This window comes from Chrysemys picta, unplaced genomic scaffold (assembly GCF_011386835.1).
Source record: "Chrysemys picta bellii isolate R12L10 unplaced genomic scaffold, ASM1138683v2 scaf417, whole genome shotgun sequence".
Classification (NCBI taxonomy): Eukaryota; Metazoa; Chordata; order Testudines; family Emydidae; genus Chrysemys; species Chrysemys picta.
Window position 1 is genome coordinate 1 of NW_027053124.1, and position 57,000 is coordinate 57,000.

The 57,000-nt window shown below is 52.5% G+C and overlaps 2 protein-coding genes and 1 long non-coding RNA gene across 7 annotated transcripts; 2 read left to right on the forward strand and 1 right to left on the reverse strand.

Moving 5' to 3' along the window:
- The first annotated feature begins 11,951 nt into the window (after positions 1-11,951).
- On the forward strand, positions 11,952-15,671 carry LOC135978698 (uncharacterized). Its single transcript, XR_010596066.1, has 3 exons — positions 11,952-12,672; positions 12,805-12,896; positions 13,284-15,671. It is a non-coding gene; the product is annotated as an uncharacterized LOC135978698 (long non-coding RNA).
- A 1,133-nt stretch (positions 15,672-16,804) lies between these two features.
- LOC135978697 (interferon-induced protein with tetratricopeptide repeats 1-like) lies at positions 16,805-21,333 on the forward strand. Of its 3 annotated transcripts, XM_065579557.1 has the most exons (3): positions 16,805-17,005; positions 17,477-17,579; positions 19,265-21,333. In XM_065579557.1, exon 3 carries the CDS (start codon positions 19,419-19,421, stop codon positions 20,619-20,621), a length of 1,203 nt encoding a protein of 400 aa, XP_065435629.1. In that variant the 5' UTR covers positions 16,805-17,005; positions 17,477-17,579; positions 19,265-19,418; the 3' UTR covers positions 20,622-21,333. The 3 variants fall into 3 exon arrangements, with proteins under 3 accessions (XP_065435629.1, XP_065435628.1, XP_065435630.1); XM_065579556.1 differs by lacking the exons at positions 16,805-17,005; positions 17,477-17,579 and adding an exon at positions 18,003-18,242; XM_065579558.1 differs by lacking the exons at positions 16,805-17,005; positions 17,477-17,579 and adding an exon at positions 18,264-18,541.
- Positions 21,334-25,020: 3,687 nt separating this feature from the next.
- On the reverse strand, positions 25,021-46,561 carry LOC101948185 (sialidase-3-like). Of its 3 annotated transcripts, none has more exons than XM_065579560.1 (4): positions 46,338-46,561; positions 30,017-30,150; positions 29,366-29,596; positions 25,021-29,219 (listed from the first exon to the last, which is right to left on the reverse strand). In XM_065579560.1, the coding sequence occupies exons 3-4, from the start codon at positions 29,567-29,569 to the stop codon at positions 28,194-28,196; spliced, it is 1,230 nt and encodes a 409-aa protein (XP_065435632.1). In that variant the 5' UTR covers positions 29,570-29,596; positions 30,017-30,150; positions 46,338-46,561; the 3' UTR covers positions 25,021-28,193. The 3 variants fall into 3 exon arrangements, with proteins under 3 accessions (XP_065435632.1, XP_065435633.1, XP_065435631.1); XM_065579561.1 differs by lacking the exon at positions 46,338-46,561 and adding an exon at positions 40,204-40,484; XM_065579559.1 differs by lacking the exon at positions 46,338-46,561 and adding an exon at positions 37,091-40,168.
- Between the last annotated feature and the right edge of the window lie 10,439 nt (positions 46,562-57,000).

The window sequence follows — 57,000 nt, forward strand, 5'->3', positions numbered from 1 at the left end:
TGAATTAACATGTAATGATAGATAGACAGATAGATAGATAGTATAAGCTATTCTTTCTACCATCTGCCGTACGGATTTGCTCTGTAGAGCTTGCTGTCCGTTACTCATGGGTATTTATGTTCCAGAGGCCCACATGAGAGAGGGAAGGATTTCAGGCCCAAGGCCCAAGTGGGGCAGGAAGAAGCACACGCTCACCTCAGTTGCCTTCTTTGCTGAGGTAAGTTTTGTTGACTTGTTGAACTGAGATTGCAAAGCGTTGCTCAGTCCCATATTCTCACAACTGGCAGTGCCCCATATATATGTCTGGGGCACCTTGCAACCTCATTTCTCTCATGTCTCTGTCTTCCTTCCATAACAGGATGAGTTGCAAGACATCTGGTTCATTACATCAGCCACGTCATTATTGACCTTTTCCCTTTCTACTGATTAGCCTCCCATCTCTGATACATTCTTTGTGACCTTGTAGGAAGAGATGGAGTCTGTGCATTAGCCCTCTCATGCTATGGAGCCACGAGAAGGTTTGACAGCAGGAGTAGATGCAGTGTGGACTAATCTACAAGGGACTAAAAGGTTCATGCCATATAGCAGGCCTGCACAACATACGGCCCGCGGTGGCGTGCCTGCCCGCCGACAGGAGCCAGCAATGCGGGCGGCTGAGTCCAGCCCAATCAGAGCTGTGGTGGCGGGGCTTTCAGGCGCCCTCCCCCCCCGACCCAATGCCGGAGCCGGCGCAAGGATATTTTTGCACCCTCGCGCGCCACCGCCCCCCCTGCCCCAAGCAGGACACAGGCACGGAGCCCTCGCGCGCTGCCGGCCCGCCGCCCCCCCGCCCCAAGCGGAACACGGGGATGGAACCCTCGCGCGCCGCCGCGCCTCCACCCGCCCCCGCCCTAAGCGGGACACGGGGATGTAGCCCTCGCGCGCCGCTGCGCCTCCACCCCCCGCCGCCCCAAGAGGGACACGGGGATGGAGCACTCGCGCGCTGCCGCACCTCCACCTGCCCCAGCCCCAAGCGGGACACGGGGATGGAGCCCTCGCGCGCCGCCGCGCCTCCACCCCCCCGCCCCAAGAGCGACACGGGGATGGAGCACTCGCGCGCTGCCGCACCTCCACCCGCCCCAGCCCCAAGCGGGACATGGGGATGTAGCCCTCGCGTGCCGCCGCGCCTCCACCCCCCCCGCCTCAAGAGGGACACGGGGATGGAGCCCTCGCGTGCCGCCGCGCCTCCAACCCCCCGCCCCAAGAGGGACACGGGGATGGAGCACTCGCGCGCTGCCGCACCTCCACCCGCCCCAGCCCCAAGCGGGACACGGGGCTGTAGCCCTCGCGCGCCACCGCGCCTCCACCCCCCCCGCCCCAAGAGGGACACGGGGATGGAGCCCTCGCGTGCCGCCGCGCCTCCAACCCCCCGCCCCAAGAGGGACACGGGGATGGAGCACTCGCACGCTGCCGCACCTCCACCCGCCCCAGCCCCAAGCGGGACACGGGGATGTAGCCCTCGCGCGCCGCCGCGCCTCCACCCCCCCCACCCCAAGAGGGACACAGGGATGGAGCCCTCGCGTGCCGCCGCGCCTCCAACCCCCCCCCCGCCCCAAGAGGGACACGGGGATGGAGCACTCGCGCGCTGCCACACCTCCACCCGCCCCAGCCCCAAGCGGGACACGGGGATGTAGCCCTCGCGCGCCGCCGCGCCTCCACTCCCCCCCGCCCCAAGAGGGACACGGGGATGGAGCCCTCGAGTGCTGCCGCGCCTCCAACCCCCCGCCCCAAGAGGGACACGGGGATGGAGCACTCGCGCGCTGCCGCACCTCCACCCGCCCCAGCCCCAAGCGGGACACGGGGATGGAACCTCGCGCGCCGCCGCGCCTCCACCCCCCCCGCCCCAAGAGGGACACGGGGATGGAGCCCTCACGTGCCGCCGCGCCTCCACCCCCCACGCCCCAAGAGGGACACGGGGATGGAGCCCTCGCGCGCCGCCGCGCCTCCACCCCCCCCGCCCCAAGCGGGACACGGGGATGTAGCCCTCGCGCGCTGCCGCACCTCCACCCGTCCCCGCCCCAAGCGGGACACAGGGATGGAGCCCTCGCGCACCGCCACGCCTTCAAACTCCCCCCCCACCGCCCCAAGCGGGACACGGGGATGGAGCCCTCACGCGCCACCGCGTCTCCATCTCCCCCCCCCGGCCCCAAGCGGGACACGGAGCCCGCGCGCGCCACCTTCCCTCCCCACTGCCCCAAGCGGGACACGGGCACGGAGCCCTCGCCCCCCCCCAGCAGGACACAGGGCTCTGCCACCGCCCCCGTCCTGAGCGCTTTTTGACCCACCCCCCCCCGGGACTCCTGCCCCATCCAACCCCCCGCGTTCCTTGATGCCCCCCCCGGGACCCTTCCCTATCCACCCCCTTCCCTGTCCCCTGACTGCCCTCCGCCGCCCCATCCAACTCCTCTCCTGATTCCCCATCCAACCACCCCTTCTCCCTGTCCCCTGACCACCCTTGGAACCCCTGCCCCTGACTGCCTCCCACCGCCCCATCCAACCCCTGCTCCTTCCTGACTGCCCCCCGGGACCCTTGCCCCCCATTCAATCCCCCTGTTCCCTGCCATCTGACCTCTATCCAGCCCCCCACCACCCTCCTGAACTCCCCTGCCCTCTATCCAACATCCCCTCCCTGCTCCCTTACCGCGCTGCCTGGAGGTGGCTGGCGGCGCTACAGCCGCGCTGCTCGGCTGGAGCCGGGCCACGCTGCCACCGCGCAGTGCCTGGAGCACCAGGTCAGTCTGAGCTTGCAGCCCCCCCGCTTCCCGCCAATCAGCTGTTCGCGCAGGAAGCCTGTGAGGGCTGAGAAGCAAGCGGCACCTTCGCGCTCAGGCCCAGGGAGGCAGAGCGGAGGTGAGCTGGGTGGGGAGCGGTTCCCCTGCGCACCCCTCCCCCCGGGTTACCTGCTGTGGCGCGGACGGCTCCCCCCACCCCAGCTCACCTCCGCTCCGTCTCCGCCTCCCTGGGCTTGAGCGCGAAGCCGCTGCTTGCCTCTCTGCCCTCCCAGGCTTCCCGCGCGAACAGCTGATTCGCGGGAAGCCAGGGGGAAGAGGGGGAGAAGCGGGGCAGAGTGTTCAGAGGCGGAGGCAGAACGGAGGTGAGCTGGGGCCGGGGAGCGGGGAGCGGGGCGGAGAGCTGGAGCACCCATGGGGTCGGCTCCTAAGGCGCCACTTTTGGATAATGTGCTCAGGGGGAGCAGCCGCTCCCTCTGCTCCCCCCCAGCTACGGTCCTGGTCACTTCAACTTACCGGTTGTTAAATTTAGAAGCCCTTTTAGAACTGGTCCCGCGCAGGACAACTGGTTCTAAAAGGGCTTCTAAATTTAACAACCGGTTCCCGCGAACCGGCTCCCGCTCACCACTGGAGCCTCCCCTTGCCGCTCTCACCCTAGTAGCCAGAGACCTCCCAGCAGGGCTGGTGAGTGCGGCCAGGGAAGGGGGAAGGGTGTGGTGGAGTGAGTGTCTGGGAGGTGTGCGGGGGGTGCTGGGCTGTGAGGGTGTGGAGGGCGCTGGGCAGTGGGAGAGGTTTGTGTGTTTTGGGGTGCTAGGCAGTGGGGGCTTGTTGCGGGGTGCTGGGCAGTGAGGGAGATCTGTGTGTGTCAGGGCACTGGGGGTCTGTGTGGGACATTGTTTAGTTGTGGTGGTGGGGCTGTGGGGAAGGGCACTGGGAGGGAGGGAGGGAGGAGAAATCTGTGTGTATTGGGAAACTAGCGAGTGGGGTGCTGATGTGTATTAAGATGTGCTGATGTGATGTGGGGTGCTGATGTGTATTAAGAGTTACCAGCTGGATTGAGGACTGATAGATTTGGACAGAGTTTATATTGAATGGGCAAATGAAAAAGATCGCAGGGAAAAACAGTAAGGTTAGTTTAGCAGTCTTTGACATTTCGACCAATAAAGAAATTAAAATGCATTTGTAATTACATATCTTATTCTTGGCTGATAATCATTTATTGATATTTTTAGGAAAATTTTCCATTTAAAACACAAAGTTTTGTTTTTCTTTTTTTACTTATGATGTCTCTATCTGAAAACCCATATAAATTGACACAAATTGCAAATTAAAACTTTTTAAATGTATAAGTGTTTTACTCACTTGGACGCATTTGCCTCATGGAACACAAATTTGAACTCTGCTTCAAAAATTTACACAGAAGAAATTTTTCTTTTACCTTAATTATACTATCTTAGGAGCCCGCTATAACATAGTACCAAGGTTCAATACAAAGTCATATAAAAGTTATACAAAAATGCATAATGCAGAGATTTATCTACAACTGCATTGATTGACTGCTGTGTGCAGTAATATAGTGACCCCTGGACCTACAGGCTTCCACACACCGTCAGTGCCTTGCTAGTGTGCCATGCACCGTGAGATATCTCTTCTCTTTGTGTGTGACTGTGAGTGTTTCCCTTGTGTGTGAATTTATTCAACAAAATCTTGAGCTTCATAATGGATACCATGAGTGAAAAGAAAAAGAGAAAAATAGAATCAGAGCACAGAGTTTTCAACACTGAATGGACGAATAAATACTTATGTACTATTTCCAAAGACAAAATACTGTGCCTCGTGCGTCGCGAAACGTTAGCCGTTCCGAAAGAATACAACCTTCGGTGGCACTTAGAAACTAAGCATCCCAATCTCGCCAAATTGAGCCCAAATGAAAAAATAATTAAAGCAGCCAGTTTAGCGAAAAACCTTAGTAGAGAACAGCAAATTTTCAAGGCACTGACGGTGTGTGGAAGCCTGTAGGTCCAGGGGTCACTATATTACTGCACACAGCAGTCAATCAATGCAGTTGTAGATAAATCTCTGCATTATGCATTTTGGTATAACTTTTATATGACTTTGTATTGAACCTTGGTACTATGTATAGCGGGCTCCTAAGATAGTATAATTAAGGTAAAAGAAAAATTTCTTCTGTGTAAATTTTTGAAGCAGAGTTCAAATTTGTGTGCCATGAGGCAAATGCGCCCAAGTGAGTAAAACGCTTATACATTTAAAAAGTTTTAATTTGCAATTTGTGTCAATTTATATGGGTTTTCAGATAGAGACATCATAAGTAAAAAAAGAAAAACAAAACTTTGTGTTTTAAATGGAAAATTTTCCTAAAAAATATCAATAAATGATTATCAGCCAAGAATAAGATATGTAATTACAAATGCATTTTAATTTCTTTATTGGTCGAAATGTCAAAGACTGCTAAACTAACCTTACTGTTTTTCCCTGCGATCTTTTTCATTTGCCCATTCAATATAAACTCTGTCCAAATCTATCAGTCCTCAGTCCAGCTGGTAACTCTTAATACACATCAGCACCCCACATAGAACCCCCCACTCGCTAGTTTCCCAATACACACAGATTTCTCCTCCCTCCCTCCCAGTGCCCTTCCCCACAGCCCCACCACCACAACTAAACAATGCCCCACACAGACCCCCAGTGCCCTGACACACACAGATCCTTGAGTGGGAGTTCCATTGGAGGAGAAGGTACCTGTATTTGCGTCTGTCTTTGTATTGCTTGTATGTGTAGAGGCCTGTAGGGGCAGCGTGCTGGGCGGGCAGCTGAGACCTGATTAGGGGGCGGAGCTTGGCTGAGGAGAGGGCCTATAAAAGCGGCCACCCAGCCAGGCAGCGGCAACAGCTGCGAGCAGCGGCACAGGAGGCAGTGAACAGGGCTGCTAACAGGGGAGTTTGAGTGGGAGTTCCATTGGAGGAGGTGGAAGGGGAGGCAGGAGGGCGTGGTGCCCTTTGTGCTGTATTTCCTCAGGTGCAGAGGGCACAGCTGAGCAGGCGGGCCCAGGCAAGAGCAGCCATGAGCCAAGCCGCAAGTGACACAATGCAGACGATTGCATGTGGCAGCTGCGGTATGTACATGGTCCTAGCAGCGGTACCTGAACAGAGGTAAGTGTGCATGAAATGCCGCCTAATAGAACTGCTGGAAGAAAAGATCCGAGGCTTGGAGATGCAGGTAGATACCCTGATAGAGTTTAGAAAGGGGTTCGAGCACCTGATGGAGCAAAGGCAAGTGGGGGCTGAAGGGGAATGCTCAGGGATGCAGGTGGTAGCAGGGGCTAAGACCTGTGAGGGGGGAATGCCGGGGGGAGAACAAGGGCAGTGGAAGCATGTGACTGTGAGAAGCAGGCAAAGGAAAAGGAGGGCGAAAGGAGTGAAGGAGAAATAAAGCTCAGGAACAGGTTTGGGTGTTTGGAGAACGAGGAGGGGTGCAGCAGGTGGTAACTGAAGGGGGCAGGGTGAGGAAAAAGAGACGAGCAGCTAGTCCCATAGAAAGAGGGGAGGAGTTGATGGAGACAGCACCAATTCTGGGCCCTGGGAGGATACAGGATGACGTAAGGGGGACTATAAGGGAAAATAGGAATGGACAGGGGTTGCAACTAGAGGGAACAGGGGATAGATTAGTAGATCGCACTGCCACCAGGCAAAGGCAGGTGTACGTGATTGGGGACTCCTTACTGAGGAGGTTGGACAGGCCTGTAACCAGGGCGAACCCAGAGAACAGAAGGGTGTGCTGTCTCCCGGGCGCTAAGATACGGGATGTGGACTTGCGGCTGAAAAGGATCCTAAAAGGAGCAGGTAAGAACCCCTTGATCATCCTTCATGTAGGAACAAATGACAGGGCTAGGTTCTCGCTAGAGAGAATCAAGGGAGATTATGCCAGGCTGGGGAAGACGCTTAAGGAATTCGAGGCTCAGATCATCTTCATTGGGATTCTGCCTGTTCCTAGAGAAGGGCAGTAAAGGGGTGAAAGGATTGTGATGATAAATAGTTGGCTAAGGGAGTGGTGCTATAAAGAGGGCTTTGGGATGTATGGTCACTGGGAGGCTTTCGGGGACAGAAAACTGTTCTCACGGGACGGACTTCACCTGAATAGGGAAGGAAATAGACTTCTGGGAGGGAGGCTGGCTCATCTCATCAAAAGAGCTTTAAACTAGGAATTTGGGGGAGACGGTTGGGAGATGTCCAGTTAATCTCCACACCAGATTATAACATTGAGAGGGAGGACAATGAGATAAGAACAGATACAGCCAGGGGGAAGAGATTGGACATAAGGAGGGGGGGGGTAGATACCAGACTAATGGATCATACTAGCAGTACGGTGTCCATATCAAATGGGAGAATGAATGTGAGAGAGGCCAAAAGGCATAAATTAAGATGTTTATAAACCAATGCGAGAAGCCTAGGTAACAAAATGGAGGAATTGGAGCTCCTGGTCCGAGAAATGAAACCGGATATCATAGGAATAACTGAAACATGGTGGAACAGTAGTCATGACTGGAGTACAGGTATGGGAGGGTATGTGCTGTTTAGGAAAGATCGGATCAAAGGTAAAGGTGGGGGAGTAGCATTGTATGTCAATAATGAGGTAAACTGTAAAGAAATAATAAGCGATGGTATGGATAAGACGGAGTCTGTCTGGGCATTACTCACATTGGGTAAAAGAACTACTAGAGCCTCCCCTGGGATAGTGCTTGGGGTGTGCTATAGACCGCCGGGATCTAGCCTGGATATGGACAGAGAACTCATTAACGTTTTTAGGGAAGTAAATACTAATAGGAACTGTGTAATCATGGGAGACTTTAACTTCCCAGATATAGATTGGGGAACAAATGATAGTAACAATAATAGGGCTCAGATTTTCCTAGACGTAATAGCTGATGAATTCCTTCATCAAGTAGTTGCTGAACCGACGAGGGGGGATGCCATTTTAGATTTGGTGCTGGTGAGTAGTGAGGACCTCGTTGAGGAAATGGTTGTAGGGGACAACCTTGGCTCAAGTGATCTTGAGCTAATTCCATTTAAACTAAATGGAAAGATTAACAGAATGAAATCAGAGACTAAGGTTTACGATTTCCAAAGGGCTAATTTTAATAAATTAAGGAGACTGGTTAGGGAAGTGGATTGGACTAACATATTTAGGGATCTAAAGGCGGAAGGCGCCTGGGATTATTTCAAGTTGAAGTTGCAGGAGCTGTCAGAGGCGTGTATCCCAAGAAAGGGAAAACGGTTCATAGGCAGGAGATTTAGACTGAGCTGGATGAGCAAGCATCTCAGAGGGGTCATTAAGAAAAAACAGGAAGCGTACAGGGAGTGGAAGAGGGGGGGATCAGCAAAGAAACCTACCTTATTGAGGTCAGAGCATGTAGAGATGGAGTGAGAAAAGCCAAAAGCTGAGTAGAGTTGGACCTTGTGAGGGGAATTAAAACCAATAGTAAGAGCTTTTATAGCCATATAAATAGGAAGAAAACAAAGAAAGAAGAAGTGGGACCACTTAAGACTGTAGATGGAGTGGAGATTAAGGATAAACTAGGCATGGCACAATATCTAAATGAATATTTTGCATCGGTATTTAATGAGGCTAATGAAAGGCTGAGGAATAGTAGAAGCGAGATGGATGGGAATAAAGGAGTGGGGATTGACATTACCGTATCCGAGGTAGAAGCCAAACTTGAACAGCTTAACGGGACTAAATCGGGCGGACCGGATGATCTTCATCCGAGAATATTAAAAGAACTGGCGCGGGAAATTGCAAGCCCGTTAGCGATAATTTTTAATGAATCCATAAACTCGGGGGTGGTACCGTTTGACTGGAGAACAGCTAATCTGGTTACTATTTTCAAGAAGGGGGAAAAAAGTGACCCGGGTAACTACAGGCCTGTTAGTCTAACATCTGTAATATGCAAGGTCTTGGAAAAAATTTTGAAGGAGAAAGTAGTTAAGGACCTTGAGGTCAATGCCAATTGGGACAAATTACAACACGGTTTTACGAAAGGTAGATCGTGCCAAACCAACCTGATCTCCTTCTTTGAGAAAGTAACAGATTTTTTAGATAAAGGAAATGCGGTGGATCTAATATACCTCAATTTCAGTAAAGCGTTTGATAGGGTACCGCATGAGGAATTATTGGTTAAATTGGAAAAGATGGGGATCGATATGAAAATCCATAGGTGGATAAGGAACTGGTTAAAGGGGAGACTGCAGCAGGTCGTACTAAAAGGTGAACTGTCAGGTTGGAGGGAGGTTACCAGTGGAGTTCCTCAAGGTTCGGTTTTGGGTCCGATTTTATTTAATCTATTCATTACTGACCTCGGAACCAAATGTAGGAGTGGGCTGATAAAGTTTGCGGATGACACAAAGTTGGGAGGTATTGCCAATTCGGAGAAGGATCGGGATATCCTGCAGGGAGATTTGGATGACCTTGTAAACTGGAGTAATAGTAATAAGATGAAATTTAATAGTCAGAAGTGTAAGGTTATGCATTTAGGGATAACTAACAAGAATTATAGTTATAAGCTGGGGACGCATCAGTTGGATGTAACGGAAGAGGAGAAGGACCTTGGAGTCCTGGTTGATCGCAGGATGACTATGAGTCAGCAATGTGACGTGGCCATGAAAAAAGCTAACGCGGTCTTGGGATGCATTAGGCGAGGTATTTCTAGTAGGGATAAGGAGGTGCTGGTTCCGTTATACAAGGCACTGGTGAGACCTCATTTGGAGAACTGTGTGCAGTTCTGGTCTCCCATGTTTAAAAAGGATGAAATCAAACTGGAACGGATACAGAGAAGGGCCACTAGGATGATCCGAGGAATGGAAAATCTGCCGTATGAAAGGAGACTCGAGGAGCTCGGTTTGTTTACCTTAACCAAAAGAAGGCTGAGGGGGGATATGATTGCTCTCTTTAAATATATCAGAGGGATAAATACCAGGGAGGGAGAGGAATTATTTCAGCTCAGTACTAATGTGGACACTAGAACGAATGGATATAAACTGGCCGTCGGGAAGTTTAGGCTTGAAATTAGATGAAGGTTTCTAACCATCAGAGGGGTGAAGTTTTGGAACAGCCTTCCAAGGGAAACAGAGGGGGCGAAAGACCTCTCTGGCTTTAAGATTAAGCTTGATAAGTTTATGGAGGGGAGGGTTTGATGGGATACAGTGATTTTAGTCAATAGGTCAATAACAATGGTCAATGATGGGATATTAAAAGTTACTACAGAGAACTTTTCCAGGTGGTCTGGCTAGAGAATCTTGCCTGCATGCTCGGGGTTCAGCTGATCGCCATATTTGGGATCGGGAAGGAATTTTCCTCCAGGGTAGATTGGCAGAGGCCCTGGAGGTTTTTCGCCTTCCTCCGCAGCATGGGGCAGGGGTCGCTTGCTGGAGGATTCTCAGCGACTTGAAGTCTTTAAATAATGATTTGGGGAGTTCAACAGCTAAGTCAAGGGAGAGAATTCTTCCAGGAGTGGGTGGGTCAGGTTTTGTGGCCCGCATCATGCGGGAGATCAGACTAGATGATCATAATGGTCCCTTCTGACCTTAGAGTCTATGAGTCTATGAGATCTCCCTCACTGCCCAGCACCCCCCCAACAGGCCCCCACTGCCTAGCATCCCAAAACACACAAACCTCCCCCACTACCCAGCGCCCTCCACACCCTCACAGCCCAGCACCCCCCGCACACCTCCCAGACACTCACTCCACCACACCCTTCCCCCTTCCCTGGCCGCACTCACCAGCCCTGCTGGGAGGTCTCTGGCTCCTAGGGTGAGAGCGGCAAGGGGAGTCTCCAGTGGTGAGCGGGAGCCGGTTCGTGGGAACCGGTTGTTAAATTTAGAAGCCCTTTTAGAACCAGTTGTCCTGCGCAGGACCGGTTCTAGAAGGGCTTCTAAATTTAACAACCGGTTAGTTGAAGTGACCAGGACCGTAGCTGGGGGCGAGCAGAGGGAGCGGCTGCTTCCCCTGAGCACATTATCCAAAAGTGGCGCCTTAGGAGCCGACCCCATGGGTGCTCCAGCTCTACGCCCCGCTCCCCGGCCCCAGCTCACCTCCGCTCCGCCTCCGCCTCTGAACACTCTGCCCTGCTTCTCCCCCCCCCCCCGCTTCCCGCGAATCAGCTGTTCGCGCGGGAAGCCTGGGAGGGCAGAGAGGCAAGCAGCGGCTTCGTGCTCAAGCCCAGGGAGGCGGAGACGGAGCGGAGGTGAGCTGGGGTGGGGGGAGCCGTCCGCGCCACAGCAGGTAACCCGGGGGAGGGGCGCGCAGGGATACCGCTCCCCGCCCCAGCTCACCTCCACTCCGCCTCCCTGGGCCTGAGCACGGAGCCGCTGCTTGCTTCTCAGCCCTCCCAGGCTTCCTGCGCGAACAGCTGATTGGCGGGAAGTGGGGGGGGGCTGCAAGCTCAGACTGACCTGGTGCTCCAGGCACTGCGCGGTGGCAGCGTGGCCCGGCTCCAGCTGAGCGGCGCGGCTGTAGCGCCGCCAGCCACCTCCAGGCAGCGCGTTAAGGGAGCAGGGACGGGGTGCTGGATAGAGGGCAGGGGAGTTCAGGGAGGTGGTGGGGGGCTGGATAGGGGTCGGGGCAGTCAGATGGCAGGGAACAGGGGGATTGAATGGGGGCAAGGGTCCAGGGGGGCAGTCAGGAAAGAGCAGGGGTTGGATGGGGCGGTGGGAGGCAGTCAGGGGCAGGGGTTCCAAGGGTGGTCAGGGGACAGGGAGAAGGGGTGGTTGGATGGGGAATCAGGAGAGGAGTTGGAAGGGGTGGCGGAGGGCAGTCAGGGGACAGGTAAGGGGGTGGATGGGGCAGGGTCCCGGGGCGGGCATCAAGGAACACGGGGGGTTGGACGGGGCACGAGTCCCAGGGACGGGGGGGTGGGCCAAAAATCGCTCAGGACGGGGGCAGTGGCTGAGCCCTGTATCCCGCTGGGGTGGAGGGGGCGAGGGCTCCGTGCCCGTGTCCCGCTTGGGGCAGTGGGGAGGGGCAGCGGCGCGCGCGGGCTCCGTGTCCCACTTGGGGCCGGGGGGGGGGGCGTGGAGGCGCGGCGGCGCGCGAGGGCTCCATCCCCGTGTCCCACATTGCTGGCTCCTGTCGGCGGGCAGGCACAACACCAGGAGCTGCCCCAGGAGCGCCGCCACGCCAGCCTCGGGACTTTGTGTGTGTGGGGTTTAGAATCCCCCCGTGGGCCGCACAGTGAGCCCCCACGGGCCGCATGCGGCCCACGGGCCGTATGTTGTGCAGGCCTGGTCGTGTGGCATACTCTCCACATGTCTGAAAAGCATAAGACGCCATCTGCGGACAATGGCCCCAGTAGTCTGTAGACCGGAGCGACCATAAACATCTGCTTTACAAATGAAGTCGTTCCACTCTATGCCCAATATACAACGTTGGCATTTTATGTGGAAAGCCTCCAGCTTTGCCCACTCTGAGTGGCGCAGTCCCAATGTTTCGCAGCCGTACAGCAGTACAGAGAGGATACAGCTCGATTAGATCCTGAACTTGGTTGTCGAGCCGAGATGATGTTGATTCCGTCTTCATTATAAACGACCCATGAGAGAGGCTGCAATGCCACACTCAGGCACCTAAATAAATGGCCTGACCTTTCTCAAATGCTGAATACCAAGAACTCCTCACTCGAATCTGCCGAAGCCGTGGCTGTTCAGCTCCTCTGAAAATCAATCCACTCGTTTAGATGCCTGAATATGAATGTTAGTGCCAGACTTTGGACAGTGACATAGGAAGATATTGGCCTGAGCCTATGCATGGACTCTCATCCTACAATCCAGCCCCTCAACAGATACATCCCAGCTTCTGACTGTGAGCCATTCAGCTACAATGGGGAGGCCTAGATGCTGTAAGTGAATTAACATGTAATGATAGATAGACAGATAGATAGATAGTATAAGCTATTCTTTCTACCATCTGCCGTACGGATTTGCTCTGTAGAGCTTGCTGTCCCTGTTACTCATGGGTATTTATGTTCCAGAGGCCCACATGAGAGAGGGAAGGATTTCAGGCCCAAGGCCCAAGTGGGGCAGGAAGAAGCACACGCTCACCTCAGTTGCCTTCTTTGCTGAGGTAAGTTTTGTTGACTTGTTGAACTGAGATTGCAGAGCGTTGCTCAGTCCCATATTCTCACAACTGGCAGTGCCCCATATGTATGTCTGGGGCACCTTGCATCCTCATTTCTTGACCTGTACGTGGGGTGGCCTGGGGTTTATGTAAAAGGCAGGGATTGTGTTCAAACCATAATCATCCAGATACTTCTGAGGAAATCCCTCTGGAACAGTGGAAATAGCGTAGCATTCGGCCATCAGTCCCTCGGTAATTTCCCAGATTGTGACTGCGTTTGATTTCCCGTGAGACGTCTTGAAAACTGCTCTCTTTGTTGAGAGGCTGAACCTCTGAAAGTTCGCCCTGGAGAATGTAAGCATTGACAGGAGAGCCGTTGTGTTGATTCCCTAGGGCGCACTGTCCAGCACGCCGGCAGACAGACCCAGATCAGAAGGCCTGGACTTGGTACGTGAACGTAAGTAATATCCTTAGGTTAGTGCAGTGAGGAAGCAGAGGTCCCAGGGTGTGGGTCAAGGAGATGGCAATGGGGACGCAGAGGCCCTGTCATGGCACCAATGGGGTCTAATTTGTACTGTATGCTTTGGTCATCCACTGTTTGATGATCCTCTTCTGTAATGGGCGCCATCGGCCTGTTGTAATGGCTCCAACACCACCCTCCTCCCAGCCTCAGGAGAGGGAGGTGTTCCCAAGGGAGAGGGGGCATGGCTGCGGCATCCCCGAGGCTTCTCTGCTTTATGCTGGGGGCTGGCCCAGTGGCCAGATGGCCTCCAAGTTGGTGGGGGTGGCGCACAAAAGCGGCTTTCAGGCACATTCCCACGCAGCTGCCAGGATCTGCACTGAGCCTAGGATCTGCAGAACCATATCACAGGCTGGGCCTCAAGGCTGGCAGGTTGGCAAATGCTGCACTGAGCAGCAGAGTTACTCTGTGTCCTGAGTCAAGAAGATTTTCTGCTGCTTCGCTGATCAGAGGAGCCTGGTAGTTAAATGAGGCAGGAAGATACACCTGGTTAATGCAAAGACACAGATGGAGCCCTGGAAGCCCGTATTTCCTGGTGTTTAGTCAAAGAAGATCAGGCCTGGGCAATATGACTTGACAGTCCTCAGCAAGGACTCATCAGAGAGACCCTCAGATGTAAAGAGGGAGGAGGTGGGGGATATTGGGTACAAACTCCCCAGATCCAGTTCCTTAGTCCGGGATCTGAGTGAGGGTGAGACCAGCCCGTCAGTCAAAGGAAATAGTGGACAGTGAGATGGTTATAGGCTAAGCCTAGTGATGCAGGAATGAGTCCGACCCCTCTTTGTTCAAGGTGGCCTGATCCAAACAAAGCTCACGGAAGTCAGTCTCTCTGTTGTCTTTAATGGGCTTTGGCCCAGGCCCATGGAGAAGGGAATGTGTTCTTTGAGCCCTACAAAGGACAGAGCAGAGACCATTTCCATCATTAATGGTGTGATGATTGAGCTGGAATAAAGCTAATCCAGGGTTCCTCTTTCTCTGCTGTTGCTAAACTTTTTTTTTCCTTGTTGATCCCCCAACACACGAACTGCTGGGCACCGCCAAAGTCCACAAAGAGGAGAAAAGAGGGAGGAGCAGCATCCGCCTGCTAAAATTCATGGCTGAGGACGGACCAAGTAACCTTTGACCCTGACTAGCTCATTATGTGTTCCACAGGGGACCCTTATTACATAACAGTACAGTGATTGGCCAGCCCCAGGCTGGCAGGATAAACCCAGAGCACAGCAACCTCTGTCCTCATGACTGAAATGGGCTAGTGCCACTAGATGGGCCATGCCTCCTTCACCTCTATTACGCAGCAGTAAGGGTGTGAATCACAGCAAGGAGATCAAAGCTCTGTAGAGCTAGAGACAAGCTCTCTCCTCGCCACCTTTCATATGGCAATTCTCACCCTTTCCCCACCCCCACCCTCCCACACACACACACATTTACAGAGGAGACTCTAGACAAAATACAGCAAAGGGCAAAATAACTGGTCCCTGGACTGTGGGAGGAGAGTTATGGGCACGGAGTGAGGGAGCTGATGGCAAGGGGAAGGCTCCGGGCGAGTGTGGTCCCGGTGATCAGCGAGCCTACGGGAGTTATTCACATTCTCAGGAGGCTGGGACAATTGCTTAAAACTAAGACAGGAAAGCTGGAGGCAAGACCACTTTAACCATGAAAGCAGCCTGTCGGTTTGCCTGGGACGGGGACAGTCCAGCTCGCAGCGTAGTTCTCCTACAGTCGCTCTGGACTGACTCTGGCTCTTGTCCCCACTGAGTCTCCCACCCCAGCCACCATGCGCACATGAGCCCAGGCCGATTCTGAGGAGACCCCTATTTTCTGAACAACGGCTTCAGGAAGGACCTGGCTGGCTGGGAAAGCGCAGAGCACTACAGAGCCGGCTGGGCCCTTCATGTTTTTCAGCCTGTCGGCATATTGGATTCAGACTAATTCTCAGGCTGAACTCTATTTAGAACAGGTACCTTTGTTCCTTCCTGCGCTAACGTCACTCCGCTTTGGGGGAGAATAAGGACAAAGGCCTATTAGAGATCTGTAGAAAGCCGATCTGGAAGACAGATTCTTCCACAGCTGCTACTGTGAGATTCTGACAGCTTCCTCTGAACCACCGGGTGCTGGCTGCTGTCAGAGATGGGGTCCTGGACTGGATGGAACTCAAGTTTTGATTCAGTCTGCTAATGCCTATAGCTAGTCCTTCACTAGTCAGTACCAGACGCCAAGAACCAGCTCCTCGGATGGTGCAAATTGGCTTAGCGCTATGGACTGCAATGGAGCTCTGCAAATTCCCACCAGCTGAGGGTCTCTAGCCCTGCAGCATCAGTGACTCAGGACACTGGAGTGTGTTGGCCGAGGCTTTGAAATGATCATGGCAGTGAGAGATGAGCTCAGACTGGAAACCCCAAACCCAGCACTGGTGGACTTGGGGACGCTGAGATCTGGATCCGGAGCCAGAGCTGAATGATGTGGCTTGGGGCAATCGCTGATTACAATAACCCCTGGTGTGTAGCTGGGCTGTGTGCACTGCACGCTGGGCTCCCAACTGCAGGATTTGACTAGTAGCCTTTAAAAAAAAAATGGTTTTGAGGTGCAGAAGGACAAGGAAAAATGTGACACCCTGTCCCAGACCCTGAGCTATTTCTGTGGTACAGGAGTCCCTTTACGAACACAGCAGCCATCTCCATACAGCAGCTAACAAAAAAAATAAAAGCTTCCATGATCCTTAAATCCTGACCCTGTCCCGCTTCCATCCTGCACTGTCCTTTATTACACAAAGGCCTTGTCTACACTTACGTCAGCACGTAGGGTGCGTGTAGCTACACGTGAAAGGCTGTGGTAGGGAGGGCAGCCAGGCTCAGCTTGGGGAGCTGCCGGTGCCATTCCGCACTGCCTCCCCGCACCAGAGCCTTTCCCCACTGGAATCTTTCACTGCCGTGGGGAAAGGCTCTGGCAGCGGGGAAGGGGCAGGACTCTACCCTACTAAATATAGCAGCGTAGACACGGGAGGCCCTGCATGGGCATGTAGGGTGCATAGCCATAGGGTTCAAGCGTCCCTTTACTTGCCTTAGCCAGGCCTCACCATCTACACTGCTGTTACACCAGTGCTAGCAAGGTCGAAATAGCCCCAAGTGTAGACCTACCCAAAGCAACCACCTCTGTTCCTGGAGTCCTAATTGACTGTGCTTGAAGAGGCTTGGGGGTTGCAAAGGAAGGCAGGGTCCAAGTTAACACCCTAGCCCAGCAGCAGCCCCTCTGGTGGGAATTCGTCCTGGGCTCACTGCAAGGAAACAGTTCCCCCTTAGTTAGGACTTTGTATTGTTCTTCCAAAGAAGTAAGGCAGAAACTAGTCATGTAAGCCACGCACCACAGGGTGGCGCTGATGCTCTGCCTCCCCTACGTTTTTCTCCTCTTAGGTCCCTTTGCAGCAGATCAGATTATGTCCGGTCTCTGTGCCCATTGATGCAGTCTGAGTAGCAGGAGCCCTTCAGCGCCACGGTGACATGGGCTGTTATGTGTTTGAATGATTAATCCTTCCTCTTCCTATTCCAGGCCAGAAGGGCTGAGGTGCTGTTTCCCGATGAGCTGTTCCAGGACTAGCGAGGTAAGCACAGACACGGGCCGTGCACTACAGCTCTAGGTACACCCAGGAGCGCTGCCAGCGTTTTTGCCGCCCTAGGTGGCGGAAGGTCCCGCCCCCGAAATGCTGCCCCCGACAGGCAGCAGAAGGTCCCGCCCCCGAAATGCCGCCCCCGACAGGCGGCAGAAGGTCCCACCCCCGAAATACCGACGACAACGGGGGCAGCCGAAGATCCGGCCGCCGCGGTCGCCGCCCCCCAAATGTTAGCGCCCAAGGCAACCGCCTAGGTTGCCTAATGGGTTGTGCCGGCCCTGGGTACACCCCTGTAACCCTAGAGGGGCAGGAAACGTGGTCCTTTCAGGTGGAAACGATGGTGGTTTTAATATGAGTGTAGAGTGTTTAGATGCAAGCTGGCTGGATAGAAACAGAGAGTTTGGAAGATCAATATGTAGCTGAAGATCATTGTTTTTACTGTGGTTTTTTCCCCTCTCATAGGAGCCTTTCCAAGTGTCACGGAAGTACGGACCAGAGTTAACACGGCATCGAGTTGTTTGTTGCATAATAAAGCACGAGCCGGGCTGCCCACTGCCCTGTGCAGGTACCTTGAAGTGAATGAGGGAGAGCTCCTCTGTGCTATGGGCCCCATCCTCTGCACACAACCGCAGCCCCTGTGCTCAGGGCAGCGCAGGCTGTTCCCACCCGGGCGACACGAACACCCCAAGGTGGCGGGGAAGGGCTGGCCGGAGGCTGGGACACGGCCAACCTGGTCACTGCACTGGGCTGTGGAGCTGGTTGGGTGCGTAACAGGGAGTGCACTGCGGGGTGGTAACGGTGAGTGACCCGTCTGTGTGCGGGGAAACCCAGGGCAGGATTGTACGAGTGCAAACGTGTGTGCGTAGAGACACACTCGCACACACACACCCTGTAACTAGTCCCATGTCACCCATGGAGCTGCAGATGGCAAGTCAGGCAGAGTGGAAACTGAAGGTGACAAGTGGAGCTGAAAGTTAAGTTTCAGTTTCCTTTTCCCCAGCTCACTCTCCCTTTCAGTTCCCCAGCCGCCCACTGAGCTCCCCAGCTCGCAGCCCAGGCTGGCTATAAAAGGCAGGGGGGTCCTCGCAGACACAGTCCGATCTGGCCCCAGACAGAACTCGGGTCTCTCCCAGAACCGGGCACTTCTCCAGCTCGGGAAGAAACCCAGTGCAGTGACAGGAGCCGTCACCTCCCTGGCTGGGCTGGGGACTCAGCGGATCGCAATGAGGTAGGAGCATTGGGGTCGCTGGGCGGCGGAGGCATTTCCAGCAAGGGCTCAATCCAGACACCTTCCCACCCCTCTGCGCATTTCTGGGGCTGGCCATCTCCGGCTTTTCTACCTCTGGGGCGGGGTGAATCCGGGGTCATTTTGCAGCCTGTTGCTGCTCCAGGCTGGTGACTCCCAGGGCTAGAGCAGGTCACTGTTTACACCTCACCCTGCGAGCTCAGCTTGCTGTCACTTTCCAGAGAACTCCCCGCTCTGGCCAGCTGTCACTCCGGCTTCACTCCGCATCAACCGAGGAGCCGGTGAGAGAGCCCCGCCCGTCCCCTCTCCCTGTTGTGGTTTTAAACATCCACGTGGGTGTTACCAGACTAGTCACTGGCCTTAACTCCTGCTCCCCTCCGCACAAACCGGGGGAGGGGGGATTAACTCCGATCCCCGGGGGGCTGGAGCCAAGGGGCAGCCGGGGGGCGGGACGGGCCCAGCCCGGGAGATGCAGAAAGAAAAGCCAGCAGCAGGAGAACGGGGCTATGGAGGAGGAGGCTGCAGGGAGGGGAAACCAGCTGCTTGCAGAAGGGGACGGGGGGGGGGGCTCTTGTGAACGCTCAGCCTGGACTGAGACCACATCATCCCCCCCCCCCCCCCCGCGCCCCTCAGCTCAGGGCACCGGCCCCAGACCAGAGAGCGGGCACAGCTTGGGGGGGGGGGGTCGGTCTGTCTAGCAAGGCGGTGGGAGGTGTCGGGGTGTCTAGCAAGGGGCGGGGGGGTCGGGGGGTCTAGCAAGGCGGGGGGTGGGGGTTGTTCTATTGTTCAGTGCGGTGCTTGTTCCCAGAAAGAGGACACTGCCGGGTGGGGAGGGGGAGGGAACGGGGGTACAGTTGGGGAGTGCTGGAGGGGGTACCTGCAGTGGGGTACTCACTGGAGGTGGGGGGCAGTGTCGCTCCCTGTCATAGTGGTGGGGATGATTCTAGCCTGCAGTGGAAACTCATTCAGCCCAGATGGAGTCTCATTTCCCCCTCTCTTTGCAGCCCCCTGCGCCTGAAGGAGAAGCTGCAGGCCCTCCAGTGCCACTTCACCTGGAACTTTGAAATCAGAGACAAGGTAGATGCAACTCACATCCTCCAAACTCTGACTCTCAGGATTGCCCACACTCACAACCAGAACCAACCCGTGCTCCTTGCCATGCAAGCTTATCTCTACCACCTGCAAGGGCAATATGAAGACGCTCTGCAAAGCCTTAGAGAAGCCGAGGAGATTCTGCAAAGAGATCACCCAGATAACTTCCCCCGGCAGGTCCTGGTCATTTACGGAAACTACGCCTGGCTCTATTATCACTTGGCCCACTATGATTTGGTTGAGCTTTACCTGGATAAGGTTAGAAAGATCTGCAGCTCCCTGAGCCGCTCTCCATATGCAGCTCAGATCACTGAGATACATGCACAGAAAGGCTGGTCTCTTCTGGCAGCAGGCTTACGCAATGGCAGAGAAGCCACAGAGTGTTTCCAAATGGCATTGAGAGAAGACAAAGCAAATGGGGAGTTTCTTGCTGGCTTGGCAATTGCAGCCTTTGCATCATGGACTCACACACGCAAGCCTGTATTTTGGGAAGCAGCCAAAAAGAAGTTGGGGGCCATTATCCGTGAACAGCAGCAAAACTATGAAGCTAAGGTGTATTTAGCCAGGATCCTTAAGAGGGCGGATAGACAGCAAGCAGAAGCCCTCTTAGAAGATGTTGTCCAGAATAGCCTGGACCCTGAGGTTCTGAGAAATGCAGCCATGTTCTTTCAACCAGAATTCATAGAAAAAACAATCTCTATTCTAGAGCGAGCAATATCTCTGAACCCCAATTATCATCTCCTTCACTATGACCTTGGTTATTGCTACAAGATACAACTGAAGGAGGCCAAGTCAGGCAGAGGAGAAATATTGGCAGCAGCTATTGAGGCCTTCAAAGAGGCTGTGCAAAAAGATCCAGTCTCTGTATTTTCAAAGCTGGCTTTAGCTGAAATGTATGGAGAAAATACACCTCACTACCAAGAAGAGATTTATCTCAATCTCATGAGTGAAATGCCCAGCCTCAGCAAGAAGTGTCAGCAGGCCGTCTACCTTCACTGGGGGGATTTCCTCTTCTACAAGCAGAAGTCACTGGGGGAGGCAGCTGAGATGTACAAAGCAGGTTTCGCCATTCCAGACGGCTATCTGGAGAGGCTACAACTGAAAAAAAGGTTGGAAGAGGTGGCAGGAGAATTCCAGCAGAGCTCCCAAACCGCTGAGGCGAAGGACATACATGACTTCATTCAACAGACTGAAACTCCACGGTACATGGGGAGATCCACTGGTGGCAGCAACAGAGCAGGAGACTGGAGATGTAGAGAAAATGTGTGATCCTTTCCCTTCCCTGGACACACTTTCTGAAGTGAGTCACTTTCCCCACCTGTATAACAATGACATTCGTGTTGCAAATGATTCTGGGTCCCCTGAATAGTTCACACCACGGCACATGCTGCTGTTGCTTCTTATAATTATTATTAGCTACCTGGATTGTGATAGCGCCTAGAAGCCCAGACATGGACCAGGACCCCATTGCGTCTGGCCCCAAAGAGTCTTCAGTCTGCGACCAGAGACAACAGGAGGGAACCAGCAGACAGACGGGGGAGCACAGGCAGACGGTACTGGTCAGCAAAATGGACAGTGGTCTCAGCCCACCAGCTACCCAGCCACTGTCAAGTGTTTTGTAAGCATCACTGCAGAGGAGAGTTTAGCTTCTGATACTGAGCAGCTGTTTCTACCCAGAGGGGACGGTGCGACCATCCTTGTCTCTAAGCAAACCTACCTTCCAGATCTGCTGCCTTCTAACATCCACACAGCAAATAGGCATGGAGTTTCTTCTAACAGCGTTGAGTTCTTGTATTTGCATAGCTGAGGGCCTGTAGTGTGCCTATATCATGATTCCCCTCTTTGCTTTCTGCACCTCTCACTGACAATGACTCACATTTACATGGCACCTTCATCCCCAGCTTGTCAGGGATCTGCTATGTTTTTATTTCATTTACAATAAAAGTAACGGAGAAAACAGAAATAAATCAATTACACCATCTTGGAACATTCCTTTCCCTGCCCTTCGATTGCATCGGGGTGAGCAGCACACGGGCACGTCAAGCTCACAGTAAAGCACCGTGACAGTCACTAATAGAGCAGGAGCCAAGGCTGGAGTTTCGGAATGAGTGTCCAGATTTACCAAATAGCTCAGCACCCAGCAGCTCCCATCGTTCTCAGCTGGGGTCCAAGCCCCCTGCACTATTCTCAGGGGATGGGGTGCGGTGGAACGCTCTATTGTTCTCGGGGCGGGTGCAAGGATGTTTCGCGCCCTAGGCAAAACTTCCACCTTGCACCCCCCCCAAGCTCTGTGGCAGCTCTCCACTCCGCCCTAAGATGCCCACCCCTGCAGCAGCTCCCCACCCCCCCCTCCGCCCTGAGGCACCCCCACCCCCGCGGCAGCTCCCCCCGGCCCGGGGAGCCGTGTGGCAGCTCCCCGCCCCAGCTCACCTCTGCTCCGCCTCCTCCCTGAGCACGCTGTCGCCGCTCCACTTCTCCCGCCTCCCTGGCGCCGCAAGCCTGGGAGGGAGAGAAGCAGAGCAGGACGGCGTGCTCAGGGGAGGAGGCGGAGCAGAGGTGAGCCGGGGCAGGGAGTTCCCTTGCGTGCCGCCCCCCCTTACTTGCTGCAGGCGGCCCTCCCCAGACCCCCCTGCCCCAGCTCCCTCCGCCTAAATGCCAACAATGACCGGGGCGGCCAAAGATCCGGCCTCCGTGGTCACCGCCGAAGGACCCGAAATGCTGCCCCCCAAATGCTAGTGCCCTAGGCGACCACCTAGGTCGCCTAATGGGTTGCACCGGCCCTGATTGCTCCCAATGCGGGTGGGGTGAGGAAGATTCTCCATTGTTCTCAGTGGACACTGCTAGACTATTGAAAAGCGGCCATAGAAGCTTAGGCAGCTAACGGGGTATCTTTGAGGTCTGCTGGGCACTCAAAGAATTACCATAAAGGACCCTAAGCTCCCAGGTGGGTGAGGTGGACAAAGGGATGGGGCAGAGGCATGGGTAAAGGCTCCTTACCTGGCATGTTCAAAAGCCCTCCCGGGGTCCTGTGTGCTTCAACCCCCCAGGGACAGGGACCCCATCAGGTGCAGGGGAACATGCTCGCCCCAGCGCTGCCGACTGGCCAGGCGCGTCCAAACACCAAGGGCCCCTTCGCGCTGCGATGAAGGGATCAGCAGACAGCCAGGGCAGGCTGGGTGCGAGTGAGGGGGGGTGGGAACTGTCAGGTTTCCCCTGTCGGGGGGTGCTGGAGGGGACGGGGCGTAGATCCACAGGGAGCTTGGGGAAGGGGCAAAACACAGGAAGGTTCTTATCTGGTTGGGGGCTGCTTCACACGCAGAGCAGGTGCCCTGCTTCCAGCCCCGATCCTTTTCCACAGCAAACCTGGGCAGTCAACAGGTACCTGCCCTGGGGCTGTCCAGGGTTGGGGGCCCCTCCCAGCAGCTGTTTGTGGCTGGATGTATCACCACTGGGAGCCGGGTAGAGACCCACCCCCCGGCTGCTCCGGCTCCAGCACGCCACTCCCCCACCCCCGGGCAGCTCCAGCACGCCACAACCCCTCCACCCCCCAGGGCTGCTCCGGCTCCAGCGCCGCCCCCACCCCCACCCTGGGGCTGCTCCAGCTCCAGCCCCGCCCTCCCCTTAGCTCAGCCCTGCCCTGGGTCAGGCAACTCCAGCTCACAGCTGTCAATCAGCCTGTCCTGGAGCATTGGCCCCAGCGACTCAGTCTCTGGATGCTGATTTCTCCATGGTCCATTCCCAGTATTGGGACAGGGCAGCCAAACAACCCCACTCAGTTCCCGTGGGGGGCCAGCAGCCCCCTTACACCGAGACGGCTTCTGGCTGACTTCAACCCCACTGAGAGTAATGGGAGATAGCAGCCAAAATGGCTGCAGAAAACGTCACTCATTGGCAGTGTGGCTGGTGAGGGCAGGGCCTAGAGGGCAATGCAGGCCTGAGTGTGGCCTCCTGTATCAGCCACTTACCCTCCCTGTTTCCAGCTCTCCCACTGCTTCACAGCAGGGGGGGATCTCCTGGCCCTTCCCCGGGAGATCGATGGGAAAACTGAAGCACGGAGCAGGGCCGTGACCTGCCCCAGGTCTAGCAGTGAGTCAGGGGCATAGCCCGGGCTAGAACTCAGTCCTGGGGCTTGTGCTCTAACCATTAGGCCAGGCTGTTTCCAATACCACGTGCTTAATTTTCACTGCAGGCGCTTGGTCTCTCAGCTGCACGGAGAAAGCCCCAGCGCTGCTCTCCCCAGACAGGCACGCTCCCAGCGTGGAAACCTGCCTGTCTCGGGCCACCGATTCTGCCCCCTCTCCCCGTTATCCTGTAGCTCCCCTCATTTCCACCACTCAGTCAGTCCCTCCCTGATTTCCCGCATCTGGCGGTCTTGCTTCGCCACCTAGTGGCGCTTCTCCATTTTGAAGCATGTGGAGGAGAGGAAGGTGATCAGGAACAGTCAACATGGATTCACTAAGGGCAAGTCATGCCTGACCAACCTGATTGCCTTCAAGGATGAGCATAAGTGCCGACTCCGTGGGTGCTCCGGGGCTGGAGCACCCACAAGGAAAAATTGGTGGGTGCTCTGCACCCACCGGCAGCCAAGCTCCCCGCCCTGCCCCTCCCCCCGACTCACCTCACCTCCACCTCCTCCCCTGAGCGCACCGCGTCCCCGCTTCCCCTCCCAGCACTTGCCGCCGTGGCGTAACAAGCTGTGGGAGGGAGGGAAGGAGGGAGAGAGGAGGAGCGGGAACATGGCGCTCTCAGAGGAGGAGGCTGGGAAGAGGCAGGGCCAGGGCGGGCACTCGTGGAAGGAGTCGAATAGGGGCAGGGAGGGGGCGGAGTTGGGGCGGGGACTTTGGATAAGGGGTTGGAATGGGGGCGGGGCAAGGGTGGGAGGGGTGAGGCAGGGTGGAGTTGGGACGGGGCCAGTGGGGTCGAGCACTCACCGGTGCCAGGAAAAGTTGGCACCTGTGATGATGAGATAACTGGCTCTGTGGATATGGGGAAAGCAGTGGACGTGATATATCTTGACTTTAGCAAAGCTTTTGATACCGTGTCCTACAGTATTCTTGCCAGCAAGTTAAAGAAGTATGGATTGGATGAATGGACTATAAAGTGGATAGAAAGTTGGCTAGATAATCGGGCTCAATGGGTAGCGATCAATGGCTCAATGTCTAGTTGGCAGCCGGTATCAAGCGGCGCGCCCCAGGGATCGGTCCTGGGGTCGGTTTTGTCCAACATCTTCATTAATGATCTGGATGATGGGATGGATTGCACCCTCAGCAAATTCATGGATGACATCATAGGCGCCGACTCCATGGGTGCTCTGGGGCTGGAGCAACCCTGGGGAAAAATTAGTGGGTGCTCTGCACCCACTGGCAGCCAAGCTCCCCTCCTGCCCAAGTGAGCACACCATGTCCCCGCTCCTCCCCATACCTCCCAGTGTTTCCTGCTCGGCCACTGTGAAACAGCTGTTTGGCAGGGTTATTACGATCCGGGAGGAGGGGGAGAAGCGGGAATGTGGCGCGCTCAGGGGAGGAGGCAGGGAAGAGGTGGGGCCAGGCAGGGATTTGGGGAAGGAGTTGGAATTTGGGCAGGGAAGGGGTGGGAAGAGGCATGGCAGGAGCAGGGCCTCATGGAAGGGGTGTAGTGGGGGCAGGGCTAGGGGCGGGATGGGGTCGAGCACCCACGTGAAAGAGGGGAAGTTGGCACCTATGGATGACACTAAGCTGGGGGGAGATGTAGATACGCTGGAGGATAGGGATAGGGTCCAGAGTGACCTAGACAAATTGGAGGATTGGGCCAAAAGAAATTGGATGAGGTTCAACAAGGACAAGTGCAGAGTCCTGCTGCGATGGGTTTGATCACAGAGACCCTCTTGGGACTGTCACCTGACATGCTGAAGTTACCTCTGAGCCCATTTTTCCTGCCAGCTTGGGACTCCAGAACCCTGCCTTCTTGAGTCCAACATGCTAGTCTGCTGCAACACAGACCCAGGTCTGGTCCATGCCCCCCAAAGCTGCAGGCTTTAACCAAAAATTGCTCAGCAGGTCACCTATCTCCAGCACCCAGACACCCAGTTCCCAATGGGATCCAAACCCCAAATAAATCCGTTTTACTCTGTATAAAGCTTATACAGGGTAAACTCACAAATTGTCCACCCTCTATAACACTGATAGAGAGATATGCACAGCTGGTTGCTCCCTCAGTTATTAATCACTTACTCTGGGTTTACTAATAAACAAAAATGATTTTATTAAGTATAAGAAGTAGGATTTAAGTGGTTCCAAGTAATAACAGACAGAACAAAGTGAATTACCAAGCACAATAAAACAAAACACGCAAGTCTAAGCCTAATACATTAAGAAACTGATTACAAGTAAATCTCACCCTCAGAGATGTGTGGTAAGAGGAGGCCCTGAGATATAAACCTTGGTATCAGAGGCCCGGTATGAGGCCTAAGGCCTGAACCAAAGTAATGGTCAAGACTTCGCTAACATAAAGCAAAGTGAAGCTGTGAGCCAGAGGCAGGCCCTGCTCACAGAAGCTGGCAAGGAAAGGGCTGATGTTGCATAAATATATATTCATTTAGCATAGTTACAGTATAAACATGGTACCAAGATACACTATACCGGAACATTCCACAGATAACAGGGAACAGGCCGACCCATCCCAATGACAGGGGCAAAAGGGTAAAATGATGGATAGAGTTGTTTTGATCCAACCAACATGTACAAGGTGAGAGGCGGCACCTTACTACGTAGAGGGGTCGTACCTTGCTACGTAGAGGGGTTGCACCTCAATACGTCAGGAGTGATGTGTAACTTGTTTGTACCTGTGTATAAGAATGTATCCCTGGGGTGGTGTCTTTGTCCGGCTGAGGGGGCAGTGGAAAGTCCCGCCACTGAGCTGAGTCCATTGCCGAGCGGCACTTTCTAGCAGTATGCCCGGAAGACTAAGTAATCTACGGGGAGCTGAAATTGTGTCAGGGTCGCAATAAACCTGGCCGAGGTGCCTTTGTACCTTACTAGACTCTGTGGTTATTGGGGGTTCTCGTCGGGTTTGCTGTGTCAGCTATCTGCAGAGCTGGGGCAGCACACAGAGGGAACACACGCACGCAGCCGAGTGATATCAACAGGAGAAAGCAGAAGCACCACACCGGTAGCCTCTCACAACAAGATGTTCCAATAAGCTTCTTTCACAGACTAGACTCCTTCCTAGGCTGGGCCCAATCCTTTCCCCGGTACAGTCTTTGTTAGTTCCAGCAGGCATCTTAAGTGAAAAGCAGGGGCTCTCTCATGACTGGAAGCGCCCTTTGTTCTGTTCCACCCCCTTTTATATCTTTGGCACAAGGTGGGAATCCTTTGTCTTTCTCTGGGTTCCCACCCCTCCTTCTAAATGGAAAAGCACCAGGTTTAAGATGGATCATGTGACATGTTCACATGTCCTGTGAGGCTTCATTACCCACAGGCTGGCACCCAGGTATACAGGGAGGTTTGCAAGTAAACAGAGCCATTTACAGCCAACTGTCCTAGTGAATAGGAGCCATCAAGATTCCAAGCCACCATTAATGGCCCACAATTTGCATAATTACAATAGGACCTCAGAGTTATATTTCACATTCCTAGTTTCAGATACAAGAATGATACATTCATTCAAATAGGATGAACACACTCAGTAGATTATAAGCTTTGTAATGATACCTGACAAGAGACCTTTTGCATAAAGCATATTCCAGTTACACCATATTCACTCTTATAAACATATTTTATAAAGCATATGCAACATCTGGGCTGAGTTTGGGCTGGGGGAGGGGCGCTCCTCCCCCGGCAGTGGCAGGGCTGGGGCTGCGGGAGGTCCGGGCTGGGGCTGGGTTTGGGGCGCTCTTTCCCTGTCTGCAGCAGGTCCGGGGCTGAGTTGGGGATGGGGGAGCTGATTTACCCCAGCAGGCGTTTTGGCCCCTGGCGGTGGTGCATCTGGCTCAGGGTGGTGGTACATCAGTAGGATGGCAATGGAGAGGCTGGCACGGCTGCCTGGGCTGTGGCCAAGTTCTCAATCTCAGATGGACTGACGGATGCTTCGCTCCTCTGCAAACCAGGCCCTAGGACAGGGGTGGGCAAACTTTTTGGCCTGAGGGCCACATCAGGCAATAGAAATTGTATGGCAGGCCATGAACGCTCACAACATTGGGGTTGGAGTGTGGGAAGGGTTGCAGGTTCTGGCTGGGGGTGCAGGCTCTGGGATGGGGCTGGGGATGAGAGGTTTGGGGTGCAGGAGGGGGCTCTGTGTGGGATTGAGGGGTTTGGAGTGCGGGAAGGGGATCAGGGCTGGCGCAGGGGGTTGGGCATGGGGAGGGGTTCAGGGGTGCAGGCTCCGAGCAGCGCTTACCTCAAGCAGCTCCCAGAAGCAGTGGCATGTCCCTTCTCCAGCTTCTACGCATGGAGGGACCCCCAACCCTCAGAGTGGGACCATGCGGCTGCTTCTGGGAGCTATGTGGTGCGGTCCCCGACCATGTACCCTGGAGCGGGGCCATGCTACGGCTCCCGCGTGGTGCGGCCCCCGACCCGGCGCCCCGGTTGGACCACCGAACTGGAGCAATCCCCAGACCCCGTTCCCAAGTGGGACTTTGTGGCCTGTCTTAACGGCTTGCGGGCCGAATCCAGCCCACGGGCCATAGTTTGCCTACCCCTGCCCTAGGAAGTCTTCTGCAAACCAGGCTGTAGGAAATCCCGGACCCCAAAGAAGAGACACCCAAAAGAAGAGGCTGCTTTTGGAAGCCCAGGCCTCATGGGGGTGAGAATCTCCGATGCGGGGGGGGTGGGTGCTTACTCCCCCGGAGGACATGCTAGTCGGATTTTAGCTCTGAGGATCCTCAAAGCAGAAGAGCTGGAAGGCGATCTCCTCACACGCGTGATTCACCCCGCACTCAAACAGGCAGCCAAACAAGAGCGGCGCTGGCACCTCCTGGCACACGGCCAGGTCCGAGTAACCACATGGCCCTTTGTACAGGAGCCAGGGGTGTTCCCACTTGGCCTCGTTCAACGGGGACTGGTTGAGGTGGATGCCCAGGTCGACCTGCTTGCATTTACCTGTCGGGTGGGAGTAAAGCAGCCATGACACGGTGCTTCTGCGGATGGTGGAGGGGGCATTCCCACTGTTCAACAGGCAGGTCGTCTCGGGGGCTGGGGCGTCTGGCACTTCTGCGCCATCCGCCCCCAGAAGCCCTGCTGTCGGCGTGAAGCTCACCACGCTGCCCTGACAGCTGTGCTCGCACAGCTGCTTGCATGAGGAGTGGCATTTGAATGTCAGCCCCTGGTCTGTGCTGAGCGCCGCTGCCCGGCACCGGCAGGGGGTGCGGGCATTGCAGTACAACACGGGGTCGCAGGCCTGGCACACCACCTCGGCCACCTGGCACTCCCCCGTCTTCATGCCCTTAATCAGCTCACCCTTGTGCCAGCGCTGCCCGCCGTCGTCACTATAAAAGACCAAGGACCGGGGCAGGGTCCAGCAGGGCAGTGGCAGGCGGCAGCAGCGAGCGGTAATGTGGTAGGTATAAGCCGGGATCACCAGCCGCCCGGAGCTGAGCTGCACCCCGTGCCCCGGCCCCACCGCAAATGTGGCCCAGTCCTTCAAGTCTTCCCCAATCACCTGCTCCGTCAAGTCCGTTAACGAGCTCCAGGTCTGGCCGGCATCTTTGCTTCGGACGTAGCACAGCCGGGCGGCGTTCTGCCCGGTCAAGATCTGGCATTGCTCTGTGACATGGTTCCTCACGCAGATGAAGAACAGGAAAACAGTCTGACTCTTCCGCTCGTACACCGGGCAGGGGTTCATTGTGCGGTGACCCGGTAACACTGCGTTCATCAAGCACTCCCTGGGCCCCCACTGCAGCAGGAGAGACGGGGCGAGAACAGGTAGGTCAGAGGGGTAAGTGAGCGGGGCCTACTCCTCAGTACATCACAATGACCATCCCATACGGGCTGGGCAGCAAGCGAGAGGGGTCTGCAGGGAAACAATGCACAAGGAATCACCTCAACCGAAGTCCCTGTCTTCCGACCTCGTCTCAGTACTAGGTACTCAGCATCCACGTCCTTGGGAGAGGAGCGTTTCTCCGCGAACGCCAGGAGCGTGTCTGTGGGGATATACAGCAGTGCGGGGATCCGATAGGTGACTCCACTCCATGGATCCTGGTGGAAGAGAGTCACCTTCCCAGAGCTAATCGAAGCCTTGATCATGATGTCTCGACGTACCAGAGACCTCAGCTGGGAGAGAAAAGGGATCAAGGGGGTTAAAACAATACTAGTTACGGAGCTTCTCTCAGCCACAGAGCTGCACCCACCTGCTCAGACAGGAAACATACTGGGCTCCTCCTTCCTCATCTCTGCCATAGACTCACTGCACCAGGCAACCAGGTCAGGGACCAATGCTGCAAGGGGCTCAGCACAGACTTAGCTCCTACTGATTTCAATGAGAGCAGGATCCAGCCCTGATCAGCAGGGGGTGGGGGCAAGGACGCTGAGTTAGGGCCAAATTCTGCTCAGTTACACCAGAGTAATTTCTGGCTCTGGGTTTACACCAGCGTCACAGCGATCAGAACCCGGCCCCCACTGTCTCCAAGTGACAAACAGGGGCCTCCCTCCAAGCCCAGACCTTCCCAGCACCAGCCCAGGGCAGCAATTTACCACCAGCCGGTGCCTGTCCTGCTGGAGGAGATCCCCGCAGTGCTGTCTCCAATGCAGACCGGCTCTGGCCTCTCCCTCCTGGCCCGGCTTTCTGCTCTTTCCAGCGGGGAACGGGACAAACTAGACCAGGGAGCCTAGAAACAGCAAGAGAAGTGAGAGGAGAAGCTCTAACCCTGGCAGGGATTCAAGCCCTACTGAGCCGAGCCAAGCGCACCCCACCCCTGCAGACACTGCTTCATCCAAGATTACTGCCAAAGAGACGTGCTACAGCGCCCCACCTCAAAAAGGCCTACGCACTGCCCCCAATCATGGCAAGTCCCCCCAACAGACCTGGCCCCCTACCCGCCCATTGCGCCGAGTCCCCCCACCACCATCAGACATACTCCCGCCAACCCGCATTGTATCAAGTTCCCCCACCCCATCAAACCTGCCCCTCCATGCCCCCATTGCGCTGAGTCCCCCCACCCTATCAGACGTGCCTCCACCTCCCCAATGCGCCGAGTTCCCCCCACCCCATCAGACGTGCCCACACCCCCCTTGCGCCAAGTGCCCTCCACCCCCATCAGACCTGCCACCCCCGTTGCGCCGAGTCCCCCCCGCCCCATCAGACCTGCCCCCGCCATCCCGCATAGTATCGAGTTCCCCCGTAGCAAGATGAGGCCCTGAAACATAAACCCTTGGTATCAGAGGCCCGGTATGAGGCCTGAGGCCTGAACTAAAGTAATGGTCAAGACTTTACTAACATAATGCAAAGTTAAGCTGTGAGACAGAGGCAGGCCCTGCTCACAGAAGTTGGCAAGGAGAAGGCTGCTAATTGCACGCATACACATATCTAAAAGGTATCAAGTACTAATAGGATGAACATGTGCCAGGATGGCACCAGAACATTCTGGTATGAACATATTCCACAGAGATAATGGGGAACAGGCTGACCCATCCTAAAGACAGGGTCAAAAGGATAATATGATGGATAAAGTTGTTTGTTCAAACCAACATGTACTAGGAGAGAGGCAACACCCTAATGCGTAGAGGGGTTGTACCTCAATGTGTAACCTGTTTGCACCTGTGTATAAGAATGCATCCCTGGGGCGGTGTCTTTGTCTGGCCTAGGGGGCAGTGGAGTGTCCCGCCACTGTCTGAGCCGGTCCATTGTCAGGGAGCACATCTGTATTAGCAGAACTATAGACATCTGATCCAGGGAGCTAGAGACTGTGTTTCATTTGGCAATAAACCTGGCCGGGGGCCTTCGTACCTTATCGGAGTCTGTGGTCATTGGGGGTTCGCTCGAGGTCTGCTGTGCCAGCGATCTGCGCAGAGCCGGGACAGCACACAGAGGGAACACACCCACACAGCCGACTGTTATCAACATTGAATAGAGCAGAGCACCATACAAGTGATGTCTGACAACACCCCTCAGCCCCATCAAACCTGCCCACCCCCATCCTCCCAATGCGCCGAGTCCCTCCCAGTCCATCAGACCTGCCCCCCCCCCCAGCCTATTGCGCCTAGTCCCCCTGTGACAATGCGGTTCTGGCGGAACCCAACTGAGAGTGCCAACTCAGGACAAATTGCTCAAATAGGGCAGTTACAGCCCAAGGCTGGGGTTTTTTCCCCCTCTAAGGCAAACCAAACCAGCCAGACTAGAAGGACTTCGGTCTCACCCCACTGGCTAACCGCAAGTCTCACAAGCAGTTTCCTAGTACTCCCACCAGTGCCACTCGTTATGGGGACAAATGGTTATGAAAACCAATACCCCAGTAAAAGAAAAAAAGGTTCTCCTGATCCCAAAGGACCAAGCCCCAGACCCAGGTCAATATACAAATCAGGTATTACCCACAAATCACGCTGCTGCCAATCCTTTAGAATCTAAAATCTAAAGGTTTATTCGTAAAAGGAAAAAGATAGAGATGAGAGTTAGGATTGGTTAAATGGAATCAATTACATACAGTAATGGCAAAGTTCTTGGTTCAGGCTTGCAGCAGCGATGGAATAAACTGCAGGTTCAAATCAAGTCTCTGGAATACATCCCCCGCTGGGATGGGTCCTCAGTCCTCTGTTCAAAGCTTCATCTTGTAGCAAAGTTCCTCCAGAGGTATGAAGCAAGATTGAAGACCAGATGGAGATGAGGCATCAGCCTTATATAGTCTTTTCCAGGTGTAAGAACACCTCTTTGTTCTTACTGTGGAAAATTACAGCAAAATGGAGTCTGGAGTCACATGGGCCAGTCCCCGCATACTTTGCTGAGTTACAAGGCTTATCTGCCTTCTCTCAATGGGTCCATTGTATAGTTGATGGTCCTTAATGGGCCATCAAGCAGGCTAGGCAGAGCTAATCTCACCTTGTCTGGGATGTCACCCAGAAGCATAGCATAAGTTTGCCATACAGACAGTATAGAGCCAATATTCATAACTTCAACTATAAAACTGATACACACATATAGACAGCATAATCATAACCAGTAAACCATAACCTTGTCCTAGACACCCCATTTGACCCCCTTTATACAAGATTTGGGTGCCACTACAGGACCTTGGTTGCAACAATGATCTATACGGTCCCAGTTTATGTCAATAACGTCACACCCCTCCACCCCCATCAGACCTACTCCGCCACCCCCATTATATCGAGTTCCCTGCAGCCCCATTAAACCTGCCCCCTCCACGCCATCAGACCTGCCTCCCGCCAACTCCCTATTGCGCCAAGTCCCCTCCACCCCCATCAGATCTGCCCCCTCAACCCCCTTTGTGCCAAGTCACCTCCGCCCCCATCAGACCTTCCCCGCCCCCCTCATTGCGCCAAGACCCTTCCACCCCATCAGACCTACCCCCCACTCCTCCATTGTACCGAGTCCCGCCCGCCCCCATCTGACCTGCCCCCGCCGCCCCTCACCGCAGACTCTGCTCCGCACTCACGGCTCCAGGCACCAGCACAGCAAGAAGGTGCTTGGGATGGCCAATGGAAAGGGGTGGCACATCTGGCTCTTCGGCGGCAGGTCCGAGGGAAAAATGAACCAGCGGCGGTAGAGCCGCTGCCGAAGTGCCACCGATTGGAGCTTTTTTTATTTGTACTTTTTTTTTTTTTGGCACCGCAGTCCCTCCCTGATTTCCCGCATCTGGCAGTCTTGCTTCGCCACCTAGTGGCGCTTCTCCATTTTGAAGCATGTGGAGGAGAGGAAGGTGATCAGGAACAGTCAACATGGATTCACTAAGGGCAAGTCATGCCTGACCAACCTGATTGCCTTCAAGGATGAGCATAAGTGCCTACTCCATGGGTGCTCCGGGGCTGGAGCACCCACAGGGAAAAATTGGTGGGTGCTCTGCACCCACCGGCAGCCAAGCTCCCCGCCCTGCCCCTCCCCCCGACTCACCTCACCTCCACCTCCTCCCCTGAGCACACCGCATCCCCGCTTCCCCTCCCAGCACTTGCTGCCGTGGCGTAACAAGCTGTGGGAGGGAGGGAAGGAGGGAGAGAGGAGGAGCGGGAACATGGCGCTCTCAGAGGAGGAGGCTGGGAAGAGGCAGGGCCAGGGCGGGCACTTGTGGAAGGAGTCGAATAGGGGCAGGGAGGGGGTGGAGTTGGGGCGGGGACTTTGGGTAAGGGGTTGGAATGGGGTGGGGCAGGGGTGGGAGGGTTGAGGCAGGGTGGAGTCGGGATGGGGCCAGTGGGGTCGAGCACCCACCGGTGCCAGGAAAAGTTGGCCCCTGTGATGATGAGATAACTGGCTCTGTGGATATGGGGAAAGCAGTGGACGTGATATATCTTGACTTAGGAAAGCTTTTGATACCGTGTCCTACAGTATTCTTGCCAGCAAGTTAAAGAAGTATGGATTGGATGAATGGACTATAAGGTGGATAGAAAGTTGGCTAGATTGTCGGGCTCAATGGGTAGTGATCAATGGCTCGATGTCTAGTTGGCAGCCGGTATCAAGTGGTGTGCCCCAGGGATCGGTCCTGGGGTCGGTTTTGTCCAACATCTTCATTAATGATCTGGATGATGGGATGGATTGCACCCTCAGCAAATTCATGGATGACATCATAGGAGCCGACTCCATGGGTGCTCTGGGGCTGGAGCACCCTTGGGGAAAAATTAGTGGGTGCTCTGCACCCACTGGCAGCCAAGCTCCCCTCCTGCCCAAGTGAGCACACCGCGTCCCCACTCCTCCCCATACCTCCCAGTGTTTCCTGCTTGGCCACTGCGAAACAGGGAGGAGGGGGAGAAGCGGGAATGTGGCGCGCTCAGGGGAGGAGGCAGGGAAGAGGTGGGGCCAGGGCAGGGATTTGGGGAAGGAGTTGGAATTTGGGCAGGGAAGGGGTGGGAAGAGGCAGGGCAGGAGCAGGGCCTCATGGAAGGGGTGTAGTGGGGGCAGGGCTAGGGGCGGGGTGGGGTCGAGCACCCACGTGAAAGAGGGGAAGTTGGCACCTATGGATGACACTAAGCTGGGGGGAGATGTAGATACGCTGGAGGATAGGGATAGCGTCCAGAGTGACCTAGACAAATTGGAGGATTGGGCCAAAAGAAATTGGATGAGGTTCAACAAGGAAAAGTGCAGAGTCCTGCTGCGATGGGTTTGATCACAGAGACCCTCTTGGGACTGTCACCTGACATGCTGAAGTTACCTCTGAGCCCATTTTTCCTGCCAGCTTGGGACTCCAGAACCCTGCCTTCTTGAGTCCAACATGCTAGCCTGCTGCAACACAGACCCAGGTCTGGTCCATGCCCCCAAAGCTGCAGGCTTTAACCAAAAACTGCTCAGCAGGTCACCTATCTCCAGCACCCAGACACCCAGTTCCCAATGGGATCCAAACCCCAAATAAATCCATTTTACTGTGTATAAAGCTTATACAGGGTAAACTCACAAATTGTCCGCCCTCTATAACACTGATAGAGAGATATGCACAGCTGTTTGCTCCCTCAGTTATTAATCACTTACTCTGGGTTTACTAATTAACAAAAGTGATTTTATTAAGTATAAGAAGTAGGATTTAAGTGGTTCCAAGTAATAACAGACAGAACAAAGTGAATTACCAAGCACAATAAAACAAAACACGCAAGTCTAAGCCTAATACATTAAGAAACTGATTACAAGTAAATCTCACCCTCAGAGATGTGTGGTAAGAGGAGGCCCTGAGATATAAACCTTGGTATCAGAGGCCCGGTATGAGGCCTAAGGCCTGAACCAAAGTAATGGTCAAGACTTCGCTAACATAAAGCAAAGTGAAGCTGTGAGCCAGAGGCAGGCCCTACTCACAGAAGCTGGCAAGGAAAGGGCTGATGTTGCATAAATATATATTCATTTAGCATAGTTACAGTATAAACATGGTACCAAGATACACTATACCGGAACATTCCACAGATAACAGGGAACAGGCCGACCCATCCCAATGACAGGGGCAAGAGGGTAAAATGATGGATAGAGTTGTTTTGATCCAACCAACATGTACAAGGTGAGAGGCGGCACCTTACTACGTAGAGGGGTCGTACCTTGCTACGTAGAGGGGTTGCACCTCAATACGTCAGGAGTGATGTGTAACTTGTTTGTACCTGTGTATAAGAATGTATCCCTGGGGTGGTGTCTTTGTCCGGCTGAGGGGGCAGTGGAAAGTCCCACCACTGAGCTGAGTCCATTGCCGAGCGGCACTTTCTAGCAGTATGCCCGGTAGACTAAGTAATCTACGGGGAACTGAAATTGTGTCAGGGTCGCAATAAACCTGGCCGAGGTGCCTTTGTACCTTACTAGACTCTGTGGTTATTGGGGGTTCTCGTCGGGTTTGCTGTGTCAGCTATCTGCAGAGCTGGGGCAGCACACAGAGGGAACACACGCACGCAGCCGAGTGATATCAACAGGAGAAAGCAGAAGCACCACACCGGTAGCCTCTCACAACACTGGTGACCCCGACCGCTGATCTGATGAGTAAGCAAAACTGCCGTAGTAAGAATCACTATCTAACATAGCAGTAAACCTCGAGCTAGGGAACCCCCTTATTCCCTCCCTTATAATCCCCACGGAGTTTGATAAGTCTTGGACCCGCTGCATTGCCAGTAAGGGGGGTCCATATGAATTTAAAAAAAGAGAGTGGGGAAACATGGACTGGCTTATGTAGAGCGATGGTAGAAACCGAAGCTCTAAGAAACAGTAATAAGAGTAAAAAAGCAAGAATTTAGCAACTCATGTCTCTGGCAGTGAGACGGCTCAGACAGCATGCTGGAATGCTGGCCAAACAAGTAACAGAAAAAACAAGAGAAGTAGAAGAAGTAACCCAAGCAGTCGAGCACTGGAAAGCCCAAGCTCTGTTAACAGAGCAACAGGCGGTCCAAACTCATGATATGCTCGAGCAAGTAAAGCAGGAAAATAAAAAATTGAAAACAACTGTAGAAAACCTGCAGAAGCAAAAAGTGCCGTCCCCTGTAATAAATATTGGTCATAAACAGCAGGCTTCAGGTAGCTACCCTGTGCCTGAAGAATGGGGACAGAAGTGAAAAAACGTGGTCCTAGTAAAATTAAAAGATGAAACGGGGTCCACTGCATTGCAACCACCACCTTATGATAAAAGCCAGGTTCCAGTTAAACTTAAACTGAAACCTAGACTGGTGCCTGTCAGAACGGGACAAGTAAGTGCACAGAAGGAAAGAGTAGCACATAATACTTTCACAGAATTGGTAAATCAGATGAAGGAAAATATAGAACAGTTCACAGAGCACATTAGGAGACAGGAGCTGCGACTCGATCGCAGGGGAGTAAATAAAAAAGCATTTCAAAGTAAAAAACCAAAATTAAATGGGTTAACACCTAGAATTAATGCATTAACACATGGCGTTGCCCAAAACCAGTTAACTGCAGCAAAAAAGAGCACTCCCGCCATCCATCTGGCATGCACACAAAAGCAACAGACATTGGGGGAACAAATTCAAGTTTTACTAGAGCAAGTAACTACCCCCATTCTCTTCTCAAAGCCAGGATAAAAAACAGGGGCACAGTTCCTAACTGTGCAGGTTCCCAACTGCTTTGACCCACGGAACCACACTCCGCACTCATATCTGAAAATAGAATTGTCTTTCTCAAATATTTTTACATACCGGTTAAGTTTTGTCCTTTATATGCTTTCTTAGTTTGCTAAATTTGCTGCTGCTGCCTGTACTTTCAAATATCTTGATAGAGTTAATCTCTCTTGGCTCAGGTCTCACTACCTTCCTAGGTTGCTCTTCACCCCCACCCTCTCTCCCCCGCCTCTCCTCAATTCTGCTCTCTTTTTGTTTTAAAAGTTAAAAGTTACAGTTTTTACAGAAACCTCCAAAAAATACAGCAATTGAAAACAGAATAAACAAGAAACAAAAAGAAAACAAGGTAAAAACTTTACTTTAAATAAATCCAGTAAATTAAGTATTTTAACCCTTCAAGAATGCAACAGCTGGAATTATTCCTAACTTTCTTGAAGATATGGTTGCCAAGCAACAGAAATGCACACTCTGCTTCTAATTCTAACCACTCACTAATATTTGAAACATGGGCGTTTTTTATTTCCATATAGCAGAGTTTTAAAATAATGTTAAATATAAAGTAATGCAAAATTCCTTGTTACCAAATTAATACAATACATTTAGCAAATAGTAATATATTTTTTACCAATTTATGTTACAAGTTTTAAATAAAGAAATAATTTTGTTATTCAAATGTTTAATCCTTTTTATTTTTTATGTTTTTATTTTTTTTTTGGCCTTATTTTGTATAGTTATAAATAGAATTCTGGCGCCATTTGTTTTTAATTTTAAGTTTGTCCTGTATGTCATGTGTGTTGTCTTGTGTTGTATGTTGTGTGTGTCACGTGACTATTTTTTATTATTTTTATTTTGTTGCAACAAAAGTCAATTTTATACCCTTTTAAAAATTTATATATCTGTGGTACCACACTATTTTAAAATCATGGTTGGGGTATAATCATTATTAGCACCAATTTTTTGTGCAAAGTTCAAAAAGGTTTCAGTTACCAATATATGTACATATATTTCCATATATTTCTGCCTCAACAAATAATGCAATTGCAAACAAAAAATATTCTCTGATCAATCACAGTTTTGTTGTGATTTTTAAGATTTTTTTTTTATTATTTGTTATTCAAAGAAAAAATGTAAGGGGAAACCTTCATCATTAAGGTAAAGATAATATTAACAAAATGTTAATTTCTTTTTTTGGGCTTTTTATAAACTTGTTCTGCATTTTTTAAATATAGTTATAAGAATGTCATAACCAAAATGTTTTAAAATAACAATTTATGCATAAAGCTAACCAAACAATTTCAACAGGTTTCCACCTTTAGCTCCCAAACATAGCAAAGCATCATGAAAGTATACCCTCAAATACCCTCAAAGTACTGTATTTAAAATTTATTTTGGTTTAATTTTATAGTTGGTTTAATTTTGTATGCTTTTCTTTTGTTATGTTATGTTAATGAGAAGCAGTGGTTGTTAAAGTTGTGCTTCTAAACAGTTAACAAAAGTGAAATTGGTATCACAAGCAAATTAACTCTAAAAAGCTTGGTAAAAATTCTGTTAACTCCTTTGCTGAAACAAATTGTTCAGCAAGGGAAAGCAATACACCTTCTCATAGAAGATTGTGAGCATTTATTTTAGCCATTAAGCATTACATTTCATATAAAAATATTAGTAATGCACTTCAAATGAAAATGAATGTCTAAACAACAACTGCAAAAGTATAGCTTGTGTTATAAAAGGCTCGGTCCCTATTACCTTGTTCTTATTACATTGTAAACTAACTAAGTTAAACTGTGTATTAAGTTTGAGTTACTGAAAACAAAAACAAACAAAAACGCTTTATTATGTTAACTAACTAGCTGTTAACTAACTAACAGACCAAAAACACCAGAAAATATCACACCCTGAAAATACCAGATGATATCAGTATACAGTGAAGAAACCCCCAAGCATCAAGAACAGAAAAATGAAGTGCTTTATAAATACGAGACTGGTCAAATACACCTCTATCTACCATATATGGACAATTAAGTTAACAATCAGCTAAAAACCACTAGCTGGACCAGGATAAGCCATCATTTAATTTCAACTTGGTTACTATGTAAAAACAACTGTATTATTGCTGTACTGCTGTACTGTTGTCTTATTGCTGTACTGTATTATTGCTGTACAACATTTACAATGTGCATAACCTTGCTAAACTGTTTAACCAACACACATGTAAAAATCAACAAACGAATGGCAGCAAACAACATGAAGGGAAGAAAAAAAAACCATGTGGTAAACAAACAAAAAGTTACATAGTAACGACAAATTGGGTAAACAAATTGCCTGTTAGTACCAGTCATAATTTGGGTCAGCGACACTGCATCCTAACTAAGGCACACGTTATTCAAAGCAATCTTGTTCAGTGTCTGGATACCAATACTAAATCCTGACACAGCAATATTTGATAAATTAGTTACTGTCCATTCAGTAGGTTATCTGGAAGACAGCATCCATAAGAAACAACTGGATCTATGTCAACTACTAGTGTATCGCAGAGCCGTGCAACCAATGGAACAGAGAAGTTAACCACGTCTATTTCCTGCCCAGTGAAGCTAACCAGAGGGTGACAACTAGCAGTAAGGGTAACCTATAACATGAATGGACAGTACTAGGTAGTAACTAATTACAATATATTTCTATATAAAAGGCCTCAGTGGTAGTGTCACTACTCCAAATTTCTGTTTTACTTCTCATATACATAGCACTGTAGAACATACTATCACAATCCCTATCCCAATATTTCAAAACACTCAGCCTACTACTAATGATGAGACAAGTGATAACTGGAATTGCCCTAATAGGAGTGTGTTTCTATCTGTGTCACAGAAGTAAAAGGGCCAGAGTACAACACCGGACTGGAAAAACATGGTTATGCTTGGATATAAGGTGGTATCATATGTACACATACATACTATACATATATGCCCCTACACACTCCAAATATATATGCCATATCCATATAATTGATATATATTAATTATTTGAGAGTGCCTCTAAGGCTCAATCATAATACTACATTCCTCAGTCATGGTCCCGGGCCTTGATCATGATGTCTCGACGTACCAGAGACCTCAGCTGGGAGAGAAAAGGGATCAAGGGGGTTAAAACAATACTAGTTACGGAGCTTCTCTCAGCCACAGAGCTGCACTCACCTGCTCAGACAGGAAACATACTGGGCTCCTTCTTCCCCATCTCTGCCATAGACTCACTGCACTAGGCAACCAGGTCAGGGACCAATGCGGCAAGGGGCTCAGCACAGACTTAGCTCCTACTGATTTCAATGAGAGCAGGATCCAGCCCTGATCAGCAGGGGGTGGGGGCCAGGACGCTGAGTTAGGGCCAAATTCTGCTCAGTTACACCAGAGTAATTTCTGGCTCTGGGTTTACACCAGCGTCACAGCGATCAGAACCTGGCCCCCACTGTCTCCAAGTGACAAACAGGCACCTTCTTCTTCGAGTGCTTGCTCATATCCATTCCATTAGGTGTGTGCGCGCCGCGTGCACGATCGTCGGAAGATTTTCTACCCTAGCAACACCGGCGGGTCGGCTGTGGAGCCCCCTAGAGTGGCGCCTTCATGGCGCTGAATATATACCCCAGCCGACCCGGCGCCCCCTCAGTTCCTTCTTACCGCCCCTGACGGTCGTTGGAACTGTGGAGCGCTGCTTAGCTGTTCTCCACTCTCCCTAGCTTAGTTAGTCATTCGCAGTTATAGTTATAGTTGTAGTTCTAGTGTTTATAGTTAAATAGTTAAATAGTTTTAAAGTTGTTCTAGTTGTTATTGTAGTTCAGGGGATTAAGGGGGTCGTCTCCCCCTTTCTCCCCCGGCCGCGGGGCCGGGCTCATGCCCAACGCTCCCGGCTTCAAGCAGTGCGCCTCCTGCGCTAAGCCTATGCCCACGAGCGACCCGCACGACTCCTGTCTGAAGTGCCTGGGAGAGTCCCATCAAACAGATAAGAGCAAGATCTGTAAGGCCTTCAGACCAAGGACCAAGAAGGAGCGGGACTTTCGGCTCCGGCAACTCCTGATGGAGGTGGCACTTAGTCCGGACGCTCCATCTACAAGCCAGGCCCCGGCACCTAGCGCCTCGGTGCGCAGTGTCCCGGCGGCACCGGCCATGACGACCACGCGAGTGGCGTCGGACAAGCCTCCCCGGCACCGGACCTCGTCGGCACCGCAAGCACAACAAGTGCCTCGGCGCCGGTCATTATCCCCGGGGCATAAAAAAGCCCATAAGACGGGGACCTCCGTGCCGAAGACGCCGGCTCCCCCAGTGCCGGGGGTAGAGCCACGTCCGCCGGTGGAGCACCGGAAACAGGTGCCTCCAGCACCGTCGACTCCGGCGCCGAGGCCGTTGAGTCCGGTGCAGATAGCGTCTCCACCGAGACCGGTCGCGGTCCCGGCACCGATCGCCGGCACCGCGTAGAGATAGATCATCTCCGGACCGGCACCGTGCGGCACCGCAGCCCACGGGAATCGTCTCGACGCTCTCGGCACCGCCGTGGCCATCGAGATCGGTGTCTCGCTCCTCGGAGGACCTCTCGAGATCGGCATACCCCCCTCAGGGGCAAGCCGAGGAACAGGACTTGGGCCATTGGCAGGACATAACAGAGGACCATTCTCATGGCCCATCTCACTGGTCGTTTTGGACCCCGTGGGCGTACCATCAGGCGCAAGGGGCTCCAATTGCTTCGACCTCTCGCTCCGGTCACTCCGCTAGAAGGGCCCCGGAGTCCACCATCTCTCGACCTCCGCCAGGGGGCATGGAGGCTTCTGTGTCCGCACCACCTGACGCCCTGGACCCAAGCGCAGGTGATGCTCCGGCCCAGGAACAGGGAGACCAGGACCATCCCTTGGATCCTGTTCCACCGGAGGCATCTTCCTCTTCTTCTCCGGATGAGGCAGTGGCGGGCACATCGTGCACAGGTCCACCTCCAATAGATCTTCGGGCTCACCAGGATCTTCTGCGTAGGATGGCCCGTAATATGGACCTGCAGGCGGAGGAGATAGTGGAGGTGCACGACCCGATCGTGAATATCCTCGGAGCGGATGCCCCATCGAGGGTGGCGTTACCCCTGATCCGCACGATACAAGCCAATGCATCTACGATATGGCAGACTCCTGCCTCTATCCCACCCACAGCGAGAGGGGTGGAAAGGAAATACTTCGTCCCGTCTAAAGACTACGGGTACTTGTATACCCACCCCCAGCCGTGTTCACTGGTGGTGGCATCAGTGAACGCAAGGGAGCGCCACGGTCAGCAGGCCGCAGCGCCCAAATCAAAGGAGGCTAAGCGCCTCGATTTATTCGGCCGTAAAGTTTACTCAGCCGGAGGGCTGCAACTTAGAGCGGCTAACCAGCAGGCGCTCTTGAGCCGCTATAGCTTTAACTCCTGGAACTCTATGGGGAAGTTCAAGGAGTTGGTTCCCCAAGAGTCCAGGGAGGAGTTTGGAGCCCTGGTAGAGGAGGGTAAGAAGGTGGCTCGGACCTCCTTACAGGCCTCCTTAGACATAGCAGACTCTGCTGCGAGAACCCTGGCCTCAGGTATCGCTATGCGGAGGATCTCCTGGCTCCAGGTTTCGGGTCTGCCTCAGGAACTGCAGCAAACCCTGCATGATCTACCCTTCGAAGGACAAGGGTTGTTTTCAGAAAAGACGGACTCTCGCCTGCAGAGCCTCAAGGACTCCAGGACGATCATGCGTTCCTTGGGGATGCATGTTGTGGGCCCTCAGCGCAGGCCATTTAGACCGCAGCCTCAGCGCTTCTACCCCCCCCCCCGCCTCGTCAGAGACAGGACTCGGCCCGGAGGCGAGGGCGAGGTGGTAGAAGAAGGTGGACCGGCCCTCAACCCGGTCAGAACCAGGGGCCACCTAGACCACCTTCAGGCCCCAGGCAGAACTTTTGAAGGTGCGGTCGAGGACGGCGCCCCAGTCATCCCCCAGGATCCAGCCCCCTCCTTTCGGGATCGCCTTTCCCATTTCCACCATGCCTGGTCCCTTATAACCTCGGACCGTTGGGTCCTTCGCACGGTGGACAGGGGATATGCTATCCAGTTTTCTTCAATTCCCCCCTCCTCCCCCCCTTCCCCGTCCCTCTTCAGGGACCCTTCTCACGAGCAACTTCTTATACAGGAAGTTTCCACGCTCCTTGCTATGGGGGCCATAGAGGAGGTTCCAATGGAGTTAAGGGGCAGGGGATTCTATTCCCGTTACTTCCTCATTCCCAAGTCCAAAGGAGGTCTGCGACCTATCTTGGACTTGCGCGGACTCAACAGATTCGTAGTAAAGTTGAAGTTCCGCATGGTCTCTCTGGGGGCCATTATCCCTTCCCTCGATCCTGGAGACTGGTTCGCCGCCCTCGACATGAAAGACGCATACTTTCACATTGCAATTTACCCGCCTCACAGACGCTTCCTGCGATTCGTGGTAAGCAGGGTGCACTACCACTTTGCAGTCCTTCCTTTCGGCCTATCCTCGGCCCCGAGGGTGTTCACGAAATGTATGGCTGTCGTGGCAGCGTACCTTCGTCGGCAAGGGATACAGGTGTTCCCGTACCTAGACGACTGGCTGGTACGCGGTCGCACCAAAGAGCAAGTTCGAGCTCACGTCCACATAATAGTGCACACATTCAACAAGTTGGGTATCCTACTCAACAAGGAAAAATCCACTCTAGAACCTACCCAGAGAATAGAATTCATCGGCGCAGTTCTAGACTCCAGACGTGCACAAGCCATCCTGCCAGACAATCGCTTTTGCACCATCACGAGCCTCATTCAAGGACTCAAGGCCTTCCCAACTACCACGGTGAGGTCGTGCCTTACCCTACTAGGTCACATGGCTTCCTGCACGTATGTAACCAGGCATGCCAGACTTCGGCTTCGCCCACTCCAGACCTGGGTGTCATCAATATACCGCCCACATCGGGACAGCCTGAACATGGTGGTCACGGTCCCGAACTCGGTCCTGACCTCCCTCACCTGGTGGCTAGATCACAATGTGGTTTGCGAGGGGATGCCGTTTCACGCCCCACAACCCTCTCTGCACCTGGTCACAGGTGCTTCATCTCTGGGTTGGGGCGCCCATCTCAACGAGCACCATACCCAGGGCCTGTGGACTGCACCCCAGCTAGCCCTGCACATCAATGTTCGGGAACTGATGGCGGTGCGCCTGGCGTGCCAGGCATTTCTCAATCTCCTACGTGGCCGCTGTGTGTTAGTTCTCATCGACAACACCACGGCCATGTTTTACATCAACAAGCAAGGAGGAGCGCGTTCGTCAATTCTATGCCAAGAGGCCATTCGCCTGTGGGACTTCTGCATCGCCCACTCAATCCATCTCACGGCATCGTTCCTCCCTGGAGTCCAGAACACTCTGGCGGACTGACTCAGCAGGTCCTTTCAAACACACGAGTGGTCTATCCGTCCGGACATCATACATTCCGTTTTCCAGAAGTGGGGGTTTCCCCAGATAGACCTGTTTGCATCTCGAGACAACAGGAAGTGCCACGTGTTCTGCTCCCTGCAAGGTCGAGCTCCGGGCTCCCTCTCGGATGCGTTCCTCCTTCCCTGGAAAGACCACCTGTTTTATGCCTTCCCTCCGTTTCCTCTGGTCCACAAGGTACTGCTCAAATTGCGCAGAGACCAGGCACAGGTGATTCTGATCGCCCCAGCGTGGCCGAGACAACATTGGTACACCACACTGTTGGAGCTCTCGGTCCAGACACCGATCCCGCTTCCATTATGCCCAGATCTCATCTCTCAGGACCACGGCCGCCTGCGTCACCCCGACCTGCAATCACTCCACCTCACGGCGTGGCTGCTCCATGGTTCACCCAGGCAGAGCAGCAGTGCTCGCACTCTGTCCAACAGATTCTGCTGAGCAGTAGGAAGCCCTCAACACGGACCACGTACCTGGCCAAGTGGAAGCGGTTCTCCTGTTGGTGCGAACAACGAGCCACGTCCCCGTTGCACGCACCTATTCCTCTCATTTTGGAATATCTCCTCTCCCTAAAACAGCAGGGGTTGGCGATATCTTCAATTAGAGTTCACCTGGCCGCCATATCGGCCTTTCACCCAGGTGAACTCGCGTCCTCGGTATTCTCTAACCCGATGGTCGTTAGATTCCTCAAGGGCTTAGACCGGATGTACCCACAACAACGTCAGCCCGTTCCGACGTGGGACCTCAACCTGGTTCTCTCCAAGCTCACAGGTCCTCCATTCGAGCCACTGGCCACCTGTTCACTTCTGTACCTGTCCTGGAAGACAGCCTTCCTCGTAGCCATCACCTCAGCAAGGCGCGTTTCTGAACTCAGGGCGCTTACATCCGAGCCCCCTTACACAGTTTTCCATAAGGATAAAGTGCAGCTTCGTCCACATCCTGCCTTTCTCCCTAAGGTGGTTTCTCCTTTTCATATCAACCAGGATATATTTCTCCCGGTCTTTCATCCTAAACCACATGCTACTCGCCAGGATCAACGTTTGCATTCTCTGGACGTACTCAGAGCCCTGGCCTTCTATATTGACCGCACAAGGCACTTTAGAAAGACGACGCAACTCTTCGTTGCAGTGGCCGACCGAATGAAAGGCTCACCGGTCTCCTCACAACGCCTATCCTCCTGGATTACGTCTTGCATCCGGACTTGCTATGAACTGGCAGGTGTCTCAGCACCGCACCTCACCGCTCACTCCACGAGGGCCCAAGCTTCCTCGACTGCTTTCCTGGCGCAAGTTCCGATCCAGGACATTTGTAGAGCGGCGGTTTGGTCATCAGTCCACACGTTTACAGCTCACTATGCACTAGTGCAGCAGTCCAGGGACGATGCTGCTTTCGGATCAGCGGTTTTGCACACAGCAATGTCTCACTCCGACCCCACCACCTAAGTTGGGCTTGGGAGTCACCTAATGGAATGGATATGAGCAAGCACTCGAAGAAGAAAAGACGGTTACTCACCGTTGTAACTGTTGTTCTTCGAGATGTGTTGCTCATATCCATTCCAAACCCGCCCCCCGTCCCCACTGTCGGAGTAGCCGGCAAGAAGGAACTGAGGGGGCGCCGGGTCGGCTGGGGTATATATTCAGCGCCATGAAGGCGCCACTCTAGGGGGCTCCACAGCCGACCCGCCGGTGTTGCTAGGGTAGAAAATCTTCCGACGATCGTGCACGCGGCGCGCACACACCTAATGGAATGGATATGAGCAACACATCTCGAAGAACAACAGTTACAACGGTGAGTAACCGTCTTTTCCTCCAAGCCCAGACCTTCCCAGCACCAGCCCAGGGCAGCAATTTACCACTAGCCGGTGCCTGTCCTGCTGGAGGAGATCCCCGCAGTGCTGTCTCCAATGCAGACCGGCTCTGGCCTCTCCCTCCTGGCCCGGCTTTCTGCTCTTTCCAGCGGGGAACGGGACAAACTAGACCAGGGAGCCTAGAAACAGCAAGAAAAGTGAGAGGAGAAGCTCTAACCCTGGCAGGGATTCAAGCCCTACTGAGCCGAGCCAAGCGCTCCCCACCCCTGCAGACACTGCTTCATCCAAGATTACTGCCAAAGAGACGTGCTACAGCGCCCCACCTCAAAAAGGCCTATGCACTGCCCCCAATCATGGCAAGTCCCCCCAACAGACCTGGCCCCCTACCCGCCCATTGCGCCGAGTCCCCCCACCACCATCAGACATACTCCCGCCAACCCGCAAATCAGTAGGAGCAAGTTCCCCCACCCCATCAAACCTGCCCCTCCATGCCCCCATTGCGCCGAGTCCCCCCACCCTATCAGACGTGCCTCCACCTCCCCAATGCGCCGAGTTCCCCCCACCCCATCAGACGTGCCCACACCCCCCTTGCGCCAAGTGCCCTCCACCCCCATCAGACCTGCCACCCCCATTGCGCCAAGTCCCCCCCGCCCCATCAGACCTGCCCCCGCCATCCCGCATAGTATCGAGTTCCCCCGTAGCAAGATGAGGCCCTGAAACATAAACCCTTGGTATCGGAGGCCCGGTATGAGGCCTGAGGCCTGAACTAAAGTAATGGTCAAGACTTTACTAACATAATGCAAAGTTAAGCTGTGGGACAGAGGCAGGCCCTGCTCACAGAAGTTGGCAAGGAGAAGGCTGCTAATTGCACGCATACACATATCTAAAAGGTATCAAGTACTAATAGGATGAACATGTGCCAGGATGGCACCAGAACATTCTGGTACGAACACATTCCACAGAGATAATGGGGAACAGGCTGACCCAGCCTAAAGACAGGGTCAAAAGGATAATATGATGGATAAAGTTGTTTGTTCAAACCAACATGTACTAGGAGAGAGGCAGCACCCTAATGCGTAGAGGGGTTGTACCTCAATGCTTCAGGAGTGATGTGTAACCTGTTTGCACCTGTGTATAAGAATGCATCCCTGGGGCGGTGTCTTTGTTTGGCTTAGGGGGCAGTGGAGTGTCCCGCCACTGTCTGAGCCGGTCCATTGTCAGGGAGCACATCTGTATTAGCAGAACTATAGACATCTGATCCAGGGAGCTAGAGACTGTGTTTCGTTTGGCAATAAACCTGGCCGGGGGCCTTCGTACCTTATCGGAGTCTGTGGTCATAGGGGGTTCGCTCGAGGTCTGCTGTGCCAGCGATCTGCGCAGAGCCGGGACAGCACACAGAGGGAACACACCCACACAGCCGACTGTTATCAACATTGAAGAGAGCACAGCACCACACAAGTGATGTCTGACAACACCCCCCAGCCCCATCAAACCTGCCCACCCCCATCCTCCCAATGCGCCGAGTCCCTCCCAGTCCATCAGACCTGCCCCCCCCAGCCTATTGCGCCTAGTCCCTTCCACCCCCATCAGACCTACTCCGCCACCCCCATTGCGCCGAGTCCGCCCCGCCACCATCAGACCTGCCCCCGCCCCCCATTATATCGAGTTCCCTGCAGCCCCATTAAACCTGCCCCCTCCATGCCATCAGACCTGCCTCCCGCCAACTCCCTATTGCGCCAAGTCCCCTCCACCCCCATCAGATCTGCCCCCTCAACTCCCTTTGTGCCAAGTCACCTCCGCCCCCATCAGACCTTCCCCGCCCCCCCCCCATTGCGCCAAGACCCTTCCACCCCATCAGACCTACCCCCCACTCCTCCATTGTACCGAGTCCCGCCCGCCCCCATCTGACCTGCCCCCGCCGCCCCTCACCGCAGACTCTGCTCCGCACTCACAGCTCCAGGCACCTGCACAGCAAGCAGGTGCTTGGGATGGCCAATGGAAAGGGGTGGCACATCCGGCTCTTCGGCGGCAGGTCCGAGGGAAAAATGAACCAGCGGCGGTAGAGCTGCTGCCGAAGTGCTGCCGATTGGAGCTTTTTTTATTTGTATTTTTTTTTTTTGTTTGCACCGCAGTCCCTCCCTGATTTCCCGCATCTGGCAGTCTTGTTTCGCCACCTAGTGGCGCTTCTCCATTTTGAAGCACGTGGAGGAGAGGAAGGTGATCAGGAACAGTCAACATGGATTCACTAAGGGCAAGTCATGCCTGACCAATCTGATTGCCTTCAAGGATGAGCATAAGTGCCTACTCCATGGGTGCTCCGGGGCTGGAGCACCCACAGGGAAAAATTGGTGGGTGCTCTGCACCCACCGGCAGCCAAGCTCCCCTCCCTGCCCCTCCCCCCGACTCACCTCACCTCCACCTCCTCCCCTGAGCGCACCGCGTCCCCGCTTCCCCTCCCAGTGCTTGCTGCCGTGGCGTAACAAGCTGTGGGAGGGAGGGAAGGAGGGAGAGAGGAGGAGCGGGAACATGGCGCTCTCAGAGGAGGAGGCTGGGAAGAGGCAGGGCCAGGGCGGGCACTTGTGGAAGGAGTCGAATAGGGGCAGGGAGGGGGTGGAGTTGGGGTGGGGACTTTGGGTAAGGGGTTGGAATGGGGGCGGGGCAGGAGTGGGAGGGGTGAGGCAGGGTGGAGTCGGGACGGGGCCAGTGGGGTCGAGCACCCACCGGTGTCAGGAAAAGTTGGCCCCTGTGATGATGAAATAACTGGCTCTGTGGATATGGGGAAAGCAGTGGACGTGATATATCTTGACTTTAGCAAAGCTTTTGATACCGTGTCCTACAGTATTCTTGCCAGCAAGTTAAAGAAGTATGGATTGGATGAATGGACTATAAGGTGGATCGAAAGTTGGCTAGATTGTCGGGCTCAATGGGTAGTGATCAATGGCTCGATGTCTAGTTGGCAGCCGGTATCAAGTGGTGTGCCCCAGGGATCGGTCCTGGGGTCGGTTTTGTCCAACATCTTCATTAATGATCTGGATGATGGGATGGATTGCACCCTCAGCAAATTCATGGATGTCATCATAGGAGCTGACTCCATGGGTGCTCTGGGGCTGGAGCACCCTTGGGGAAAAATTAGTGGGTGCTCTGCACCCACTGGCAGCCAAGCTCCCCTCCTGCCCAAGTGAGCACACCATGTCCCCGCTCCTCCCCATACCTCCCAGTGTTTCCTGCTCGGCCACTGCGAAACAGCTGTTTGGCAGGGTTAGCACGATCCGGGAGGAGGGGGAGAAGCGGGAATGTGGCGCGCTCAGGGGAGGAGGCAGGGAAGAGGTGGGGCCAGGGCAGGGATTTGGGGAAGGAGTTGGAATTTGGGCAGGGAAGGGGTGGGAAGAGGCATGGCAGGAGCAGGGCCTCATGGAAGGGGTGTAGTGGGGGCAGGGCTAGGGGCGGGGTGGGGTCGAGCACCCACGTGAAAGAGGGGAAGTTGGCACCTATGGATGACACTAAGCTGGGGGGAGATGTAGATACGCTGGAGGATAGGGATAGCGTCCAGAGTGACCTAGACAAATTGGAGGATTGGGCCAAAAGAAATTGGATGAGGTTCAACAAGGAAAAGTGCAGAGTCCTGCTGCGATGGGTTTGATCACAGAGACCCTCTTGGGACTGTCACCTGACATGCTGAAGTTACCTCTGAGCCCATTTTTCCTGCCAGCTTGGGACTCCAGAACCCTGCCTTCTTGAGTCCAACATGCTAGCCTGCTGCAACACAGACCCAGGTCTGGTCCATGCCCCCCAAAGCTGCAGGCTTTAACCAAAAACTGCTCAGCAGGTCACCTATCTCCAGCACCCAGACACCCAGTTCCCAATGGGATCCAAACCCCAAATAAATCCATTTTACTGTGTATAAAGCTTATTCAGGGTAAACTCACAAATTGTCCTCCCTCTATAACACTGATAGAGAGATATGCACAGCTGTTTGCTCCCTCAGGTATTAATCACTTACTCTGGGTTTACTAATAAACAAAAGTGATTTTATTAAGTATAAGAAGTAGGATTTAAGTGGTTCCAAGTAATAACAGACAGAACAAAGTGAATTACCAAGCACAATAAAACAAAACACGCAAGTCTAAGCCTAATACATTAAGAAACTGATTACAAGTAAATCTCACCCTCAGAGATGTGTGGTAAGAGGAGGCCCTGAGATATAAACCTTGGTATCAGAGGCCCGGTGTGACAATGCGGTTCTGGCGGAACCCAACTGAGAGTGCCAACTCAGGACAAATTGCTCAAATAGGGCAGTTACAGCCCAAGGCTGGGGTTTTTTCCACCTCTAAGGCAAACCACCAGCCAGACTAAGAGGACTCCAGTCTCACCCCACTGGCTAACTGCAAGTCTCACAAGCAATCTCCTTAGATACTCCAGTTTCCCAGTATTACCACCAGTACCACTCGTTATGGGGACAAATGGTTATGAAAACCAATACCCCAGTAAAAGAAAAAGGTTCTCCTGATCCCAAAGGACCAAGCCCCAGACCCAGGTCAATATACAAATCAGATCTTACCCACAAATCACGCTGTTGCCGATCCTTTAGAATCTAAAATCTAAAGGTTTATTCATAAAAGGAAAAAGATAGAGATGAGAGTTAGAATTGGTTAAATGGAATCAATTACATACAGTAATGGCAAAGTTCTTGGTTCAGGCTTGCAGCAGCGATGGAATAAACTGCAGGTTCAAATCAAGTCTCTGGAATACATCCCCCGCTGGGATGGGTCCTCAGTCCTTTGTTCAAAGCTTCAGCTTGTAGCAAAGTTCCTCCAGAGGTAAGAAGCAGGATTGAAGACAAGATGGAGATCAGGCATCAGCCTTATATAGTCTTTTCCAGGTGTAAGATCACCTCTTTGTTCTTACTGTGGAAGATTACAGCAACATGGAGTCTGGAGTCACATGGGCCAGTCCCTGCATACTTTGCTGAGGTACAAGGCGTATCTGCCTTCTCTCAATGGGTCCATTGTATAGCTGATGGTCCTTAATGGGCCATCAAGCAGGCTAGGCAGAGCTAATCTCAGCTTGTCTGGGATGTCACCCAGAAGCATAGCATAAGTTTGCCATACAGACAGTATAGAGCCAATATTCATAACTTCAAATACAAAACTGATACACACATCTAGACAGCATAATCATAACCAGTAAACCATAACCTTGTCCTAGACACCCCATTTGACCCCCTTTATACAAGATTTGGGTGCCACTACAGGACCTTGGTTGCAACAATGATCTATACGGTCCCAGTTTATGTCAATAACGTCACACCCCCAACGCAAAATTGATGCAGGAAGGGATGACACAAACATCACTGACTGCATCCCAAGAGCTCCCCATCCTGGGTTCTGTCTCACTACAGCTAGTATTGGGTTAGAAGCCATACCAGTGTATAACAGAAATGGTTCATCAAAGTCATGTTCAATAACATGATTGAACCTCTTTACAAACTCAAGGTAACACTTAGTTAGAACAATAGTGGATTGGATCTGCTCTGGCAGCATGGTTCCTGTATGTGCCATGTGATCTTGCCAATAGCTAAAGAAAACTGCTACTTTATCCATACAAGCTCGGGCCAATGTTTGGAACCCAATTAACATCGAATAAATGCAGATATTAATGTTCTTCATAGTCCAGGAATCTTGGCATTTAGCCATGAAAGCAATATGGTAGTGTGCCTCAGTCTTCCTTTTCATACAGCACATTAGGTCTGGAATGTCCTCTCCCCTGTGAAAAGTTCCCATATTGTTTATATGCATTGCCTGTGAAACCCCAGTGTAACAAGGCCTTTTAACATAACGTGTGTTTTCATGTATTCCTTTTAACATGTTCAATGAATTCTCCAAAAGATTAGGCACATTGTACATTTTTACCGTTTGTGGCAATAGCAACACATTAATTACAAAATTTAGCAATAACAACAAGTTCATTGCAAATGTCCATCTACAGTCATGTTTGTCATGCCCCCTTTGGCTCAATACCATTGGAGTTTGGGCATTTTAGGGTTAACCTGTGGCTTCCCTTTGCAAAATTCAGTTTTCTCTTTCCTCCTTGTCCTGCAGGATCAAACCCTGATTTCTCTTGCTTAACAGAATTCACTGGCTGATGGGGTGGGCCCTCTGTGCTAACAGCTATTAGCAAGTCCTTCCTTTCCCAGCCAGGCAAGTAATTTGCACTACCCCAGACCAGAGCCAGTCCACCAGTTTTCATATTCGTAACTGCTATCATCTCCAAGGCTGGACTCTGTCTTAAAGAGATACCACACAAATCCAAAAAGTCTGCGGGTGAGAGTTTGCTTCCTCTCCCCCGCATCCTCAAGCATTTAGCCATAAAACTGCTCTGCTCTGACACATCAGTAACCAAATCTGTCCTCAAACCCTGAAGCACAAACTGCTCATTTAAAGAATCAGAAAGGAGACATTCCTGTTCCAACACCATTGTCTCCCCAACAAGTTGGCCCCACACAGCCACTTGGTTATAGGGATGCCTCAATCCCTTAACAACTTTTACTTCCTCTGAGACCTTCTCAAAGCTACCCACACTGGATCTTTTACAAGGAAAGTTAGTGGATCCCTTCACAACAGACAATTTTTGGCTGCTAGGAACTGAAACTTCCTTGATTAAATCACTCTCACACCCTTCAATTGCAGGGAACTGCTTGCACCGAGTACCATGAGGATTCCTTTCTCCAGGAGCTTTTCTAAGCAGCAATTCACCCCTCACAGAAATTCTGCCCTTACCCTCTTCACCTAGGGCTTGCTCTAAAGGCACACTTTCCTGAGCAACAACAGACTCTGTCTGGGTCTTACTTACATTCAGGATCACCTTTGGCCCATCAGGCAGATCTCTACACAATCCCCTTTCAGGCGAACCCATAGACTTCCTAGATAAAAGGTTAGAAATACTTCCCTTCTCTTTGCCACACACAAGCTTAGGAATTTTTTCCTTTTTGCTACAAGTTGTTAAACTGTCCGTAGGTAACACAACCAAATTACCTTTCTGCTCTCCTTGTGCCCTGGCTAGGGTATCACCCTGATCAGACAGAGTTGTTACACCCTTCTCCAACCACACATGAGCAACAGGCAAAATACAAGCACCAGAACTGTTTGGTCTCTGGGATTTTGCTAAGCCACTAACTGGATGCAACCTAGTTACGGGGCCATTCTCCCCAGCAGATGCAAACTTAGGACCATTCCCTTCCTGGGCTTTGGTTGAATCCAGAACCAACTCTGAGACAACTAAATTACTCTCAACCATCACAGGCCGAAAGGCACCTTCTGTCTGCTCCACAGACAAAAAAGAGTTGGAGACGCATTTTCCTTTACTAGACATACTGTTTGGGATTTCATTTCCCTTGTCCCAGCACACCGGGCTGTTCACAGACAACTGCTTGGAGACTGGGGTAGCTTCCTCCATAGGCAAGTCAACACCCCTGACAGACACAGGCACATTTCCTTCACTGTCACTGTTCTTCGCACAGGAAACAGATAAGGTATAGGGGCACTCATCTTCCACTCTCCTTGCCTTCCCAAACTGCTGACTAGATAAAGCCATCAGCTCACAAGACTGCCTAGGCTCATCCAAAATCTCCTTGTTCTCCTCTCCCTTCGCTTGATCTAATTCCAGATTTACTTCTGAGACATTAGATAGACATTCAGAAACTTCATTCACAGCCAAACAGCTACTTTCCAAAGACAAACTTTTGGAGAAACCCTCCATAGGCACAACCTTAGGATCAATCCTCTCTTGTGCCTGGTTTGTATTAACTTGACTGACCATAGCTTTAATATCATTTCCAATCATAATATCCTTAGGGATTATGTCTTTTACTCCCACAACCATGGTGCCCTCCAATCCCTTCCATTTCAGGTGGATTTTAGCCAAAGGCACCCTGACAAAATACTTAGATAAGGCTACAACAGTTACATCTTCGCCTGGCAAATAATCTTCCTTCCTGACAAGACTTGCTTTAACCAGAGTAATATCTGCTGCGATGTCCCTCCATGCCATACACCTCACTCCATTCACTTCTGCACTGCTAATAAACTCTGCATTATTTCCCCCATATTTAGCTTTAATGTGAGTTTTAAGGTCAAATCCTTCAGAGACAACAGAAACAGCATTTGCACACAGGGCACCAATGCTGGGCTCTGTGTGGCTTGCCTGTGAGTTTACAACAACAGGGTTAGCATTGGCCGTGGCATTTGGGGTTGCTGGTTTTGGGCTGCCCTTCAGTGTCGGGCAGTCTGGTCTCATGTGGCCCAGCATACCACAGCGATAGCATGTAACCTGCTGGGGATGCGAGTTCCTACCCTCCGGGCCCCCTTGAACTCCTTTAGAAGAGTCAGGTTTATTTTTAAATCCTTCCCTCCTCTTGAACTGGGGAGACTGGTGATCAGTTTTCCCCGGGGTTTTACACCCTTCTCGAGCCCTGTTTTGGGTATGGGCATCGGCAATCTCTGCTGCCCGTAGGACTGACTCAGGGTCCCTGTCACACACAGCTGCTCTCACATTGTCAGGCACAATGTCTAAGAACTGTTCCAAAGTTATTAAATCCAGCAGTTTTTCAAAACTCCCATGAACCTTGGCTCCCATAACCCACTTTTTAACAAAACCCATCAGCTTATGAGCACATTCTACAAAAGTACAATCCTTAGGCATTTTAAACTCTCTAAACTTAACTCTGTAAGATTCAGGAGTAACCTTGAATCGCCTTAACACAGAATCCTTAAACCGCTCATAATTTAACGCTTCTTGTTCCCCCAAGTCATTAAACACCTCCCTGGCTTTTCCAGTCAGTCTGGTTAGCAGGACAGGCATTCGCTGACCCTCAGGGATCTGGTACAGATTGCAGAGGCGTTCAAAGGTAGACAAAAACTCCTCTATATCCTCAGTATCATTGTAAATGGGACACATCCTTTCCCAGTTTTTCTCATGGCGGGGGGGAAGTGGAGTACCAGGTGGGGATGACTTTCTCCGCTCTTCCATTACTTGGAGCTGAAGTCTGGCCGTCTCCTGTTCCATCTTGTGAGTCTCCTGTTCCATCCTGTGAGTCTCCTGCTCAGCAGCGAGCAGCTCTAGACGCCCCTTACGGGCTCTCTCTTCAGCCTCCTTCTTTCTTTGATCAGCCTCTTTCTCTCTCTCAGCAGCCTCTTTCTCTCTCTCAGCAGCCTCTTTCTCTCTCTCTCTTTCTAACTCTGCTATTTTGTGCTTCTCCAGCAATCGAAGATCTGCCAGCTTCTGTTCATGCTCAAATTGCAGTTGACTTGTCACCCTTTGCATCCTAATTTTTTCTGCATCTTCTGCAGCCTCAGGTAAGGGCTGTGCTCTTGCCCCCTGATCACTGGCTATTAGCAGATTTCTCAATTCTTCCTTTGTAGCTTTCTTTCTAAAGCTTATCCTCTTTTCTGAACACAAATTTTCCAGGGCTTTTTTCCCAAGTCCCTCATATGCTCTTTGCTCAGCCATTGCAGCAGCTCTTTAACCAACAAAACTCTCAATCCCAAAATTCAAATTTGGATAGCGTGGGGTTCTGACCCAAAGCTTAATTGACCTGGTTCTGTGGATCCAAGCACGACTACGCCACTGTGACAATGCGGTTCTGGCGGAACCCAACTGAGAGTGCCAACTCAGGACAAATTGCTCAAATAGGGCAGTTACAGCCCAAGGCTGGGGTTTTTTCCACCTCTAAGGCAAACCACCAGCCAGACTAAGAGGACTCCAGTCTCACCCCACTGGCTAACTGCAAGTCTCACAAGCAATCTCCTTAGATACTCCAGTTTCCCAGTATTACCACCAGTACCACTCGTTATGGGGACAAATGGTTATGAAAACCAATACCCCAGTAAAAGAAAAAGGTTCTCCTGATCCCAAAGGACCAAGCCCCAGACCCAGGTCAATATACAAATCAGATCTTACCCACAAATCACGCTGTTGCCGATCCTTTAGAATCTAAAATCTAAAGGTTTATTCATAAAAGGAAAAAGATAGAGATGAGAGTTAGAATTGGTTAAATGGAATCAATTACATACAGTAATGGCAAAGTTCTTGGTTCAGGCTTGCAGCAGCGATGGAATAAACTGCAGGTTCAAATCAAGTCTCTGGAATACATCCCCCGCTGGGATGGGTCCTCAGTCCTTTGTTCAAAGCTTCAGCTTGTAGCAAAGTTCCTCCAGAGGTAAGAAGCAGGATTGAAGACAAGATGGAGATCAGGCATCAGCCTTATATAGTCTTTTCCAGGTGTAAGATCACCTCTTTGTTCTTACTGTGGAAGATTACAGCAACATGGAGTCTGGAGTCACATGGGCCAGTCCCTGCATACTTTGCTGAGGTACAAGGCGTATCTGCCTTCTCTCAATGGGTCCATTGTATAGCTGATGGTCCTTAATGGGCCATCAAGCAGGCTAGGCAGAGCTAATCTCAGCTTGTCTGGGATGTCACCCAGAAGCATAGCATAAGTTTGCCATACAGACAGTATAGAGCCAATATTCATAACTTCAAATACAAAACTGATACACACATCTAGACAGCATAATCATAACCAGTAAACCATAACCTTGTCCTAGACACCCCATTTGACCCCCTTTATACAAGATTTGGGTGCCACTACAGGACCTTGGTTGCAACAATGATCTATACGGTCCCAGTTTATGTCAATAACGTCACACCCGGT

Bases quoted from the DNA above. Each gene is read 5' to 3' on its own strand.
- LOC101948185 (XM_065579560.1), bottom strand. From the start codon at position 29,569: ATGATCAAGGCTTCGATTAGCTCTGGGAAGGTGACTCTCTTCCACCAG. The intron at 29,220-29,365 runs GTGATTCCTTGT...CTCCTGCTGCAG, and splicing joins AGACAGGGACTTCGGTTGAG to TGGGGGCCCAGGGAGTGCTT.